The sequence below is a fragment of the Pyrus communis genome, chromosome 13 (genome assembly GCF_963583255.1).
Source record: "Pyrus communis chromosome 13, drPyrComm1.1, whole genome shotgun sequence".
NCBI classification, from domain to species: Eukaryota; Viridiplantae; Streptophyta; class Magnoliopsida; order Rosales; family Rosaceae; genus Pyrus; species Pyrus communis.
The window spans coordinates 21,566,218-21,621,276 of NC_084815.1; the positions used below are offsets into that span (position 1 = coordinate 21,566,218).

The 55,059-nt window shown below is 37.9% G+C and overlaps 6 protein-coding genes and 1 long non-coding RNA gene across 8 annotated transcripts; 3 read left to right on the top strand and 4 right to left on the bottom strand.

Annotated features, from left to right (window-relative positions):
- Positions 1 to 1,080: 1,080 nt before the first annotated feature.
- Positions 1,081 to 3,696, bottom strand: LOC137712930 (transcriptional regulator DEF1-like). Its single transcript, XM_068452134.1, has 3 exons — positions 3,341 to 3,696; positions 2,731 to 3,012; positions 1,081 to 2,236 (listed from the first exon to the last, which is right to left on the bottom strand). The coding sequence occupies exons 1-3, from the start codon at positions 3,530 to 3,532 to the stop codon at positions 1,184 to 1,186; spliced, it is 1,527 nt and encodes a 508-aa protein (XP_068308235.1). The 5' UTR covers positions 3,533 to 3,696; the 3' UTR covers positions 1,081 to 1,183.
- Positions 3,697 to 6,435: 2,739 nt separating this feature from the next.
- Positions 6,436 to 11,187, bottom strand: LOC137712464 (galactinol--sucrose galactosyltransferase-like). The gene is made up of 4 exons (XM_068451533.1): positions 9,979 to 11,187; positions 8,551 to 8,728; positions 7,556 to 7,920; positions 6,436 to 7,008 (listed from the first exon to the last, which is right to left on the bottom strand). The coding sequence occupies exons 1-4, from the start codon at positions 11,185 to 11,187 to the stop codon at positions 6,436 to 6,438; spliced, it is 2,325 nt and encodes a 774-aa protein (XP_068307634.1).
- Positions 11,188 to 14,475: 3,288 nt separating this feature from the next.
- On the top strand, positions 14,476 to 15,184 carry LOC137712502 (uncharacterized). The gene is made up of 3 exons (XR_011065225.1): positions 14,476 to 14,547; positions 14,693 to 14,954; positions 15,086 to 15,184. It is a non-coding gene; the product is annotated as an uncharacterized lncRNA (long non-coding RNA).
- Positions 15,185 to 18,781: 3,597 nt separating this feature from the next.
- On the top strand, positions 18,782 to 21,769 carry LOC137713597 (SUPPRESSOR OF ABI3-5). 2 transcript variants are annotated; one of them, XM_068452919.1, is made up of 9 exons: positions 18,782 to 19,073; positions 19,230 to 19,323; positions 19,535 to 19,595; positions 19,683 to 19,795; positions 19,883 to 19,981; positions 20,157 to 20,429; positions 20,557 to 20,777; positions 21,114 to 21,323; positions 21,548 to 21,769. In XM_068452919.1, the coding sequence occupies exons 1-9, from the start codon at positions 18,876 to 18,878 to the stop codon at positions 21,671 to 21,673; spliced, it is 1,395 nt and encodes a 464-aa protein (XP_068309020.1). In that variant the 5' UTR covers positions 18,782 to 18,875; the 3' UTR covers positions 21,674 to 21,769. The 2 variants fall into 2 exon arrangements, with proteins under 2 accessions (XP_068309020.1, XP_068309021.1); XM_068452920.1 differs by having other exon boundaries at positions 19,889 to 19,981.
- Positions 21,770 to 35,161: 13,392 nt separating this feature from the next.
- LOC137713756 (short-chain dehydrogenase TIC 32 A, chloroplastic-like) lies at positions 35,162 to 38,311 on the top strand. Its single transcript, XM_068453107.1, has 7 exons — positions 35,162 to 35,334; positions 36,097 to 36,328; positions 36,440 to 36,519; positions 37,216 to 37,369; positions 37,458 to 37,536; positions 37,646 to 37,733; positions 37,831 to 38,311. The coding sequence occupies exons 1-7, from the start codon at positions 35,205 to 35,207 to the stop codon at positions 38,058 to 38,060; spliced, it is 993 nt and encodes a 330-aa protein (XP_068309208.1). The 5' UTR covers positions 35,162 to 35,204; the 3' UTR covers positions 38,061 to 38,311.
- Positions 38,312 to 43,576: 5,265 nt separating this feature from the next.
- On the bottom strand, positions 43,577 to 46,136 carry LOC137711879 (kinetochore protein SPC25 homolog). Its single transcript, XM_068451036.1, has 8 exons — positions 45,889 to 46,136; positions 45,611 to 45,676; positions 45,223 to 45,369; positions 44,898 to 44,996; positions 44,731 to 44,820; positions 44,504 to 44,626; positions 44,115 to 44,341; positions 43,577 to 43,944 (listed from the first exon to the last, which is right to left on the bottom strand). The coding sequence occupies exons 1-8, from the start codon at positions 46,055 to 46,057 to the stop codon at positions 43,933 to 43,935; spliced, it is 933 nt and encodes a 310-aa protein (XP_068307137.1). The 5' UTR covers positions 46,058 to 46,136; the 3' UTR covers positions 43,577 to 43,932.
- A 3,555-nt stretch (positions 46,137 to 49,691) lies between these two features.
- LOC137713895 (cell division cycle protein 48 homolog) lies at positions 49,692 to 53,721 on the bottom strand. Its single transcript, XM_068453247.1, has 9 exons — positions 53,663 to 53,721; positions 52,864 to 53,029; positions 52,542 to 52,770; positions 51,654 to 52,420; positions 51,334 to 51,555; positions 51,130 to 51,201; positions 50,763 to 51,044; positions 50,269 to 50,628; positions 49,692 to 50,025 (listed from the first exon to the last, which is right to left on the bottom strand). The coding sequence occupies exons 1-9, from the start codon at positions 53,719 to 53,721 to the stop codon at positions 49,723 to 49,725; spliced, it is 2,460 nt and encodes an 819-aa protein (XP_068309348.1). The 3' UTR covers positions 49,692 to 49,722.
- Between the last annotated feature and the right edge of the window lie 1,338 nt (positions 53,722 to 55,059).

Sequence of the window (55,059 nt, forward strand, 5' to 3'; positions counted from 1 at the left end):
CATCCCTGAAGAACCCAAAAACCTACGAGAAGAAGAAAAAATAAATAAAAAGGGGACCCGAACCCCCCTGCAACCCAGAAGAAGAAGAAGAAGAAAGAGGAAGAAGAGGAGGAGGAGAAGGAAGAAGAAGGAGGAGAAGGAAAAAAAAAAAAAAAAAAAAAAAAGGGAACCCCCTGCAACCCAGACCCAGAAGGAGAAGGGAGGGAGAAGAAGGAGAAGAAAAAAAAATTTCAGGCTTTTAAAAATAAATTAAAAAATTATTTTAGTTGTCACGTAGCAGACATTTGGTAGCCATGGCAGTCACGTTAGCATTTAACGGATCCATGGATGAAAAATGTAACGGATGTATTATTTTGAAATAAAATAGTACTTAAAGTATAAAAGTGAAATGTTTTGAAGATATTATAAGGAAATGAAATAAAGTTCAAACCTGAAGTATAAAAGTGTAATTTACCTTACAATTTTTCACAAAAAAACTGAGTCAGGGCCAAAGTTGGCTCTGCCCATGGTTACCGTACAACTCCCATCTCGAACCCAAATCGTACCATGCCCAGGCTGTATATTATAACTCTGCAGCCACTAGCACGCCCCTAAAGTCTGCACAGCTTTGTGAATTAAAAAAGCCCGGCTGTCACTCCTTTCAATGCTTCAAAGTGTTCCTTTCCAGTTCAGGTCCATCTGCATCACCCCAAGCAACACTACAGATAGCCCACCATAAGATACTCAAAAACACCAGGATATAGGCTCCATGCGTGTCCTTGAAAAACCAATTGGTTTTGGGTCCTTCCACCCGTCATCGTCCAGTCAATCGGTCAATTGATTTTGAGTTGGATGCTTATGTATTGATAGTAACATTCGTAATTCAACTCAATCGACCGAAATCAATCCAAGTTTGAACGATTTCCTCGTGAAAAATCCATTACAAAACATCCAAGCAAACGTTTGGTGAAAGTTACATTCACAAATACAACACAACAAATTTCAATGTCACCAACCATTTCATATTTACACGCTATTTAGTATTTACATTAAGAAAAAAGGAGAGAAAAAAGAAAATTGGAGGTAATTAGACATAGCACATAGAAAAACAGCAGATTAAGAAGAAAAAAGAATTGAAATAAAAGCATACTGTTGAATATCACACTCATAAATCATGAAGCAAAGTATAAACGGCAACCACGTATTACCGGCCAAATCCACCACTTTGAGGCTGTTCTCCATTGTTCATCAGCTTGTCCAGCACAAGATTGACGTCCACCGACTGCCCATTCTCAGTCATTTTCTTCACTGTTGCTCTGACCATGTCCCTTCGGAATCCCATCGCTACAACCTTATCAATGACATTATCAATTGGTACTCTGTTTCCAGTCCCACTGGAACTCGATTCCTTATCCACACTAGCAGCCATGGGTATTGCATGTGGCAAAACCTTGGCAGTTGGCAGTTTCGAAAAGCTGCTTCCACCAGAACGGTCTAATGAGGCTGGCAAGACTAGTGAGTGTTTCATGTTTGGACCGCTGTTGTCAGACGGAGATCCACCGTGGGAACGAAAATCATCAAAATATGAATGTTGAACTGGCTGCATATGGCCAGGGGAAAACTCCGGGTACTGATTGCTTGCGGTTTGATCATGCGTATACTGAATGGAACCCGCATATTGCTGTTGTTGGGTTGGGAGAGCCATGCCAGGTGCATTAGAGGTCTTGTGGAAGCTTGGAGGATATCTTTGAGATGGCGTGGAGGTTTCTCCGGGATTATGAACCAAAGAAAACTGGGCTTGTGGGTCAACAGCATTGAAAGGAGCGTGCTGTTGAGGCAGCTGCTGTAATTGTGAGGTTAGTGAAGGATGTGGTGCTGGAGGAGAAAGATGATACGGTGCAGTGGGCGGCGGTTGAGACTGCTGTACTTGAAAGCTGTAGTACATCTGAGGTGTGGGTTGTGGATTTTGCACAGGTGACTGGGTGGGGACCTGTGCTGGTGGAAAATTCTGATGGGATAGAGTTTGAGGATCATCAGTAGGAAGCGAAGGAACTTGTTGGGTAGGACCCTGAACTAAATGCGGTTGGTAGCTTTGCTGAGGCGTCGAGGACAGTACTCCTGGAGCTGAAACTGTTTGTACATTGTTCGTTTGGTTTTCCGATTGCTGGTAACCCTTTAACATTTGAAGCTTTGCAAGCTCCAACTGAGCCTCTGTTATCTCTTGTTTATCTCTCAAATCCTGCATACCACCGTCAACCTGCAGTTTATTTAAAAGCAACACAAACCATGTCAAGAAGCTGTTGGCAGGTATTACAGAATCTCCTGCACACTACTTTCTCCGTTTTTTTGTTTATCACTTGCAACAAGAATTAAACCTAGTTCCCTACCGCCTTCAACATGATTTTAATCATTAACATCTCACAGTTCAAAACGAAAAATCCGACAACTACTTGAACACTATTGTCACAGTTGGTGCTCCAGTAAATACAATCATGGTCACTTGAGTACATTGTGCCTCGTGTTACTGAAGTCGAGCTCTCACATGCACACATTTAAATCAGATAATTTCAATTATCTGGCTATGGACCTGCTAAATACGAACTTCGACATAATAAATTTGCCATCAATATCAATTCTGTGCCCCTAGGATCCAATATGTACCACCCAAGTTATCCATCCGCTAAGCTTGACTCATACAACAATGCAACCTAACTGACCGGATAAACGACCAAACAGATAATTTCACAATACCTCTCTTAGCATATTCTCTAGTTGCCTCAGTTTCCCATCGGCCTTCCCATGGTTGATTTCAGTAGAATCCTTCAAGTCGCCAACAGAATTCTCCAGCCGGCGTAATCGAGTCTCCAGCTGAGAAATTCGCGCACTGAGACCCTCCACCCCGTGCAACAGATTTCCAAAATGCTCGTCCATCTTTCGTTCTATCACCGAAATCAATGCTGAATCCTCGGAAGCCCTGTCAACATGCTTGCTTCCGGATTTTGCAAGGTTGAGGAAGTCCACAGAACTGCCACGCTGTGATTCATAACAGAAGCAAGCAAGCACTCACTTGAAACTCCACAACAATCACGAACACCAATCGAAAGATAAAACTTACAAAATTCAACCACATCTCACTTCAAATTGCAATTTTTACATCGAACAGAATTTAAAATTGCATCAATGTACAGTTTTACATTGAACTGAATTTAACTTGATTAATTAATACAAAATTAAACTAATTAATTCTATCCAACACCCACAAATAATTTAACTAAGAACAACTAATTCCAGTTAAAATTCAAAATTTCCAAGTTACCTACAGAAAGGTTAAAGCTTTAGCTGAAACTTGAAATGCATATACCTCGAGAGCGGAAATACGCGGCTCCTGCGAGACGACCCGTCGTCCGGGGTGGAACTGAAAGCTGGAAACGAAATCTTCGTCGTCCTTGTCGTCGTCATCGAATTGTTGAGGGTACGAAAGCTGATAGAAATCGTCGGAGTGGGATCGAGAGAGGTCCATGATCTGCTTGTCCATGAACTCCGTCGTCTTCATCGTGCTCGGATTTTTCTCTGCGATTTTCCGGTGCTTTCCGTCATGTTTTCTGAGCTTCCAAACAGCAGATTGTGTTGGGGTTAGCGCCGCGACGGAGCTGCCGAAGGAAAATTGACCAGCGTTTGAAGCGGAGCCGCAGAGGCTGATTCCTCCACTGTTCTTGATATGTTTCCTTTTTCTTTTTGGGTTGGATTGCGGGTGGGTAAAAGCCCAAATAGTAAAGTTTTTTTTTTTTTTTTTTTTTTTTTGGGGAAAAAGCCCAATAGTAAGGGTTAATTTTCCATTTTTTTCCGTAAACAAAAGAATTGTGAGCAAGTGGTGGATTATCATAGGAGTTAGCAATTTTTTCGTCAACCTATTACATTTTGTTTCAAACTTTCCTCTTTGTTTTAATGTTGATTAGTGTAGAATACGATTTTAAATACAAAAATAATTGGGAAAAGATGTTCAAAATTCCACTAAAAGTTTAGTTAATTATGGCGGGCTTGAAATTCAGGTAATTAAAGCATTGATTGTTACACGCGAGATGAAGTGTTTCCATTTGGAGAATAGAGTCTCAACATTAGAAATTTCACAACGCAAATTATAACTTATATTAATTTGTTCTAATCTTATGTGGGAGGTTTTGGGTTCGATGCTTCGAGTTGATGAGTCTGCTTGGCTATAGGCAAGGTGAAATTCCCCCACCTCTCCGAACCAAGAGGAGTGAATAATCGTGGCTTGCCGCCAATTGTCCCCCATTTTTAGGGGAAAAAAAAAATTCTAATCCTAAGTGCAACTTAACTTTTTGTGATAAAATACAACACATGCTTAGCACCTTGGTGTTATCTTAGCTGTTCATCTTATGCCTTTTATTAATTAATTTTTTAATTTTCTTCCGAATTTTTTAAACAGCGATTTGCAAATTTATTTTAATTTTTTTTTTTATAAACATACTCGACAATGAGTTTAATTTTTTTTGCCCATATGGTCGTTCGTTATTTTCTTTGTGTGCAAATGGATGAAGAAAAATATGGCACCATGCAAAGAAAGAAACAACCACCCACACTTGTAAAATTTCATGATTCTTTCATGAAAATTTAAAAATGGAAAATTTATGAAGTGATATAGAAATGAATATTTAGGAAATCCTACATAAAATATCATTTTCTAATTTTCAAGGGCAAAACCATTATTTTTTTTCGTACAATCTGTCTACCTATTCAATTACACATTTATCCTACGATATTGAATATAAATATTAAACGTTAGTTGTTCAATTGTTTTTAAATATTTTTGAAATTGGTGGATAATTATGGTTTGTCATCAGTTATTTATTTTTAGAAGAAAGAAAACACTACTTTTAAACAATAGTATAGCATGAGACATAAGAAAATCTCATTCTTTATGGACATCTTGTACACTTGAGACTTTGTTTTCAAAATAGAGTTAAGGGTGCCATGTCAATTACAGCTTTTCAAGAACTCATTGGTGAAGAAAGGTACGTGACCTCGGTGGTTTCAATGAGACATTATATATAGTGATTTGAACATGCAGCTAAAGTTGGAGGAATTGGATGCCATCCGGATTCACTTTGTGGGAATCTTAGGGATCTCCACATCTTAGTCCGTTATCGTGTATCGTGCGGTCATAAATCATTTGATTTTTTTTTTATTTAAAATTAAACACAAATAATATCTGACGAAAACTAGTCACACGATGTACAATGAATGACTAGAATGTGGAAATCCATAAAAACCCACAAAGTGGATCCGAAGAGAATCCTCTTCCAAAGTTGGAGGGCTAGTAAAGTTCGTCAGGATCCAAAACAATTACAGTCAAATGGGATCTGATTTTGAAATTGATTTTCTTGAAGCTTGCTACTACACTACAACATTGGCTTATTGGCTTATTGGCTTATTCTCTACTGGCTGGTGAATCTATTAATTGGAACGTACATTGATATCAATTCTAAAGCTTCGAAAAAAAAAAATGAACATCTTCACGACCGAAGGAAGACATTGATGCTTTTCTGTCAACCAACTGAAAGAAAGTCATTGATATTTTTCTGTTGACCAAGAGGGATTTGCCGCCGTAAGTAGGTGGTTGATATTGAAAATATTTTCAGGAGATACAAACATCCTATTGTTAAAACATGTAGTTTAGCAATTGTAATTCGATGATGTACAAAATCGACGAGATTTTAGAATAACGTAAAGTATCAAGTTTGTGATCTTTACTCGGTTGCCTCGTCACTAGTGAGAATAAATATATAAAGAGATAGAGATAGGGAAGCAAACACAAGATGTATTTGGTTCACCTTAAGTTTGACTACGTCCACGGAGTAAATGAGTTCTCATTAATAGTGAAGGGTTTACACAAATACATAGGTTCAAGCATAATCATCATTAGTGAGTTCTAATGAGTAGTTTAAGTACAATAATGACATTAGGGATTTGTTGTAGGAGAATGGTCTTCTTTTATAATTGAGGAGAGTCTCTAGCTTTTGTCCGTAGTTAATGTGGAACTCTATGAGTTTTATTATAATATTGACATGTATCGTGTTGTGATTGGTCCCCTGGTTGAAAGAAAACTCTTGTGCTTCGGCAGGGATGCCTCAACATGAACCCCTTAGTGGATCCTTAAAAGTATGAAGTTTACCAGTGCTTAGTAGTTTCAAGATTGATCAAGTATGGTGCAAACATAATCATTATTATTTTTTGCTATGTTAATTGTTCTCTTACATACTATCAAATATAACATATTGAACATGTTATATTAGCGTAAATTTAAAACACATTCCTAATATAAAATCCAGAGTGACATTACCAATCTAACATATCAGATTGTTTGGTGAAAAAAAAAAACACATTTGAATTTCAGATTGAAATTGCAAATAGCAAAATCAATTTTTTCCTATTCGCTCAAAACAGGTACTCAACTAAAGTTGACCTTGAAGAACAAAGCCATGGCACCTGGACTTTGACCATCTTATCAACGTAATGAAACTTCACTCCCTCCCCATCGATCTTACAAGCAATTGGCTTTTCTGAAGCAAACATTCTCATTTCTCCACAACCCTTCATTCCAATTCTCACCAAACTAAGGGAATCTTCATGTTCCTCAAATTCTACTGACTCAATTGCACCGCCAGTGTTAAGCATGTTGACCAATCCAATCGGAGCAAATTGGATCGGTTTCTTCGGCAAGACCCTCACCGGCGAAACGGTGAGGAGCTCAAAAGTAAAAGGCTCAAGTGAAATCTCTATCTTCTCTGATGGCTGCAAGAGCTTCAGCTTGTTTTGGTGGAACATATACACAGCAAATGTGTTCACTCCTTTGATTGAAATTGGATTCTTCCCTTGATTCCATTCGACATCTTTTGGGCTAGCCAAACAGGTCACAGACTTTGAGCAGTCGGGGGCAATTTTGTTACTCCTGGATTTAGAGCACCATCCTCCGCCTTGACAATTAAAAACACCTAAAACTCCAGTGTACTGTAAATACATGCAGGAAAACATTGAGTTGGCAATACAACTAAGAAGGGTCAAGCATTTAGGCTAGGGAAATGATTTTCACCACTCATTTTCTTCCTCTTTACATTCCTCTCAATCTCTAGCATTTGGATTGAATAAATCTAAGAATAATCAAGGAACATAAATTAATAACGTAGGTGTTCAGAGGGGTTTGTGAATTTCATTTCCCTAGGGTTATATTGCTAGTTAGCTTACGAAACATTACTACATTTTGAAAGGAGAAAAGCCAATGTCAGTGGTCACAATACTCACAACCTATAACAGTTGTAAGTCACACAATTACAAGACTTACAACCATTAGCAGTTGCAAGTTACGCAAGTACTCACAAGTCATATGACCGACACCAGCTTCTCTCAGGGAAATAAGTTTTAAAACATTTATATTTTCTGTTCACGCACCAATGTTTATTTCTGTTCTTTAAAAAATAACACATGTATGTAAAAACGAAAAAAAGAAAAAGAAAAACTGTGGCGAAATGACTTCCCTTATTTCTAGAGGGTTTCTTACTTTGTTGAGGTTCCATATCTTGAGCATTGTTTTCCCATCATGCACAGGGTCTTCAAATAGGCAATCCCTAGAAGGAAGGGCATAGTGTTGGCATCGCAGTACGGACCCATCTGGCAACACCAGGTTCTTAAGAAGCTTGAAGTTGTGCTTTCCAACAGAGTCACTAATGTAGATTGGTCCTCCAGATATGGCTCTTGATGCAGCATGGAACTCAGCGCACGGGTGCGTAGATTGAAACATGTCCCAATCTGGCTGTATGATGTTGCCTATCCAAAGGCTATTGTAGGCGCAGTGCACCACGTGACACCCTTGCAACCAATATGTCCCACCTGCTTGCTCCATCGTCTCAGAACAGAAATCATCTCCTATACAAAAAAAATAATGTCGTGTAGACGTTAGGAAATTAATTAGACCTTCGATTTATTCTCTTTTAACTTGTACCACTCCATTAATTTTCACAATAAACATTCATTTCAGCTAATTACGATCCTGAAATTTTACAAATAGTCAATTATCTCTCTATTTTTTCAATCAATCAAGATTACATTGAAAATTCCATCTAAATTAGTAACGTGTTTTGCCGCATGATCACCATTCTTCCTCCATTGAGGTTGAACACGATCACCATTCTTCCTCCATCGAGGTTAAATACAACTTTCACCTCACTAAAACCCCTCACGTGAACCCAATTCTTCTTTGTACAGGTTTGATATTGGCCTTAGAATAGCAACAAATATTTAAGAGCGGTAAAATGATGTTTTCACCCGCTTGATAGGCTCATGCTTTGTCCACGTGACAACATTTAAATGGAAATGTAAACTCTAACAACGGGAAAAGATAATTGGTTATTTATGAACGTTCAAAAGAATAATGGACTAAAATAGAAGTTCACAATGAAAATTGACCACTTACAAGTTTGGGATGTAAATCAACACAAACCTCAAATAAATTTCAGAGTGCAGAATACATGCTTGGAATATAAAGAATCTACATACCAACACGTCCAAGGGCTATGGCCTCGGTTCCGAGGTACATAAAGTAATTGCTGTGCTGCATGCTAGCAATCACCCCATTGCCATTGAAATGCTTCCTCACAGAAGCAGTCAGTGCCTTGTAATATGCTTTAGCCAACTCAACTTGACCGCCAAAATCCTCGGATAACATCTCAAGCAACTGCACCACGGCATGAAATGCTTCAACTAGAAATTAAATCTCACGATTTAACTTCCCAATCTGATATACAAATTCATCTTTGCAATCTGACATTACCAATGATGATGATGTTTTTTTAGGCACTATAAATGGTGCACTAGTGACCCGTTAGTAATAATGGACTATTGACCCCTTAGAGCATCTCCAAAGGAGATGTCAAATATAATATGTCAAAATTTTATTTGATGGCTGATGTGACAAATTGAATACAAGTACTAAATTCTCTTCTTTTCCAATGGATGTGTCAAATATTTATTTTATTATTTTATTGAGCCTAGAGTTACATTAACTATTAAAAAATAATCAAAATTAGTTTTAGTTTTTGTTCTATTGGTTGTTAATGAGACCCATGCATTAAAAATTAAATTAAATATATTTGACTCCTTCTTTGTTTGCTGTCAAAAAAGGCATCTACAAAACAAGAAGTCAAATGACTCACATACCACATCATATATGGTATATTCATTGGAGAACCCTTAAATGTCTTTTAATCCTATTTGACATCTCCTTTGGAGATGGTCTTATACACCTTTATTTGTGACTATTGATCCCCAATCGTCACCTTTGCTGCTGGCAACTAGTACCATTAGTCACCATTTAGTCAATATAGAGTTAGTGACCCTAGGATATATAGTGACCCATTTTGTTTGTCACCAACTTTCGTAAACTTGGTGACAAGACAATAAATTTGAGAAAATACCAACAGTCATAAATAAATGTGAGAGAATACCGAAATACTCACTAACGGTTAAGAAACTATGAAAAATGCCATGTTTTCTACCAATCCCTAAGTTCATCTTGATTTGCAGGGGATAGAAATTCAACATCATATAGTATAATGACGATGTAAACTAGGTTAATTGGTGTCGATAAACTCATGAAATGTCGCATGACAAATATCAAACGCTATTATAAGTAAGACATGTGACTCGTGTCCAAGTAATTAAGTTATAGAGGCAATAAATTATTGTAATAGCTTCCGCCCATGCGTGTTCAAAAGTATAGTCACTTGTGTCTTAATGGATAATGAATATGATGTTGGTTTCTACTCATAAGTGTCTGCTTCAAAACTCCATCTTTCTTAAATTATTGTAATAATTTTACACTCACCCTCCTTTTAGTAATAATAAATTTAAAAAAAAAAGTTGCAAGAGGCAAATAACAATACCAGAATTAATAAAATAGTATGTAAACAACAAAAGAGAGCTTACGTTTATGACATCAACCTTGACACCATCAATCCCCACCGACTGAAGATGAGAGTGAATCCCCTCATATAGCTTGTGGGCCACCTCTGGCAGAACCAACCCAACTCCATTCCTCACAATCTTGTCCACCGCCGGGTCCTCCATTGTCCTCTCTAATCCCGGAGACAACTTAGGACTAACCACCCTGCAGCACTCTTCGGGCATCCCTGGACTATTAATCCCAGGCTTAATCCCACCCCAATACCCACAAAGCGCATGCCACACATACACATGCTCCACACTCCCAAATTCCTCCTTCAAATCCTTAACAAAGCCACCCAAGCCCTTGCCAGACGCCCCCTCATACTCCTTAAATTTATAATTCTCTTTAAAACTAATCAGCCTGCATGGCATTTGTTCCCCAGCTGATATCCTGGCCATGCCTTCTTGGCCCTCCACTGAGTCCTCGTCGGGACAGATTGATTGCCACCCATCATCAATGAGGACCAGTCCTGGAGGGCACCCACCCTCCACCAGGCCCTTCACACCTTCCCACACGCCTCTGGGGTGCACATTAAGATAGAATGCATCCCACGTACACCACCCAAACTTGTCCACTATTTTTGGTACGGTTTTTTCCTCTAGGAGCTTGAACGTCCCCAAGTGGGCCCTCACCACCTTCATTGCCTCCTTGACCAAGCTATACGGGTCATCACCGCTACCTTGCATATACAAGCAGCTCCTGAAGTTCGATGCGCTGACACGTGTCGAGCCGCTTTCCATGCAAATGTCCACGTAGTCATCGTTTGCATGACTCGGTTGGAGAGAGGCTCTGAATGGTCCTTCCAGAAGTGGAAGAATCACAACGTAAGGGAGCCCGGAGTCGTTTTTGTCCAAGAGCATCATCTGGGTCTCGTGCTCCAAGTCGTTTCCGGTGGTTCCGGTCCAGCGGGTGGCCCACCAGACCTTGAACCGGAATATGCTCATGAACTTGATCGAAGTGAGTTTTCCGATATGGACCACGTGGCGGCTCCTAGACTCGTCGGCGTCGAAGCCAAGGAAGCAGCCGGAGGGGGTCTTGTTAAAAGGTGACAGGGTAGCTGTGATGTTGAGAGGGACTTCAGTGAGGAATGGGTGGCCATTAGCGAGAAGGTTGGATCCTTTGAGAGTTAGTGGGAGTGGTGACGTGTCATTCACAAGGGCTACATTAATCTTAGTTATGCTTGAAGCCATGGAAAGCTAGCTAGCTTGTTTTTCCTCTGAAATCGATAAGGTCGGATTGACCAAAACAAAAAGGTTGGAGATGAAGATTGAGAGCGATAGCGGTAGGTTGGCAATTAGAAGAAGTAGTAGGGGGAGGATTATAAAGAGAAATGTTTTGTAAAGAGATTGTGATAGCTTGGTTATAACACTCGTAACTATAAAGGGAGGAATGACATAGGCACATTGGGTGAATATAATATCTTATAAAAAATACATGGTATTCCTCTTCTAATATCACAGATTTTTTTTTTATTTGCTATATATATATATATATATAACACCACACGTAGTAACAGTGGACGAATATGTGCATTCTCTCAAGAGGAATACAATTATTCTCTTATACAATTTATGTATGTGATGCTATTCCTAATAACACTGATTCTTTTGTGATATACACCTAATAAGAAATAGTTAAATTGAAGACAATATCAATTATGTCGATGATGGTCATGATGACTAAAATTTTAAGCTTCTTTAGATAGAGACCTACAACTACTCATGATTTCTATATAAAAAACCACCTATCTATAAACATTCAACATACGCTTACATTCACACCTTTGTGGATGATCTCATTCTCCTAGTTGTAAGTAACGTATCTTCAACATAGATTTTTCATAATTGGAATCGTTCAATCTCTTAATCTTTATTTGAAGATAGTAGGGCAAGCTAAGGTGACTCCTTATCTTCGTCGAAGAAAGTAAGAGAAAGAGCATAGCCCAGGAATGAACCATATCGATCCAGCGATTTCAAAGAAAGAAGGAAGGTGAACTAGACCATAGGGATCTCTTAACACCTTGGATCCGCTTACTTACACTGCAAGACTCTAAGTCGTGTGACTCGTGTCCCACAACCCTTGAGTCTAGCTCAAAGCTCTGATATTAAAATGATTGTATTTCTGCTCAATGAGACGATATAGACACAAAAGGTTTAAGCTAAGCTTCAAGGCAATCTTTCTATCAGGCCCTACTACTTCAGTCTCTTTCATCCTTACAAAAAGTCATTCGAATCGGTGATCCCTTAGCTATCCAATGTATTAAGCATACAAAAGATGTGTGCATCAATATATTTGGAGGACTAAACTGTCACCAATGTGAATAATTTTCTATGAAGATTAAGAGATTGAACTATTTTGATTCTGAAATTTCTACGTAAGATACCTTATTCAACAGTGGAAGAATGAGCTCGTCCCCCTAAAGAAAATGGTATTGTCCAACCGAACACTCTCCACCTTATGCCACATAATATGCAAGTATTTGCAACTCATGCTACGACCCTTCTATCGTTTTCTCACCCAGAACCCTTCAATTTCAATCATAATACCCACATAATACGGGCATTAAAGTCTGATTACTCCTTACATTTTTCCTTTTTAAGCTACCTATAATTATATAGTTAGAATTAATCCTATACTCGAGCGCTATAAAATTTTGGAAGGAGTTTGCCTCAAATTAACTACCACATGTAATCCAACACACGATGGAACAAATTAAGTAGACAAAGTAGTACGTATTCTATTGTCTGCTAGCTCGATGAAGACACGTGTGTGACAAAGATGTTGCTCTCAAAATTTCAACGGCCTTTATCCATGCATGGTAAACATTAGCTAATGCCACACACAGACACATCAGCCTACACATGGCACCCCAATAGCTTCTCCCCACACTCCCACGTCCAAAAGCCAACCGCCCACAGCGGTGCTTAACACCTCAGCACATTGTCATGATTTGGTTATCTTGAAAAAGGATAATATTAGAGAGATCAAATTTAGAGACTAAATATACAAACTAAATTATGTATCACCAATAAAAATAAGCATGTTTATCAACGTATAAGTAATAAATCAGTCATCAACTTTTATGTCCTTTAGATTTCAAAACTTTGTCTACAAATTTAGTCTTTCTGACATTACTCTTTTAAAACACTAGTAGATTGCGTACTCATTAAAGAAGTGTTTATAAAATAGTTAAAAGGGTTTATGTTGAAAACGTTTTTATAGCTAATTATCTATTCTAAAACTAGGGAGCAATTGACTGTTCATTGGGCTACAGTCAATTGTTTGCCCCTCGATTTCACGCTATTTACAAAAAAACCATGAGAATTGGGCTGGGTTTGAAGGATATTATTTGAACTGATAAGGGTGATTTTGTCCGGACGGTTTAGGACGAATTACCCCTTCATTTCAACTTATTTGCAAGAAACCCATTATATGTGAACTAGGTTGGAAGGGCAATTTTGTCCTCTCGGTTTTGAGTGAATTAAGGGGTTGCCGTGTAAGGGTTCCACTTCCTGTCCTTCATTTATGGTTTCGGGGAAATTAAGCTCTCACAGAGAGCGGAAGAAACGGAGAGACAGAGAGACAGACAGAGAGAGAAAGAGAGAGAGACAGAGACAGAGAGAGAGAGAGATGCCGAGGGGAAGACAGCGCAGGGAGAGGTATGGCTGATGGATTTTAGAGGTGGGAAAGTGGGTTTTTTCTTCTCGGTTTTGAGTGAATTCGAGGGTTGTTGTGTGCAGTTTCGTTTGTTGTCCTTTAAGGAGGGTTTCGGGGGGATGGACTCTGACAGAGAGCGGAAGAAAGAGAGAGAGAGAGAGAGAGAGAGAGAGATGACGATGGAAAGAGAGCGAAGGGGAAAGGTATGAGTCATGGATTTCAGGAGTGGGGATAGGGGTTATGCGGATCTACCGCTGCATGCCTGGATTTCGAAAGCTAAGTGCTTTTAAATTTTTTTTTTTTTCCTATCAGCTTAGATCTGGCTTTTTGTTGTCGATTATTTTCGAATTTTTTAGTGTGTTAGGTCAGATTTTGGGGGAATCATCAGAGATATTTATTTCCCTTATTAGTTTTCTTTTCTCTCATTTTGCACATTTTGGGGGAATTCCCATCAAGTCATTTTGCACATCAAGTTTGGCTGACAAATATGTTGAGATATGTTATTTTTTGTAGCAAATTATGGTTGCTGTTGTTAGAAATAGATTTAATGTTTCTGTTTGGTTTGATTATAGCTTATGTCTTTTAACAAGCATGCTTTTAAAGTTGCTGTCAAGTGTTTCTCATCGTAAACATGATCAACAACTTTGGCTTTCTTTGCGTTTTGCGTGATAAAAACAACAAAGATATTGATCTTCAAAACCAGGGTTTAGGGTTGACTGTCATTCGATGTATAGAATTTCACCCCTTTTATTTGTTTTTTTAATATTTCAATCCTCTTTCAGAATACTAATCCAAATTTATTAACCAGGTATCCCGAAGTTCGTATTTCTCAGATTGGTGTTGTGTGCAGATTACTGGTGGTCAGCTTGCTAAAGCATTGTATTTAGGTGAAGGTATTTGACCTCCTGATCAGTATTCAAACTTAACTTTTTGTCATATATTTTCAGCAGATATTGTAGTTAATCAATTCGTCCCTGACGTGTTGAACTTAAGTGAAAATTTTAAATTCAAGTTTGAAAAATCTTCTTTTTGGTGAAGCTATTTGTACAAGTAAAGAGACTAGGAATGGCAACAGACAGGGTAGGCTGGGTATTCGCATCCCGCCTCAGCCTCTAAACAGGGCACTGACAACTTTTCATTGTTTAACTTTTCCCTCCCTTAGATAGTTGCATATGTTTGTTAATCTGCTTCTTACACATGTTGTGTCCTAATGGTGTAGGTGGGTTGCCGGATGCATGTGCATATTACTTGAATAGACGAAGCTAAGAATGACTTGGTATTGAGTGAGAAGGAAGCTTGGGTCAGTTGGATTTCGACATTTAATTTATTCATGTTTTTTGTTGCTTGCTATGTTCTCTCATTGTTTGATCTGAGATTCTATGATCTTAATTTTCATAAGAACTGACATTGGTTTGCCATATAATGTTTCAGGAACTGTTATACCTTTAAGGAGGGAACACTTTTAGTAGGAACTGTCAAGAAAATCTTTCCATATGGAGCCCAAGTGAGGATATGAGAATCTAACAGGAGGTATAATGACTTTCAAACTTACGTGTGTAATTACCTCCATAAGTGTGGTTACAAGTTGAGCCTTTTCTTTGTTTTGTTTTTGGTTGAAGCTTTCCACGCCTTCTTTGTATTCTTTTTCCTGTTTGTTGACAAATAAGATCATGTTTATTTTTCTTCTAATTTTTTAGTGTGTGTGTGTGTATATATATATATATATATTTCTCTCCACCTTCCAGTATCATTCTGGCAGTTTCCTCCTGTCTGATAACTCTGTTTTTATTTTTTTCCTGTTTGTGGTTTTTAGTCTTTGTCATTTTGGTGAAGCTTTGCTAGCATCTCTGTTCTGGCAGTGTGTGATTAGTGCTAATGGAATTTCAGCATTGTTTCTGAGCTATTATTTTCGTCGTTGTTCTGTGAGTTAGTGCTAATGGATTTGCTGTGTTTGCGGTTTTCAAAAACTTGGATCGTTGGATGGAGCACTTGGCCCTTTGGCTTTTAAGGTATATTTGTTTACGGTGGTTTCATGACTGTTGTTACATTTTTTTTTTTTGCTCACGTCGAGACTGGATTTGGCTATGTAATTGTGGCATCCTTTGACTATGTATGACCACGATAACAGTGGAATGTATAATTGCTATGTCTTTAAGTTAGTGTAATGTTAATGGTTTGCAGATGCTTAGGAGACCATCTATTGCCATCAATAAAATTGTCATCGATGAAATTGGGGAAGAAATTTCGAGAAGTAATGTTAATGGTTTGTAGAATTATTATTAACAAGCTTTTGTTGCTCCCATTGTTTGTTAATTTTTATTAACAAGTTTTAAGGCACAGACCCATTAGTTATTGATGGTTATTGGCGCAAGGCCATTATTGTTTCACCGCTGGTGAGATTGTGTTATTTCTTGAAGCTTTTTTGGGTAAGGTTCATGCTGTGTGCATTTTTTTTTTTTTGTATTTTTTGTGTTTCTTGCAATCATAAAGTGGGTTGAGCTTGGTTCATGAAAAAAAAAAAAAAAAACAACAAATTTATTGACTTTTGGACGTGTTTCGCTTAAAAACAAGAAGTTGTGATGTGTTTGTCGTTGTAAACATGATCGGGAACTTTGGCTTTTGATGTGTTTCGCATGATAAAAACGGAAAATATATTGAGCTTGAAAATAAGGGTTTAGGTTTCACTGTCTTTCCATGTATAGAATTTTACCCCCATTTTTGGTTTCTTTATGATTTCAATTATCTTTCAGTAACCTAATCCCTAAACTTATTAAATTCATTGACCAGGTGATTTTGGATTCAATCCCGAAGTTCCTATTTCTCGGATTGGTGTTGTGTGCTCCTTTCTGGTGGTCAGATTGGTAAATCATTGCATTTTACTAAAAGTATTTGACCTGCCTATGCGCCTTTCGTCTCTAAAATGTTTGAATATAGTCGTCTTGGGAGTCTTAGGGGAGTCTTAGTGTGATCGTTCTTCTATTTCTTAGATTCAAACTATTTTTAATTTCTCATTTAATTGGTGTAGCTTTGCTCATTTAACTAGAATTTAATCAGATTTGGTCCTCAAATTTCTCTGAATTGCTAAAGGATTTATTTTCTTTGGAATTTTCAAAAACTCGGGTCGTGGGAGGAAGAAGCTGGTTCATAACTGTTTGGAGTCCAGTGGAGTGGTATCCATATCTTATAAATATGTTGGTCAAGACATATGTTAGCTTTCATTTTGCTTTTGCTTTCATTTTGTTTTTTCATTTTCGTTTCTTATATCTTGCTTTTGCTTTTGATGCGTAGTTTGAAAGCTTCTGGATCATAATATGAATTCCGGTGTGTGTGAGTGTGTGCAGTGTTTGTGCATTTCAAATTCTCAAGCGTGATGATATTGCCTAAACATGTAGATTTTACACTGCTTTTGTGCCATGCAGTACCGATATTCTATGTGGCCTCTTAGCTAATGATACAATCACATTATATGAACTTTAATTAGTTTTCATGTCACAGTTTCAATTTCTTTGCTTTGTTTGGAAATTTGTGGGTTTATCTTCGGAGCACTTAGTTGATTTAGCTTACAGTTTAACTATTGAGGATTCTTAATGCATTTTGGTTTTACCTGGATGCCATTTATGTGATTGCGACCCTTAGTCGATGGTATTATCTTTACAATGGATTTAAATTGGGGATTTGGAGAATCTAATAACAAAACTGAATTATACGTTCCATGCTTTTCGTTTTCATTTTGGGTTAAAAAGTTAGAGCTTTGGATCAGGATTTTTCTTTATTGAACTATAATTTTGTGCTTAGGAGACTATCTGAAACTGCTTAAATTTGTTTGCATAGGAACTTTGTTTTTTCTTTTCGATGTAATCTGTTTTGTTAAAGGTGATGATAAAGATTTATCAATATTGTTTGTTTGGAGTTAGGTGGAAATTGGAAGGGAGTAAATTGTGATCATTTATCCAGCATTTGATAAAATTGGGCAAATAATGTTAATGGTTTGTAGATACTTAGGAGATTGTCTGGGGCTGCTTAAATTTTATATATTCAATTGCATAGAGTCGACCTGACATACAGAACCATGGTCAGATTGCCACCCTTAGTTCATGGTTTGTAGATGCTTAGGGGATTGAGAGGTCATGCTAAGGAGAGTATATTACTTGCCATTGAGGAATATACTTCATATATTAGCAATGTGATGATGTGTGGCATGCTTTAACTAAGGGATATTTTTGTGTAGTAAGAAAGCCATATAGAGTCACATTTTTGTTTTTGTTTTGTTTTTTTTTTTTTTTTTTGGATTTGGTAACTGAAATTTTATGTGTGAACTACATGTTTCTTCAGGAAACAGAACTTTTTTGGAAACCATCTATTTCTAATCAAAGACATTCAGTTTCTTCCTGCTCATTGTACAATGTGTTTATATGCCAGCTCACTTGAATGTATATAAAAAAAAATTGCTTATCTTATCAATCTCATTTACTCAAGTATCCCTCTGTTTGTTCATAATTGTGTTAAATTTATTCAACTTAAATGTGTTTCATTCATCCGATTACACATGAAACAACAGGTTCCCGCAGCAAAGCGCGGGCATTCATCCTAGTTCTTACTAAAATACAAGTAAAATCTGGAAGAAAAAAAAAATCTTATTAAAGGAAGTATTTTAAGTACTTTTTAAAATTTAAAAATATTTTACTAAAAGCATTTTTAATTATTTTAAAAGCACTTCTAAACAAATCCGAATCTACTAGTATTCTAAACATAGCCTTGGTGGTTAATATACTCCTTTGTAATCCTTTGTGTCTCTGTTCAAAAATTCTACTCTTTTTTAGTATAGGTTAGTACCTATTAAATGCCGTTTGTATTTTTTAACAAATAATATTATCTATATTAAGGAGATGGGGAGTGGAATAAGTCTTACAATTAGCTCAAATAACGAGAATCGATCTTAAAATATCTAATTTATAAGTGAAGAGAAATATCATTAAACCATAGATAAATGGTCTTGTATTAAAAAACAATAACTATTCTCCTATCAGAAAAGAAAAAAGTTTAAAGGACTTAAGGCTGGCCCAGTTATAGTCAACATGGCCCAACTTGAGCCCAAATTCATCATCTTTCCTTTGGCAGGCGGTTCGTGCGAGCATACCGTCGTAGAAAGAAAGCCACCTAGGCCGCTCCGACGGGTCTCTGCTGATCTCGAAACATGCACGTATAGAATAGAACAAATCAAATGGCGAGTCCGAGTCCCTCAGAATCCGACCCGCAAGACGCCCACAACTCCTTTGTTTGGGACGAAAGCTCTCAGCTCTATTTCCATGCCGGTAGTGGATTTTACCACGACCCAACAGCCGGCTGGTACTACAGCACCCGAGATGGCCTTTACTACAAGTTCGAAGATGGAAGTTACGTCCTTCTTCCCTCTCCCCAGGTACCCTCTTTCGCTTTCCGCTCTTTTATGTCTTGGGCTGACTGAAATTTTTGAACTTGTTATTGGTGTTCTTTAAATTTATGATTTTTGTTTCTTCTTCTATCTGTCTGGTATTAGGTGGAGTGATTTCTAGTTTGGTTGGAAAATTATTTTCAGGACGGTAATTTGGAAAATCCCAATCAAGAATATCAATTTTCACATGAAAATCAACGCATACAAACTGTTCCGCAGGAACCCAATGAAGTTGCAGGTGTGCCATTGCAATTCCTATTGCTTTCTGTTTTTGTGCGTGTATATATATATGTTTGTGTGTGTGTGTGTGTATATGAATTTATATATATATATATATATATATTGATTTACTACTATTGGAGCATATTCAAAGTTTTAGGCTTTTAGTCTTTTGGACGTGTAATGTTGATCTTTGGTTTGGGGCAGTGAACTAGTTGTTTTGTAAACAGGGGATACAGATTGCCGTAGTAGCAGTGATGTACCCGGAATTCCCCCTCCTGCCTCGGAATGGTATTGTTGCTCTCGTGTTGCTCTCCCTTAGTAGTTTGATTTATTGGTTAAATGTTTTCCTAACTCGTGTTTTATACTTTTTTCTAGGTTGGAAGATACGCTTATTGATCTTTTCTTGACGGGTTATTCCAATTTAAAACCCAATGCTGCTGATGATATGACATTGTTTCCTGAAACAGATGTTGAGTTGCGAGCAGACGGTTTGTCCTGAATTCTGCTATCCTTTTTTTTTTTAATAAAAGATTGCTGTGGTTGGAGCAGGATTTAAATGGTTTTGTTTGGTGTAGTTGCAGGGAACAATGATAGTCACGAGCTCAATGAACGTGAATTGACTCCCGAGGACCTTGATGCTGCAATTAAGTCAAAAGAAAACGTCTCTGATGAAGGTATTGCAACAATGTTGCGGCTCATTACTGATGACTTGATATCCACTTTCATTTCAATAAGTAGCAAGTAGGTAATCTGTAGGACTTTTGGTCTGTCTGTCTTTCACTGCTATATAAATATATGTAAGTGATGATACCCCAACAATATTGAAACATATAAGCATATCTGGCACAGGTGCTTCATGGGACGAAGAGAACTGGCGAGCACAGTATGGTCAGGTCATTCAATCTGAAGAAGCGTCTATCCCAGAGTCTTCCCTTGTGAGTTTATGGGACTGGGAAATGATCACAAAGCCCAGAAAGGATGGAAAAGGTGAGGAAGCAAGGCTTGTTGGGAGATTAGTGAGACAGTCTGCTAAGCTTCATCCTGCTATGCCTTCTGGTGGTGGCCGTCTAAAAACTGCTCCAATATGTGAAGTACATCTTGATCTGGTACGAGTTATAACAGGTTTGCATTTTCCTCTAACATAAGACCTACTTGTATTTTGTTTTGTGCTGTGTTCTGCCTGCTTTTTTCAGTTACCAATTGCAAAATTTGATTGTTACTTGCAACCACCTTCTTGTGATTCTTTCAGGACAAATCTATAAGTTGCGGAGTCCCAGTAGACGATACCTATCTTCCTTGCCAACTTATGATTCTTCAAATCCAACAAAAGATTGGGGCTTCCCTGAATTATCAGTCAACAAACAAATTCTCCCCAACTCAAAATCCAGTGTAAACTGTGAATCAGAAACTTTAGATGGAGCGGCAGTTAGCAAGGATTCATCTCTGTTGCGTGGCCAAACATACGAAAGGGTAACTTACACATGTTCAATTGCTGAAGTTTTACCCTTGTTAAATATCATTTTTTAAGTAGTCCACGTAGAGCTTTGAAGTTTTGCCTTTGACATAACCAATCTACATAAGCAGTCCCATTACGTCAATAGATAACTTTCAACTTCAAGGAAGATGGTTTTAGACTATCGCTCGTATACTTGTTTGTCAAGTAATTACTAGTCAGGTGCAAGAGGCTCATAGCCGAGTCTGTCAAACTGTTAACGAGTTTGGGCTGAGTGATTTAATCCTCATTTGTCTGTTCTTGTCTATATGAATCTGCATTTCCTGATAATTTGTCTCCCGTCAATTTGACAGCATGAGAGCTATGCATATAAGGATAGAGCTGCTGATAGAAGAGCCTTGCACGGTGGTTTCGGAGTGGGTCCAGGACAAAAGAATTCAATAGTTGGTGATGGTGATCTACCAGATGTCTCTACGGAGGAAGCCGCGGCAGAGGCCTTGAACATGTCATTTGGAGAGGGTAGTTATGCGAGAAAAATTCTAGAAAGCATGGGCTGGAAAGAGGTATTTGAATTTCTTAATAGTATAGAGCTGCCCAATAAATTATAGTTATAAACTTAGAAATGGCATAGAGCTCTCCAGTGAATAGAAGACCCGTTTACTTGTTTTAAACTCGTATAGCAACGTATCTCCTGGTTCGCTCGGTGTCTTAATTCGGTGATAGCCATGTTTGTTCGCCGTTTTTAAGCCTTGCTCATCTTTTGTCCCTCCGATTCGAATGTGCGCAGGGAGAAACGCTTGGCAAAACTACAAATGGATTGGCGGAACCTATTCAGGCACACGGCAACATTGGTAGTGCTGGATTAGGGTGGCCTCAGGGAAGATTTACGCACCACGACAGCAGGGCCTTGTAAATTTACTAAATTAATGTCTTTTGTTGGCTTCCGACGGTTGCTTAGATAACACAGCTTTTCAATCCCAATCAACGAAGAACTGTGCTGTTTCTCGGTGCATTTGTGACAAAAGACCATTTATTTGCATGTACATATCTTGGCATCGAAAATGCCCGTCTACTTAAGCATTGCAAGGACATTCTACACGTTCATTGACGAACTTTTCGTTACGTTTTTATCAAATTAGAGTGTCAATAACAGCTCCTAGAAAAATAACTCATTTTACCTTAGCACTAAGAGATAGATTCATTATTATCCAGTGCTTGAGAAAGTTAAGAGTGACAGCTCTTTTTAAACGTGATTGCAAGGTCATTCTACACGTTCATTGACGAACTTTTCGTTACGTTTTTATCAAATTACAGTGTCAATAACAGCTCCCAGAAAAATAACTCATTTTACCTTAGCACTAAGAGAGAGTTTCATTATTATCCACTGCTTCAAGACGAGTGACAGCTCTTGTTAAACTTGATCTTCAATATTTGTCCAGTATTAGTGCTTCGAGTTTGAACTGAGACTAGTATGCTCGCTTTTCAGCCATCTCCGATAAATGGGTCAGTTTTACGCGTTTGGGTCGATTTCAATCGGTTTTATGCGTTTGCATCAATTTCTATCTCACCTTTTAAATTAATGGGTTACAAATCCAACCCCTTCTACCAACGGGTCACTCAAATCTAATGAATTATGCTAATGGCTCATCCGTTTCGCCCTTTAACACTCGTTCGCAATTCTTTTTGAAACTTTAAAGTTTCACCCGTTAGTATCATGATCCTCATCATCAATATCCATTTGCATTAGGCATAAACAAAAATCATTTGTTTACTATAATCATGCAAACACCTAGACTAACCATTCAATTCATTAATAATCAAAGCAAAGATATACTTAGACACATAATTTTTAGTACCAAATAAATAAAATCCCTACTTGAAGTTAAAAAAAAGGTACGATTCCTCAATCAAGAGAGACGCACACCTAACAAAAAAGATAAGCTTCAAAGGCCTAACGCTGTACCATCACCTGAAGACTGCAAAGGCACAAAAGTTCTCCTCGACAATGCGAGAGAGTGGCCCCTACTAAAAACTGGAAAGAAAGAGTGGATCAATAAGGATTGCCGACCTCATAGAAAACTACCAGCCTCCTATCGCTGCTGCCGGATTTTCTTTTAACTTCTGCTCCTTAAATTTTGGCCACGCCCTCATCAAGCACCTCCAATGTTAGTTGTTGAGTGAAATATTCAATGAGCGCCGGTCAAAAGCAGCAACAACTCTCACAAGATGCAGATTGGCATTCTTTTCCTTGTTAATCTCATCCACGGCGAACCGGGCCGGAGCCATGATCAGGTGATGATCCACAGGATATGGAGAAGGACGGGGACGAGGAAGTAAGAAACCGTAAGTTGGCAGTTTCTATAACACAAGTCCGTAGTGTTACAACCACACACAATTAGACAATCCTCGGCAAAAAACAAAAAACAAAAAAAAAGAAGCAATACCTTGATAGCGCGGGCCAACATATTGTTGGTATTCAAAAGAGTTTACTAACTCAATACCAAAATATGTGGGTGATAAGTTTACAAACTCTATCACACCTCTCACTTTCACTCTCAATAAAATTGGACAAAGAAATAGAGAAAGGAGGGAAGCAACAAGCTTTGGTAAAACACTTGGACTTTGATATATGAAAGAAGTAGCAAGCTTGGTGATAACAAACTCTTTGAAATATTAGAAGAGTTTACAACTCTTAAAGCTTACAAGCTGAAAATGAGAATGGAAATGGGATTTGGATGATATGATTTAAGCTTAGCAAGATGGCCTATTTATACAAAACAGAAATTAATAGACAATGCAACAACACTTGCAATGAATGATGGTGTTCCACATCTTTACACCTTTTCAAACACATGCAGCAACTTTGGATAGTTGGCACACACATGTCTTGCATCATTCCAGGTTGTAATCACAACCTTTCGGCTTGCACACAGCAGCTCACATCTCTGCTGTCTTTCAACACACTTTCAGCTAGCACATGGAGGAAACTTTAGTCTTTGTAGTTGTAGCATGAGTGGATACAACCTGTAAAGAAACTAACAGCCATTAGCAACCTTTTACAGCCTGTTTTGAGTTGAATTTCCAACACGCCCCCTCAAATCAAAACGCCTTCATGCCTAGCATTTCACGCAATAACCTGAATGGTTCAACTGGCAGTGGCTTAGTGAAGATGTCAGCCACTTGTTCCTTTGTGTGACAATAGACAAGCTCAATTGTCTTTTGTTTCACATGATCCCTTAGAAAATGGAACCTAGTATCAATGTGCTTGCTCCTTCCATGTTGAACTGGATTCTTTGCAAGTTTGATTGCAGATATATTATCCACATGAATCAAGGTCAATTCTTCTTGTGAATGACACACTGATTTCAACAGATTCCTTAACCATATTGCCTCACACACGGTTGAGGCTACAACTACATACTCGGCTTCACACGATGACAAAGCAACAATTGATTGCTTCTTTGAAGTCCATGAGAAAGCTGTTGATCCTAGAAAAAACACATAGCCAGTTGTGCTTTTCCTTTCATCTTGGTCACCTCCCCAATCATTACCTGAATAACCAAATAATTTTGCATCTTCACCAAAATTATAAAATAGACCATAGTTTAGAGTACCTTTTATGTACCTCAAAATTCTCTTGGCGGCCAGCCAATGAGACTCCCTTGGTGTTTCCATGTATCGACTCACGAGTCCAACACCATAAACTATATCAGGTCTTGTGATTGTAAGGTACCTTAGGCTTCCAACCAAGCTTTTGTACACGGTTGAGTTTACAAACTCACCTTCTCCTTCCTTGGACAACTTCAATCCAGTTGCAACTGGAGTGTTGACAATATTGCACTTGTCCATATTGAATTTCTCCAATATATCTCTCATGTACTCTTGTTGAGAGATGTAGATACCGTCACTTTCTTGCTTCACCTCTATGCCAAGAAAGTATGACATTAATCCATTGTCAGTCATCTCGAATTCACTGAACATGGATTGCTTGAACTCACAGAACATTGCTTCATTGTTTCCTGTAAACAACAAGTCATCTACATAGAGACAAATAATTAAGAACTCCCATTTTGCACCATTCTTCATGTAAACTCAATGCTCGTATGGACATTTTTGAAATCCATTTTGGTGAAGGTAGTTGTCAATCCTTGAGTTCCAAGCTCGTGGTGCTTGCTTGAGGCCATACAAAGCTTTCTTCAAACGATACACCTTATCTTTTTTTCCTTGTACTTGGAAGCCTTCTGGTTGTTCCACGTACAATTCTTCCTCAAGAACTCCATTAAGGAAGGCTGACTTGACATCTAATTGATAAATTTTCCATTTATGCTTAGCGGCAAGAGAGATTAGTAATCTTATCGTGTCAAGTCTTGCAACTGGAGCATAGACTTCATCATAGTCCACTCCATACTTCTGTTTGTAGCCCTTTGCTACAAGCCTTGATTTGTATCGATCCACACTTCCATCTGCAATGCGTTTGATCTTGTAAACCCACTTGACACCAATAGCCTTCTGATTTGGTGGGAGCTTTGTTAACTCCCAAGTGTCATTCTTCTCGATGGCATGGATCTCTTCTTCCATGGCTTTCTTCCAACAATCTTCTTCCACAGCTTCATTGAATGAGAGAGGCTCATGGTCTGCATAGAAGCAGAAAAAATTGGTTTCTTCTTCTTCTTGTCCATAAATCTCTGTGAGACTCCTTAACCTCACTGGAGTTGAGGAGCTGCTTTCCTCACTAGATGTAGGACCACTCCTTGCAATTCTGTGCATTGGAGTTGTTGTGATTGTTTGAGCAGACTGTTGCTCAATAGGTGGTACAACTTCTGGTTCTTCAAAATCAGTGGAGACGATCTTCTCTTTACTGACTTCTTTGTTGTTCCACTTCCATGTCTCTTCCTCACTGAAGATGACATCTCTACTAACCACTAGTTTGCCAGTTAGTGGGTTGTAGAGCTTGTATGCCTTGGACTCTTCACTATAGCCCACAAACACACACTTCTCACCTCTATCATCAAGTTTCCTCCTCTTGGCTTCTGGAACTTGAGCATATACAACACACCCAAAAATTCTTAGGTGTGTAACATTCGGCTTGTATCCACTCCAAGCCTCTTGTGGTGTCATTCTCTTGACACTCTTTGTTGGACATCGATTCAACAAATAAATCGAACAAGCTACAGTTTCTGCCCATAACTCTTTTGGCAAATTCTTCTCCTTAAGCATGGACCTTGTCATGTCAAGGATGGTTTGATTCTTTCTTTCGGCTATCCCATTTTGCTGTGGGGTATAGGCAGCAGTAAGTTGATGCCTAATTCCTTGCTCCTTGTAATATGCTTGGAAAGCATTGGAGGTTTACTCTCCACCTCTATCTGATCTCATAGCCACAAGCTTGTGGTTACTTTCAGCCTTTGTGAGTGCCTTGAACTCCTTGAAAATTTTTAGGGCAGCTGACTTCTCCTTGAGAAAATAGACCCAAGTCTTTCTACTGAAATCATCAACGAAGGTAATAAAATACCTATTACCTCCATAAGACATGGGATCCAATGGACCACATATATCTGTGTGCACCAACTGCAATGGTGCCTTTGCTCTCCATGTATCACCAACAGGGAACGATAGTCATGCTTGCTTGCCAAGCACACAACCTTCACATACTTGGCGTGTGGCTTCAATTTGGGGTAGACCACGAACCATTCCTCCACTTGACAGCAACTTTAGGCCATTGAAATGAAGATGGCCAAATCGAAGATGCCATTTCCATGACTCATCTTCCATTACACCGATGTTGCAGCTTCCAATCTTTGTGTTCAAATTCAACGGAAACATCTGGTTCTTTGACATTCGAACACGTGCAATAAGCTTTCTCCTTGCATTCCTGAGAGTGAGAAGCATGTTCTCCATATGTATAATGTACCCTTTCTGGAGCAGTTGACCAATGCTTAGAATGTTGCTCTTCATACCTGGTATGTAGTAGGTATCGGAGATGTATTCTTCTTTACCATCCTTCTGGATGATCTTGATCTTCCCTTTGCCTTCAACTGGCAACTTTGAGGAGTCACCAAGACTTACAGATCCATAGGCCCCATCTTTTAGTTCGGCAAAAAACTCCTTTTTTCCACACATGTGATTGCTTGCACCAGAGTCCAAATACCAAACATCTTGTTGGCTACTGGAATCATGGTGTGCTAGCAAGACTGTAAGTTCTTCATCAGTATTTCCACTTAATTCTGCCATGTTGACATGCTCACCATTTTTATGTGAACATTCATTAGCATAATGTCCATATTGCTTGCAATTGTAACATTGGATATGTACCCGAGTAGATCTCCACTCTTGAGACTGACCTCGATTTTGTGCATAGCCTCGACCTCTTCCTCGAGCTCGTCCTCGGCTACGGTTAGATGAACTCCCACGACGTGAGTTCCACTGCCCACGACCTCCATTTGGTTTGTCAATATTCAACTTTGACTCCAAAGCTTGCTCTAGCGTTGTGGGGTTTGCATTCTTCTGAATGCGTTGCTCGTGAACTAGGAAGGATCCTAGTAGCTCATCTGCGCTCATCACCTCCAAATTCTTGGATTCCTCAATGGCAGTCACCACATGCTCAAACTTAAATGTGAGTGACCGGAGTATCTTCTCCACAACTCGTACTTCATCGAGTCTCTCGCCATTTCTCCTCATCTGATTTACTATCACAATGAGCCTTGAGTGATAGTCGGAGATGCTCTCCCCTTCATTCATGTGAGCAGTTTCAAAATCTGCTCGAAGTGACTGTAACCTCACTTTCTTGACTCGATCTACTCCTTTGTAGATTGTACTGAGTGTATCCCATACTTGCTTGCTCGTTGTTGCTTCTGCAACCTTCTCGAACGTTGAATCTACCAAACCCTGGTATAGAAGATACAGCGCCTTTTGGTCATTCTTTCGTAAGTCCTTGAGAGTGTTCCTTTGATTCGCAGTATATACGGCTTCTTGCTCGGCAGTGGGTACAACATACCCACTACTGACAACTTCCCATAGCTCCTGTGATCCAAACAATGCTTTGAATTGGATGCACCATCTTTCATAATTTTCTTTCTTCAATGTGGGAACTTGGAGTTGCACTAAATTGGACGCCATAGCTACTGCACTTGCCAGAATGGTATTCTGGCTCTGATACCAATTGTTGGTATTCAAAAGAGTTTACTAACTCAATACCAAAATATGTGGGTGATAAGTTTACAAACTCTATCACACCTCTCACTTTCACTCTCAATAAAATTGGACAAAGAAATAGAGAAAGGAGGGAAGCAACAAGCTTTGGTAAAACACTTGGACTTTGATATATGAAAGAAGTAGCAAGCTTGGTGATAACAAACTCTTTGAAATATTAGAAGAGTTTACAACTCTTAAAGCTTACAAGCTGAAAATGAGAATGGAAATGGGATTTGGATGATATGATTTAAGCTTAGCAAGATGGCCTATTTATACAAAACAGAAATTAATAGACAATGCAACAACACTTGCAATGAATGATGGTGTTCCACATCTTTACACCTTTTCAAACACATGCAGCAACTTTGGATAGTTGGCACACACATGTCTTGCATCATTCCAGGTTGTAATCACAACCTTTCGGCTTGCACACAGCAGCTCACATCTCTGCTGTCTTTCAACACACTTTCAGCTAGCACATGGAGGAAACTTTAGTCTTTGTAGTTGTAGCATGAGTGGATACAACCTGTAAAGAAACTAACAGCCATTAGCAACCTTTTACAGCCTGTTTTGAGTTGAATTTCCAACACATATAATCAGGGTCACACATTAAAGTTGAACCTGTATCAGAAGCAGCGGTACTTGCAATTGTAGAATCTGCTACAAAGTATGCATCTGCTCTTAGAAAACATAATACAACAACAACAACCCGGTCTTATCTCACTAAGTGAGTTCGACTATATGAATCCTAGAATGCCAGTAAGTGGGTTGGCTTTATTGATTCACTTGTGTTGAATGGAGATAATTATTCATATGCGTTGTTTTGCTCGCATAGTTAAATTGATAGTTAAGGATGAATTGGATCTGAATAGGAATAGTATTAATTTGATAGTTAAGGATGAACTGGACATAAATAGGGATAGTATTGAGACTATTTGGAATGGTGTTGCAATATTGGTTTGGGTAGCAAAAAGATAGGAAAAATCTGTTGAGATAACAAATGAGAAAATTAGGAAGTTAGTCCTTGACTGCAAAACTAGACTAGGTGGTATATAAGGACGTATTTCCTCGTTTAAAGCAGCTTGAGCCCTCATAAAAATGTTCCAAGTATAGAAGATTGGGTGAAGACCTAATATGGTGGATAGCAAGAAGTTTGGTCGTGTGTTTGTTGTTATAGTCAAAACTCAATTTGCAATGATAAATTAAAAAGCTAATTGAACATATATATAGCATAAAACAGTTACCTTCCACTTCCAGAAAGTTTACGAGCCTCATATCGTTGCTGCCGGATTTGGTTTCAACAACTGCTTCGTAAAATTTGGCCACGCCCTCATCAAGCACCTCCAATGTTAGTAGTTGACGGAAATAACCACACCTGAGCTCCTCCAAAGCACCAACAACTCTCACAATATGCAGTTTGGCAATTCGTTTCCTTGTTAAACTCTTCCACGGCGAAACAGGCAGGAGTCACATGCACGGGATGATACACAGGATAAAGAGAAGGACGAGGAGGGTAGACACCGTAAGTTGGCGGGTTCTGTAACAAAACTCCGTAGTGTTACAACCACACACAATTAGACAATCCTTATTGCCGAAAGAGAAGAAAAAAAATGGTAGTACCTCGCCGGCGCGGGTGGAGACATGTTCAGTACCTGCAATTCCAGAATCTGCAACAAAGTTTGGATCTGCTGTTGGAAAACATAATGATCTAGTTTTCCCCGTATTTCCAGCAACCAGAGCCAAGTTTTTTTTTTTGGGGGGGGGGGGGGGGTGGGGTGGGGGGCGGCCGTAATATTTGTTGCCCTAATAATATTCATATCTCTGGTATACGATATACTACATACAGGATTTCTTTTTTGGTGAAACAGCAGGGAAGGGGATATACATATTAGATTTTGGCTCATCGTCTTCATCATATTAATAATATGATAGTGGACGAAATCAACCAAACAAATCGAATCGGTTAAACCCTAAACCCCGAAAGAAACCTACTCAATTTTTTGGATTAACAAACCAAGCAAACACACACTACAAATAACGATTAAAAATCACCCAACTGAATCGGTGAATTAAAAAATTACAAACTCATCCATAGAGACGACGAGATCCGAAACTGCTTTCAAATTTTCTCCCTATTTCTTCAGGCAGTCGTGTCGTCTGCACTGTTTTACTTGCTATATATCCATCTTTTGTAGCTTGTTTTTTGCATTTAAAAGTATTGTGGTCGGTTGGGCTTTCCTAATACCATTAGATTTGGGGGGAAAGAGCGGTTATCGCCTGCCCGCGGTTCCATAGTTTCAATGCCATTAGTAAACAAGACCGGCCCAGATTATGACCGCCTAAGTGGAGTCTTGATAGGCCCGTTATAAAACTATAGCCCATTTTACTGAAAGGATCCATTAGGCTTTAACCAATAACCAGGTCATTTTTTTTTTTTTTGTCTGAAAACATATTAAACGGAAAGCAAGGGTTTGAACCCAAGACACAAAGTGTTGAAGAGAAAAATCCCTATCCACCAGGAAATTTCATAACTTTGCAACACACGCAACACCTTCGTGGATAGCACACAAAACACCTTACCAACTAAACCTTGGTGGGACTCGAACCTCAATTGGTAAGGTCCCTATTTTAATTGTCGTCCCACTCAAGTTTGAGTCTCGCAGCTAGCAGTTCTCATTGGTATGTGATTGGTAAATTTCTATGTAAATCAATACCAGTGGACAGTTAGGTGTCTCCTTCCCGCTTAAGGTTATGGGTATGCTCTGGCGTTAGTGTGTGAGTAACCAATCTCACCCTAATTTTTTTGTTACCAAAAAAAAAAAAAAAAAAGAAAAAAAAAACTCCTCAAGATGAAGATTGGTTTTACTTTTAATTGATGTTTATGGAAGAGCCATCTACAAGATCAAACATAAAAGTAGTATAAAATCAATTAATATCATCATTTCCCTGCAGAAAATTTGTCTTGAATTTGCTCCATCCTAGTTCCTACATAGTATAATCCACTCACCAAGAATGGCAAACACCATGTACTATGCTTGTCTTTGGACTTGATTGGTCTCGTTTCATGTCTCCTTTCCCACCACCCCCTAGTACTAACAACCAATTAATGTGATCCACCTGTGCTAATCACAGATTAAAGTATGTGTTTAGTGAATTTTTTTAATTAGTGTTGGTGGGAAGGAGGTATGTCCATGTCTTCAATCAAACCCTCATGCTAGATAGCTGTGTTTTAGGCTTCCATTTTAAAACAATCCCACGTCGTTGGTCAGATATGGTTCACATATATATGGAAGATGAAGACAAACTACCCTTTGCTTCAAATCTCGCATAGATTGGCCAGGCAAGAAAAATATTTAGGTATACAGAGTAATTAATTAGTGAATTAACTTTTAAATATAGGTCATAGATCATAACTAATAATTACTGTTAATAATCTAGCTTACAATACAATTATCCCGTGATTTGTGAGAAATTTTTGTAGGTACTCAAAACACAAGTTACGTAACATACTTTTCACATGTTGAAACAAAGTTGATAACATAATTGATTTATTATGCATTAGTGTATATGAATAAAAGATGAATTCACGTGTTGTAACATAAGTAAAATAATAACGTTGTGTGATCATGTCATGAGCACACAAAATTTCTCAATTTTGAGGGTCACTTAAATTTGTAATCCCATGGTTGGCTTGTGAACACGTGGGGGTGGCACTCATCAAGATGAACTATACATTTCTTTTTACGAGTAAACCCTTTTTCCCTAATCTTCATGGATGAGAAAAAGGTTAGGTTGATATGATTGATATGAGGAAAAATTAGGGTTTGTCGGCAATGGGAATTTACAGATTTAAAGAACGAATCAGTTCAGGCATGAAATTTTTATGGAGGGAGGAGACATCTTTTCAACATTAGGGCCCTTAGGCTTAGGTTTCTTTGGAGTCATTTCAATTTTCTTCCCTAGCAAGAAAATGTGGTTCAAATAGTTTAAGTAAATTATGGGTTGTCGAAATAATAATAGAAAATCATTTTCTTAGGTTAGGTGGAGGTTGTGCTTAAGCTCTCATAGACTTCTTTTACAATATTAGTAATCGTGGAGTTGTTGGCCATTTATTTGGAATCGTAATTAAGTTGACCAAAGAAATTAAAAGATGATTAGGAACTAAGTTATTAAACTAATAATCTTATTTTAATAGATTTTCATCTACTAAATCTAATTTTTTTAACGTACAACGTGTGCCACATTCCCTTGACTTCTCTTAATTAATCTATCACATGAATCACATTAAGTAGGTTACGTATCCATCTCCCAAAATTAGAAAGAAAAGAATATATCAAGTTGTGATTTTCTCCTTTTTTTATTTCATAATTTTGTGCTTAGCATAAATAAGAATGGGAAAAGAATAAGTCCAAATTTTCGACTAATCGACTAGGTATTTAAAAAAAGAAAAGAAGACTCTACAAGCTTATAATATTAATTAGAACATAGAAGTTTAGTGATCAACAAAAATTAGTCAAATTTTGATATTTGTATTTTAATAAAACGAGTTCACATGATCTTGCATTAATCTAGTTTTATACATATACAGATGTATCGTGTGAAACTAATATGTTTATGGTTTAGATTTTGAGGTTGGTTTAGCATTAAGATAAACCCTAAAAATGAATTATGATGGTAATTAAGTACGTGCTGTACCATTACACCGTAAATTTGAACGCTTAATTAATCAAGTAGTTCTTAATTATTACTAGCCTATTGTAAGGCTAGTTCATCCCTTCTTCTTTAATGTAAATAATATCGTTAATTAAAAAAAACACCAATATAATTATACATCTTAGTAAGATATTTTAAAATTGTCTTGTACATGCAGAAAGTAAAAGGTGATTCTTCTCCGACAATTATATGTAACATGGTACAGTTGTATAAATGGCTCAAAAAAGCATTGTTCTCATAGGTCAAGGCCACGACAAAACTACATGCAAATAGTTTAAATTCGAAAACAAGTTTAAACCATTCACATTCACTCATCCTAATTTCTTTTGGTACGAGTAAGCTTTTCGTTCTTTACCTTTTATCCCCAACAAGCGACAAGCGTGCGTGTATGCACGTATATATATACGTACAAAAAACAAACGGCTTTTTGACTCCAACATATCGACTCTTGTGTAATTTTACACTTTTTAGCATATATACCATGCCATGAATATGAAGCAAATAAAGCTAGGGCAACAATACTTGGACATAAAAGTACATGCGATTTATTCGCAAACACAAAACCAACGCATTTGCTAACATACTTTTTAATACAGGTGAATTTCACATATAATGATAAGGATCACATTTATTGAACATTGTGTTAATAAATGTATCGATTTTGTGCATTCGAACATTGTATTAATAAGTGTATCGGTTTTGTATATTTGAGTAGTTTTGTTGTAAAAGTACTATATATGAATATTAGATGTGAATGGATAAAGTGGAGAGAAGTGCTTCTTCGTGTGTGGCATGTCATGAGAGGTGTATGCAAGTTTGGAAACACAATGGGACCCTTGTGCAATAGCCAGTTCACACTCCATTGTTGAGGAGTCAACCTCATTGCTCTCTTTTAGTCCATCAAAGATCCAACACCATCTATCATAATTATTTCTCAACACAAAAGGTTGGAAAAAAATGAAATGGCTATGGGGACAAAAAGGACTAAAGGAGAGACGTGAGAGACATATGGCACGCAACAAAGCATTGTTGTCTATGCCACTGATACATAAATGTGGCCTATACAGGCAAAAGTCTACTTGTAAAGTGGTAAATTTCCTCTTGTCTCATAACATTCAAATTCTCAACGATTGGTTGTAGTGTAATTATCATCTATAAGATAATTTATTACATGTGCACGTGTACAGGGCTTTATAATTCACACCATTTTTCCCAAATTTCTTAATTTGGTGCATTAGTGTGAGTATTATATACCAAGGAGGTATACTTAAAGTTACTGTCAACAAACGAGATCATATCAAAATCATCTCTAACAAGCGAAGCCACATCACTCACTGTGCGAGGTATATATCAACCACTAACGGTGGTATATATGGACAAAAAAACTTACCCTAATCAACCATGGGCCACGCCAGCAATATACATGGATGATGCATCAGTGACATGGGTATACCAAATGCTGTCATGTTTTACTGTGTGTATTTGTGACATGGGTATGCCAAATGCTGTCATGTTTTACACTTTTACATTTACTCATGCACAGTAAGATTAGACTTCTCAAGTTAGCATGCATTCATGGTTGATTAATCTTAATTTATACTTAAACAAGCAATCAAACACCTAATAATATAAACACAACATCATTATTATTACTTTTCTTTAGCTTTGGCCGGCATTAGAGGACATTGGTTTCTCCGGAGATGATTGATAAGAAGAAATTATCCAATACGCAAAGGTTAATTGTGGCCATCGAAATCGATCAGATCCAAGTTTAAAAGATACAAAAAGTGCCGGCAACATTCAACCACCATTTTACTTAAGAATATCCGACTTTGATACTTTTTCTTGTTGTGAATTGTGATGGATATGATGATGATTAATTATACATAATGGTAACTTTAATTCTTTAAATAAGCAATAAAAATCACTTGAAATCAGAAGTCATGCCACTGGAAAGAATAATGCTAGAATGATTAAATTTGTAGACAAAGTTTTGGAAACTAAAGAACATGGAAGTTAATGATTGGTTTATTACTTAAACGTTGATAAACATGCTTATTTATATTGATGACACATTATTTAGTTTGCAAATTTAATCTCCCTAACATTACCCCACTGAAAATGACAAATTCACATCCTATCCATCACAAAATATAATGCAAATGAAAGCCGAGTGTGAGGGGCATAGACAGTAACAATTAGATGAGACAAAGACAAAAAGCAATGGGTGCATTTTTTTTGTTTATAGGGTTTCCCCAAAACCCAAAAGTTGTAAATACTCAAAAACACTTAGCCCACCTTAATCAATCATTTTCATTTGACTGGTATTAGAAAATTCAACAAATTGAGTTCATTGGTTGACAAATTGTGTTCATTGGTTGAGACCACCTTAACTAAGATGGTCCATTTAGTACCCTAGAAATACTCAATTCTTCTGTATACATGCTACTATAAATTTATGTGATTTTCCACTTTCCACCAAAAGTAGCTCTTTCTTTGCAGAATTGCAGTTCTAGCTACGATTATTTGTTTTTGAGAGCCCCATGAAGGAGACACTAAGGTACTTGGCAGGAATTGCAGGCCCAAGTGGTTATGGCTCAAATTCAACTGCTGAGCAAGTCACCCAAGATTGTTCTTCCTCAGTCCCTTCTCAACTCACTGCCATAATCACTGGTAAGTTTATCAGAACCATCCAGTTTCTCTCATAAAACCAAAGAGATTTCTGATCAGAAAAACATTGGAACACATTGAATATATAGTATAGTTGATTTCAGATTTCTCAGGTTCTCTCTCTCTGTTTGTTTACCGGCTTTTACTACGTACGGTTACATGAAAAATGGTTTTTACTGTTTTCTACTGCTTTCTCTTGCTTTTTCAGTCTCATGAAATTAAGTGATTGTTTACTATTTCCAGCCATTTTTCTCTTCTTGCTCTCATTTGATTTTGCTCTCATTTGTAGTAATCCCATAGATATGATGAAGTTTCTTTTATGTTTTTGTTAATTTTCAGTGGCATAATTCAAAGATTTCTTCTTTTGCTAAACCTCTGGCTCTATATCTCTCTCTTTAACTGATTATTTTTCTTCCCGATCTCATTTGTTTCGCTTCATCTTGACATGAAAAATGAAGGGTTTGCAGAACCCTTCAATCCATGCTTTCTTGGATGGAAACATAAAGTCATCGCCTGGAAAATATATTAAAACATTTATCAATCCCACCAAATTTTGATACGCTAGAATATTTTATTTACTATTTTATATTAATTTCTTGTTAGTGCTTCTTTTTTGCTCTAGCAAGATATAGTTTTGTCTCTTTTGAATAGTTTTCTATTGGTTCCGAGTTGCTCTCCATATCACAAGTGCTTTCTGACCATTTAACTATGCACTATCCCTAAGGTTTGACCTAATTAAATTACTCTATTACCTGGGAATTACAGGAGCAACGTCAGGGATCGGAGCTGAAACGGCAAGAGTGCTGGCAAAGAGAGGAGTGAGGGTCGTGATTCCGGCGAGAGATTTATTGAAGGCGGCGGAAGTGAAGGAGGGGATTCAAAGGGAGAGTCCAGAGGCTGAGGTTATACTCTTAGAGATTGACCTGAGCTCACTCGCTTCTGTTGATAGATTTTGTTCTGAGTTCTTAGCTCTAAGACTTCCCCTCAACATCCTCATGTAAGTTTCTTCAAAGTTAACATGTTCTATTATACATATGTATATATGAATACAGTGTGTGTATTTGTGTTTGTGTTTGGTACTAATGCATGAAATCTTCACAATTTGCAGAAACAATGGTGGGATGTTTTCTCAGGCTTTGGAATATTCTGAAGACAAAATTGAGATGACATTTGCTACAAATTACTTGGGTAACTTTCTATTTCACTATCCATGAGAAACTTTTGTGTTCGACCATCACACTCACACATCCACCTGGTGTTCCAAATTTACTCTTGCTATAACACGTGCATTCATTTATTAATAGGGATGTGATATCCACACACCCCATTTTACTTCTCACACATCTTTTTAATTTTCAGCCTTTGGATCGGATGAATTGAAAAAGATTAACAGACATAAATTATCAAGGCGTGTGTAAGAAATAAAATGGAGTGTGTGGATAACACATCCCAATTAATATTATATTATAAGTTCAATGACTGCTAAACTATGTCATTTAGTTATCACTAATACTACAATCTAATGATATTTTTCGGCGATTGTAAGAAAAAAAACATATACCATCTACTCATATTAAAATATGTTAATTAGTAATATCACGTGAAAATAATTGTGAACTAGCCAAAGAAGAAACCTTAGTTTAGGACATGAATGAGGTGTTCGCATGCAATCAATGACCTCAATTGCTCTACAGCTCTGATACAAATTTCGCTCCTTCCCAAAAGATGACCAGAAAAATTGGGCCATGCTCATGTGCCCTATACATTGTGTGCAATTATCCACAAGACACGTTTTTGGATTTTCCACAAGAACACGCTTTTGATTCTTGTCATAAAGCCCATTTGGGAAAGCGCATGACCGTTCAGTCCTTTCCTTGCTGGCAGGACATCATTTTTTGACAGAAAAGCTGCTGGAAAAAATGGTGGAAACAGCAGCTCAGACCGGCATCCGAGGGAGAATAATCAACGTTTCTTCTGCGGTCCACAGCTGGGTTAAGAGAGATGAATTCCGCTTCAACCAATTGCTCAACCCTAAGAAGTAAATTAATCACACTTAATCCTAATTAACCATTACTAAACCGTGATTAGTAAATTTGTACAAGCACTAATCATGTTTGTTCTTGCAGTTATAATGGTACAAAAGCTTACGCACAGTCCAAACTGGCAAACGTATTGCACGCCAAGGAACTGGCAAGACAGCTTAAGGTAGCTAGTCTTGTATATTTTGTTTCACCTTTTTGCCGAAGAATTTTTTTTTTTGTATGTGCCGGTTATATATAACAATCTCTAACCAGAGCGTTTCTTGAACATACAGGCAAGAAATGCAAGAGTAACGATTAACGCAGTGCACCCGGGAGTTGTAAAGACCGGAATTATAAGAGCTCATAAGGGCTTCATCACAGGCACGGATTTGTCCCTTTGATCTACGTTTAAATGTGAATTAATGTCGCAGTACTGCAAAAAGAAATCTAATTTTCTGGAACATTTCTTCCCATGCAGATTCTGTTTTCTTCATCGCGTCCAAGTTACTAAAATCGACATCCCAGGGTGCTTCAACAGCTTGCTATGTTGCTTTAAGCCCGGAACTGGAAGAAGTGAGTGGGAAATACTTTGCAGACTGCAACGAGAGCGACTGCTCGAAACTAGCAAATGATGAATCTGAAGCTCATAAGTTATGGAAGCAGACTCGTCTGCTAATCCATAGACGCCTTTCCCAACCAACAGCTTAATAAAAGCGAAAATGTGTAGTCCATCCCTCTGCCATTCAGCCATGTATATAAGGGGATTTATATAAGCAAAAGATAGAGAGGCCTAGTACATCAGGACTACATAATAAACAGACTCCGGAACCAAATAATCATGATGCGGCATGTAGTAACAATATGTGGCAGTGTGACCGTGACTCTGAAATTTTTTCCCACCAAAAATTAAGAATGGTTGTATAAATTCCAAGGTGATTTAATAACGGAAAGAACTTAAATACCGTATGTTGGCACTGTTTTTGTACAATAGACTCGATATTTACATGACAAGATTGGAAATTCGGCTGCTAGATGCAATTCTGGCTGCTTGTGTTTGCCGAAAACATGAAAGATTCAGTCCATAAAACAATGCATGTTTGTGGAAGCATATACAATAAGAGAACTTCCACCCCTAAAATCCCTCTTGAGCTATAGGCAACTTAATCTCTAAGTGAACCGTAACTGCCTAAGTGCATCTCCCTCCTCCTAAATTGAATAACCTAAACTATTAGTATTAAAATATTATTTTTTATAATAAAATAATAAAAGATAATTTTATTTTTAACTTCGGATATAATTTTTAATCAAAAGTGAAAAAGCATGGTTAGGGTTTTTCTTTTTAATTTTCTATATTTTTAATATTTAGCCGATATCATGTTGATGTCAACCTTGCGTCACAGCCTAGTCGCTAGGCCGTATATTCCTATCTAGTGGAACAATCGGGCTCTCCTGGCCTAGTGTGTGCTGGAGGGGTTTTTTTGAGAACTTAAACGAAAAGCTCTCAATAATGTTCACTTTAACCAAAAACTAAATTTTTACACTACAAAGTCAATCTTGGTACTAATCGCTCTACCCTTTATCTTGTCCATATTGGTAAAACTCAAAATTTTCAAGCTATTTTTATTAGTTTTCCTCTCTTTTTTTTTTTTTGGGGGGGGGGGGGGGGGGGGGGGGGGTGGGGGGTGGGGTGGGATTTAAAGGCCTATCCTAGGGGATTTGAAGGGGCTGGAGATGCTCAAACAGATTTGAATCAAGGACTTTGTACATTGAACCATCTGAAGTTGAGAAATTTCGTAACCAAAATCTTAGATCCTACTAGCATATAATATATAATTCTTGCAAAACCCTGAGGGGACATATCCCTAAGAGCAACTCCACCCCTATCCACTTTGCGCCAGCACTCAGCCCATTTATCCACTTAATTGAACAGTAATAGACCCAATGAACAGTAATATGCCAAAGCATCTCCACCCCAAAAAAAATGTGCTGGCACCTAGTCTAAAAATGCGCTGGCACAAACGATCTCCACCCCTACAAAATGCGCTGGCATCCAGTCCATTTAAAATATTAAATAATTTTTTTATAAAATAATAAAAAAAAAATAGTTTTAATTTCGGATAGGATTTTTAACCAATCTCGTCACGCCACGTGTCATTATCCGAACGTACTATTTTTTGAATAGATTTCCGCTAAAATTTTCAACCAATCCCGACAACCCACGTGTCACTTCCTGTTTACAATAATTTCGGCAAGATTTCGATAAGATTTTTAACCAATCTCGTCACGCCACGTGTCATTATCCGAACGTACTATTTTTTGAATAGATTTCCGCTAAGATTTTCAACCAATCACGTAGTGCCACGTGGCATTGTCCAGAACCTCATCTTTTTTTTTTTTTGTCCATATAAACCCTACATCCCTACATCCATCCTCACACTAAACTCAATCCTTTTTTTTAGCTCAGAATTCTTCTTTATCGTTTTCAAATCTTGAGTTCTTACAATGTCTTCTTCAAGGAGAGCGTATAAACAGTTGCAAGAGCAGCAGAAAAGGTTGTTGGCACAACAGGAAGAATTGGTCAATCTTGACCAAGGTGGAGGTGGAGATGAGGCCTTCGCAATGGAGGAGGATGAAGATGATCACCATAGAAGGCGGAGGGCCTCACATTCCCGTCGTATCATGGAAGCTATGGGTCAGATAGCCAAACCCGGACGTGCGGCAAACATCGATAGAAGAAGGGAATGACGAGGTAAAGATCTCTTAGAAGATTATTTTATTCCCAACAGCGTTTACCCTGATCATGTTTTTAGACGTCGGTTTAGAATGCAACGAAGTTTGTTCGCTAAAATCATGAGTGATGTTTGCAACCATGATCCATATTTTGTGCAAAAAGATGATGCTTTTCATGTTCTAGGTCTTCTTCCTGAGCAAACAATTACGGCTGCTTTGCGAATGCTTGCATATGGAGCATCTGCAGATCAAGTGGATGAGATCGCAAGGATGGGAAAAACAACAGTTCTGGAGTCCCTGATGCGGTTTTGCTCTGCAATTGAAGCCCTCTACACCAATGAGTACCTTCGGCAACCCACGACAAGGGACATGCGAAGGCTTCTGAGGAAGGGTGACATGCGAGGTTTCCCTGGCATGATTGGAAGCATTGACTGCATGCACTGGACATGGAAAAACTGTCCAAGTGCATGGCAAGGAGCTTATGGCGACAGAAAAGGAGCCAAAAGCATCATTCTGGAAGCGGTGGCTTCTTTTAATACATGGATTTGGCATGCTTTTTTTGGTGTTCCAGGAGCTCAGAATGACCTAAACGTCGTTGCCCAATCTCCAGTGTTTGACGAACTGCTACAAGGGTGTGGGCCGAGATGCACATATTGGGTTAATGGTAATAAATACGAGGGACCATACTACCTTGCAGATGGTATTTACCCAAGGTGGTCAACATTTGTCAAAACAGTGCCACACCCGCAGAGTGAAAAAGAGAAACACTTCGCAAAGTGTCAAGAAGGGTATAGGAAGGATGTCGAGCGTTGTTTTGGTATCTTGCAAGCTCGTTGGGCCATTGTCAGGGCTGCAGCTAGAATGTTTGATGTCGAGGCTCTTTGATCCATCATGATGACGTGTATTATTCTCCACAACATGATTGTTGAAGACGAGTATGATTATGATGTCGTCGATGAATACGAGCCGGATCCGATGAACAACTTAAGAACACAAATCTACTATGCTCATGACCGGACCGAAGATCCCGTGCAACACGAGCCGTTGGAACGGGATGGAGGTTACAATGAATTGATCGTTCAACGATACACTTCATTGCAAGAGCCATACTGGCACATAGCCCGCCAGAATGACTTGATTGACCATCAGTGGAGATTGCACGAAGGCGAAGATAATTAAAATAAGGCTTGTGGTTGAAGAATAAAATGTATTGTTTTTTAAGTAATCTTATTTAGTGTGTTTGCTTTTTTTTTTTTAAGTTTAAATGGTGAGGTTATGTAATTTTATTTGGTGTTTTAAGTTTAAATCGTGATGTTATGTAATTAAGTTTAAATGGTGTTTTATGTAATTTTATTTGGTGTTTTAAGTTTACATAAGAAATTAAATAAAGTTCTAAAAATAAATAAGAAATTACATAAGAAATTAAATAAAGTTCTAAAAATAAATAAGAAATTACATAATAAATTAAATAAAGTTCTAAAAATAAATAAGAAATTAAATAAAGTCTGTGGAGTTAGGATATGTGGTGCTAGGATCTTGGTTGCAAGGATTTCTGTAGCTGGAACCCCCTTGACTTGTTTCGGCATCCCTTGCACGCCTCCTTCGCACGACATCTCTTTTTTCTGAAGTCCAAAAATATTTTGAATTCGGAGACAGTCCTACTAGAGACTTGTTCATAGTGTCACGATCTGTTTGAGCCATCCTTTCTTCTCTAAGCATCTCATTCTCTCGATGAAGTGCTTCTCTAATCATCTCGTTCTCTCGATTAACTATTTCTCTTTGTCTCTCAGCTGAGCCTTTTCCCATGCCATGTTCAGTTCACCTTGACGAGTAAGTTCCTCCATATATTTAGTGTAGTCATTTTTGGAAGAACTACCTTTTTTCTTTGATGCCTTTTTACCTTGAGGCCTGAGGGACTGACGAGTCGGTTGGGTCTCTGGCACTTGTTCAGGCGTCCTTTCCGTGTCTTCAAATGTGTTGGCTTCTTGTTCGGTTGTGTCTGCTTCTGGCGAACTGTGTAGACCCATACCGTGCATGACAACTTCTGGACCGGTTGCCACAATTTTGTATCTAGGGCAATCTTCGACAATTTGCCAACATTCCCATTTGTTGAATGATTTGTTATGGTTCTTTGCATTGTTGAATGCTTGTGCTTGTAGTGTCTATAAAAATGTGAGATAAGATAGTATTAAAAAATACGGGTGTAACACAAATAAATAAATTAAAATATTGATGGACGTGGAATGCATATAAATTACATAAGAAATTACATAGAAATTACATAAAATATTGATGGGCGTGGAATGCATATTACATAAAAATTACATAAATTAAAATATTGATGTGGGTGGAATGCATATAAATAAATAAAAATATTGTTACCTCATCCGCTAAACTTGTCCCATTACGCAGATTACCAGAAGCATGAGAGAGGACGTTTTTCCAACAAGTAAAGGATGCGTTGAGTTTTTTCCAACGACCTTGAAGACCTTGACTAGATCTGGCATCTTTTCCATGTACATCGTTGAACGATTTCGTAATTTTACTCCACATTTCTCGCTTATCCATCTCATTACCCGTAATCGGGTCATGAGTAGTGCAAACCCAACATTCACACAACGTAACATCTTCACTGAGCTTCCACGAAGTCATTTTTTTCTCTCAAAGTGTACAAAATATTCAAATGTAGAAAGTGTAGAAAGTGTAGAAAACATTGAAATGTGGTGTAAGGTGGAAGATGAGGGTTAGGTATTTATAGAAAGAAAAAAATTAATTTTTTAAAATTTTTCTGTATTTTTTAAAAAAAATTTGACATTTTTTAATTAATTTTTAATAAATTTTAATGTTGTAATTAATCTGGACCGTTGGATTTGAAAAATAATCAAATCCAACAGCCAACACGCCGCCACGTGGCCAACGGTCAAATTTCTTACCGTTTGGCCTTTTTTTTTTAATAATTTTTTGTGAAAAAAACGTGGACCGTTGATCTGTGATCGGACGGTCCAATTTAAAAGTGAAATTTAAATTTTTTTTACCGTTGGAAATCCAACGGCCTACAAAAACTAGCCGTTGGAAATCCAACGGCTCTGAGGAGGGCCACGTAGCCCTTTGACAGACTCAGTCCACTTGCCCTGCACCGCGGGCCCCACTGCCTGCAGACACTGTCGGCTACTCGCCATCTCCACCGCGTGTTGTGCACACGCCAAGAAACGGACCGGCCTCTGGGTCTGTCCATTTTGGGCTGGCCTCTTAACTGGCACGGGCTGGATGCCAGCATGTTTTCCAGGCTGGAGCTGATGGACTCAGTGCCGGGCCATTTTCTTCACTTGGTGCCGGGCCATTTACCACGGGCTGGACTTGCTCTAATGCATCATCAAAACTTAAAAAAAAAAAAAAAAAAAAAAAAAAAAAAAAAAAAAAAAAAAAAAAAAAAAAAAAAAAAAAAAAGAAAAAGAAAAAAAAAAAGAAGAGAGATACCGGAAAACATCCTCTATCATGGCACACTTGAGAAGTGAAAGTGAAGCTACAAATGAACAAATTGTGAAGAAGAGAAACGAAGATACATCCCTATAGCCGATGCCTCTACTACAAAGAGCAAAAACACACACATCGAAACAGTTTTAGGGATTACAAGCCTTACATATTCATTACCCATTAGCTGTTCAGTTCAATGAAGGCGCTGAAGAGAACACAAGTGAAACAAACCCAGCAACAAGGTGGTGCTGTCATGTTGGGCTGTTTCTGTCTACTTAAGTTATATGAACACAGAAGTCAATTTTCTTGTCTTACACGTCAAGCATTTGTGGTTGCCAATTATGAACATCAACCTCATCAAGTGTCTCCTCCGTCTTCATTTCTTAACCTGCCATAGTTTTCAATATATTTTATCAAAAGAATTTTGCACTAACGGTTTTCTTTTACAAAGTAAATAAAAACTTATTAAGAGCATTCAAGCACTGTGAGTCATGAAAACAAATAACAAGCCGAAACTTGGAAGAGAAGGAAGACTATAAATGTAAAATTAGAAAATACCCTTAAACGAGGAGACCGACGCATAGATAATGCAGAGGCAGGAGATTGAATTACTGCTTTACTCCCCTTCCCATGGTTGGGTTTCTTGAAATGTCTATTTTCTTCTCCATATTGAACTTGGTGGTCATAGATCTCGGCCAGAGATTCACTTCTCCCAGTTGAGACAGACAAAACTGGAGCAGACCCAGAAATTGTGGAAGAATCTTGAGGAAGAACAGTTGGTAATCCTGTTGAATCATAATGAACACAAAAATCAATAACATACATCACTACGTGCACTAGAGTCAGGAAATATGATAGATTTTGGAATAATATACAGGGCCACTATTTGAGGATGTTCCCTTTCCAGCATGGAAGATTTTAGATGAAATGCAAGAGAGAAGGTCTACCTTGAGCCGCGGCTTCTTGAAACTTCACTCTGATATCTCTGACAAATTTAAATAACTCATTGGTTCTGTTCAATTCATGAATCATCTCTTTGGTCTCGTTCAAGTACGGATCACAATCTACCACTAGACATTAAAAGAAAGGGAATATTAGAAAGTTTGAGATACACAATATAAGATGTATATTCAAGATTAAACTAAACCCTACAAATAAGAGGTACAATACTTACAGGTGTAAGTATCATTTGCATGGCGAACGGTGAAACAGAATTCCTGATCTGGATTCTTCAAACTAATGTTCTTGAATGTGAATTTTACACCTAGTCACAGAAGGATGTATGTCATTCCCCATAATAGATATATGAGAAATGTTGCACAATCAAATAACTTCAATTACCATGTCCGCCTTCAATGTAGAAACCAAGAACCCTATTATACCACGAGATGGCCTCTTTTATTTCATCCTTTCCGTCTCCGATACAATTTTCTTCAGACTCTGCCAAAGTTTGAACATTACTAAAATTAAAAAAAATAGTAACGAAATTTGGAATCACAATCATATACGATGTCCTTTGAAAAACCGAGTCCCCCTCCAATAAAAAGCCAGAATGCAATCAAACAAAGAGCAAAAGTTTAACTATTAATAAGTACATAAAATGATAGAAAGCTATAACAACAAATCAGCGATGGTGCCAATAACTGAAATAATCAGAGGAAATTACCAAAAGATTGCTGAGAAAGGATTGCAGCATATTCATCCCTCTTAGCCCTTTGATCTTGCACTGTTCTCTTAAGTACTTCAATCCTAGCTTTCCTAGCTTCAATGGCCTCCATCAATGCCATTCGCTTGGCCTCTTTACGGGTCTTCACTACAAAGAACAATAAGAAATATAAACTAACACAGATTAATTTGAAGAAGGAAAAATATATCTTAAAAGAAAAAAGATTTCAGCTAATCACAGCAAAAGCAGCAATTAAATTGATTAGCTTTCAGGGATATTACTACTAAACAATAAAATTAGTGTAATTTCTTTGCAATTTTAACTTCAAATTTTCCAAGTAATTTCTAATTTCCATCCAAATTATAAATACAAAATGCAGAGTATATACCTGCTAGGGCTTTAAACAAATCATCCTCAGCTTCCCTCAATTTAGCTTTAGCCTCTCCTAACTTACCTGCAATTATTCGAAAGAAAAGAAACTTCAGCCAAATGAGATTTACAAAAATTTAAATCCGAAACCCTAATGTCGCACGAACCACGCATCCTCACTCGACTCAAGAACCCAAATTTATGCACGAATTACAAGAAAACGCAGATATAAACCCTAAATCGAAGTAAATTTATGAAAAAATCAAGTAAATAAAAGAGTTAAATGACAAGCTGGACCTTGGGACCGGAGGGTTTCTTGTGCGGTGGCGCGGGCGGAAGCCAGGGAGTCCCGAAACGACGCCGCGAAGGCATCCAAATCCTGCTGGTGGATCGGAATCTCACTCTCGCAGGCCATCCGTAGCGACTCCATCTTCGTCCGTACGGACTCCTCTGGTTTGCCGTCCATTTGCTGAAGACTGAGGAGTGAGTGACTGAGAAAGAGGGAGAGTCGGTGACACAGTCGGAACTATTTTTTGAAAAATGAAAGTGTGCGCCAGTTTTAAGTTTTGTTTTTTGTTTTTTTTTTTTTTTCAGTGAGTCGATTTAGGCAGTTAGCCAGTTACTCAGTGGGAAAAAATGTGGGCCGTATTGGATCTGGGTGCAGATATATTGGGCCTTTAGGGTAATGGGCTTCTTTATTTTTATTTTTTTCTCTTTGTTTTTGGTTAGTGGACTGATCAAAATTTTGTAAGTGTTTTTCTGACAGTCAAAAGCACTTTCTGCGTTTAGTGGAAAACCTTAATGGCACGTTTACGTACCCGTAATCGGAATCAATTTACGGAATTAGATTCCGATTACGTTATACACCTTTGTTTACGTAATCTTGTGGAATCAAAATACATGTGAGGTCTACACATATTAAGGAATCCAACTCCTAATTTTGAAGGAATTTGACTCCCTGCATGAGGGAGGTATTTCAATTTCTTGGCACTTGAGGAATCCGGAATGGATTTCTTCTACCAATAATGCCATCACTTGTTTCTAATTATTCCAACATTGCCCTTTATTTGACACTAATTATGTCATCTTTTAATAAATAAATAAATAAAACCTATTTTTATGTAACATCCCACATCACCCAAGAGAGTGATCCTTATATGTATATTCTCATCTCTATTTAGCACGAGGCTTTTTGGGAGCTCACTGGTTTCGGGTTCCGTAGGAACTCCGAAGTTAAACGAGAAGGGGGCTAGAGCAATCCCATGATGGGTGACCCACTGGGAAGTTGCTCGTGAGTTCCCAAAAACAAAACCGTGAGGGAATGGTAAGCCCAAAGCGGACAATATCGTGCTACGGTGGTGGAGCGAGCTCGGGAAGTGATTTGCCCCGGGCGGGGGTGTGACAATTTGGTATCAGAGCCAATCTCTGGCCGGAAATGTGCCGACGTGGACGTCGGGCCCCTAAGGGGGGTGGATTGTAACATCCCACATCGCCCAGGGGAGTGATCCTTATATGTATATTCTCATCTCTACCTAGCACGAGGCCTTTTGGGAGCTCACTGGCTTCGGGTTCCGTAGAAACTCTGAAGTTAAGCGAGAAGGGCGGCTAGAGCAATCCCATGATGGGTGACCCACTGAGAAATTGCTCGTGAGTTCCCAAAAATAAAACCGTGAGGGAATGGTAAGCCCAAAGCGGATAATATCGTGCTATGGTGGTGGAGCGGGCCCGGGAAGTGATCCGCCCCGGGCGGGGATGTGACATTTATATAGGTGAATTTTATTATATAAATTTAATTAAGAAGTTAATTTAATTAATTAGTATGAAAATAATTTATTTATGTAAGGGTAATTTAGTAATCAACCTAGTTTTCATTCCGATTGAAGTAAATTAGTAAACAATTTTTATGGACTCAACATCATTCCTGCCATCTTTTAATAAATAAATAAATAAAACTCATTTATATATTTTTATATAGATGAATTTTATTATATAAATTTAATTAAGAATTTAATATAATTAATTAGTATGAAAATAATTTATTTATGTAAGGGCAATATAGTAATCAACCTAGTTTTCATTCCAATTGAAGTGAATTAGTAAACAACTTATATGGACTCAACATCATTCCTACTCCGATTCCAAACATTTTTAGTAAACAACTTCAACAGGAATCTGATTTTGATTCCTCCTCATTTCAATTCCTCCTCATTTCAATTCCTCCTCAATCCAATTCCTCTTCAATTCAATTCCCCTCAATTTGATTACGGATTAGTAAACGCGCAAAATGTTTTTAACGCAGCTTCGTTCTAAAAGGTAAAGAACAAGCCTTTTGCACACAATTTTTGTAATCCATTAATGTATGACAATGAGAGAGAAAGAGAGAGAAGGGGGACAACAAAACTAATATTGCTTGAATGTGAAGTCATTTTCCAAATTTCTTTCTCAAAAAAGGAGAGGGGATGTGTTGATGGATGCGTATTCTGTGTGCATGCAGATTGCGAATGCAATGTCTTATTTTATTTTAATTTGTTGTGCCTGCAAACTTGGTAAGGAGTTTTTTTTTTTGGGTGTTTTTTTTGGGGGGGGGGGGTGGGTTGGGTTTGATGATTTTTCTCATCTCGTTTTATGTGTGTGGCGGAGAAATGTAGGCTGCTTAATCGTAACCAATAAAGGATGATGATATTCGCACACACCTTGTTTTATCTTTTTTATATTTTTTTCATTTTTGGTCGACAAATTAAATAAATTAAAGAATATCAAATGAAAAAAATTAACAAAGATTGTGTGGAAAATAAAAATAGGGTGTTAATAGAACCACCCTAAATAATTTCAAACTCTTTATCCAATCATAGTTGTATCTGCATTGTTTAGAGCAGTTGCGCTTGTTAAGATGTCAAAGAGGGGATCAAAGGTCCACTACTAATGCGTCAAGCACTTGTGTATATTCCCTCAACTTAATTATTTGTTAGCTTAGTAGTGTGAGTTTTTATCGCAAAAGATCTAACTGTAATTAGAAGTGAAACTATTCATTATAAGTTATGTTTTATTTTGTCATGTTTTCAACACGTGATGTTTTGCATTCTTCAACAGTGCTCCCTTCTATTTACATACACCCAAGTTCGAATATCCTCTTATGCAATTTAGATTAAAAAAAACAGTATTATAAGAGTATTTATTCTGCATTTTAACTCTATTGAATTTAGCATTATCTTCCATATTTGTGCAGAAGGGTAGACAGCAAAGAAGAAGAAGAAAGCCACCTCTCTGGTGAGCCCTTTGCTTGCTTGAGCTCACGTGGTGCGCTGCTAGATAATGTCCCATGTGAGATCTGAGATCTCTCTTCTGTCCTTGGTGTTAATATACACTTTTCTTTTTATAGTACACATGAAAGATTCTCAGTGTAGATCATGAGGGACAGAATTGTATATATATACAGCAGACCCTAAAATATAAAGATTTAAAGGTTAAAAGATTCAGAGTATCAGATACTTCGGAGCACTCAAGTGCCCATAGGCCAAAAGAAACAAGGCAAACAAGCATGATACGTTTGTTCTTTGTCATTCACATTGTATGGAAAGGGAAACGCCAGGAACAGTTGTGAAATAGCAAGCGTTAATTCTAGGAACCATGCGTTTCAGCGCCATCTTTTGAATTTTCGCCATTCATGCTTGTGGGACGCACAAAACATGGACGCATGGGCATTTCCGTCCCAAGCGCGAGCGTGCACGACTAATCGTGTAGCACCATTTGATTTGGGCAATACTTGCACTTCAGCTACAAGGTAATTAGTTGGCCAACTTAGGGTTTTGTGATCATACTTGTCTGCAAATATCTAAGAAAAGCAGTGACTCCATCTGCAAGTAACAGTGCTACCTTAATTTGATTTGTGAATTTCAATTTGTTGGGAGAAAATTTACGTCTGAAAATTAAAGTTATTTTTACTTTACCCAATTCAGTAGTACAAAAAATGAAGTCTGTTTTACTTTTCATCCAAAAATTTATAGCATAAGAAAATATAACCTCAAATTTAAATATTTAATTACCTTGAAATTTACAGATCTTCCACATCAAAATATAACCTCAAAGCTAAAACATGTACCTAAATTATCTAAAAGGCATTGGTTGTAGTTCTCAATCATAGAGATCAGCTTCCTCTCCAGCAACTGCGGCCGAAGAAAATGGGGATAGAGCAGCTTCTCCTGCATTGTTCTCTGTCTGTTGAGCAGGAAATCGAAATTCGGATCCAAACCCACGAGATTGCTGCAAAGTCTGAGCAAATAGCTGGTACTTCTTGATGTCTGCATCACTCACACTTCTTCGGGCATATTTCATCGATTCCTCAAAGTGTGCTGGCTTGATCTCGGCTACCTCATCAATTTCATCTTCTTCCATGGCTTCGGGGTTAGCATTCTTTCTTCTTTCCCTCTCAATATCCTATAAATGTTTGAAAGGAGGAAAAGATTAGTACAATTTTCAGGAACGTGAAGAATAAATTTCAACAAGCATCTATGAATCATGTTAATGCTGCAATTAGGTTTCTTGTATGTGAAGGAATGTTAAGGGAATTTTGTCTTAGAAAAAAAAAAGAAATCTTTTAACGAGCATAAATTTTCTTCTGCAATTAGGCTTCTTGCTTGTGCTGCAAGTAATTAATTCAAGTTGGAGAAAACCTCTTACCTTCTCAATGTCTTCTCTGATGGCATATTTGCAGGCACGTTGACATATCTCAGTGATATCTGCACCACTAAAACCGTGCGTATAACGGGCAAGAGCTGCTAGGTCAATATCCTTAGAGATGGGGGACTTGCGCAAACATGCTTTAAAAATCTGAAGGCGCGAAGCCTCATCTGGGAGTGGGATGTAGATAAGTTGGTCAAGACGTCCAGGCCTGAGCAATGCCGGGTCAAGAATATCTGGCCTGTTTGTTGCCCCAATGATAAAGACGGTTTTCTTTGCGTTCATTCCATCCATTTCAGTTAGAAGTTGGTTCAAGACTCTGTCTCCAGCACCACCGGCATCTCCCACAGAATTTCCACGCTGATAGAGGAGGGGGTTCGTGAGTTAGTTCAAAGCGAAAAATAGTTATTCTCAAAATAAACAAGTAAATTAACCAATAAACATAAATTTGAATGTGATTGAAAGGAAAAAAAAATATATATAATCTCAAGTACCTGAGTTGCAATTGAGTCTAGCTCATCAAAGAAGAGAACACAAGGAGCAGATTGGCGAGCCTTGTCAAATATCTCGCGCACATTTGCCTCACTTTCTCCGAACCACATTGTTAGCAACTCGGGCCCTTTGATACTGATGAAGTTGGCCTGACATTCGCTGGCAATTGCCTTGGCGAGAAGAGTTTTCCCACAGCCAGGCGGTCCATAAAAGAGAACGCCTTTGGAAGGCGACATGCCAAATTTCTCAAACATTTCTGGATGCTCCACGGGCATTGAAACAGTCTGCAAAAGGTAAAGGAATTGGTAAAAATTTTGGTCCATAGAAATTATGCATAGAAGAAGAAGAAGATGAAATCGAATCACAAACCTCTTGAAGTTCTCTTTTGACGTTGTTCAACCCACCAATGGCATCCCATGAGACATTTGGTACCTCCACAACCTGTAAACCAGGAAAACAAGTTTGTCATTCTCAAGTCCATAGATTTTCTGAGTAGCAACTTCTAAACAAGTAAAGTTTGCTACTCCTAAACTTAAAAATAAACAAAAATTGAAATAAATACATAAAACTTACAGTTTCGCGCAAGGCAGAGGGATTTGTAGAGGACAACGAGGTCTGGAAGTGTTCATTTGTCACAGCCATCGAATTCAACACCTCAGCATCAATCGTTTCGTCTTCCAAATCAATAACATCCATTTTTTCGCGGATGCACTGGAGTGCGGCCTCTGTGCAGAGAGCAGCAAGATCTGCACCAACAAAACCATGGGTATCTTTTGCAACTCTTTCGAGATCAACCTGTTATAGTAACAAAACACCACATTAATTATCATGCTTTATCGCAATGCAAGACAAAACAATATGATATATCAAAATTTGAGGATAGAAAATCTTACATCGTCTGCAAGTTTCATCCTCTTTGTATGGATTCGTAAAACTTCCAATCTTCCAACTTCATCCGGCACACCAATGTCAATCTCTCTATCGAATCTTCCAAATCTCCTCAGAGCAGGGTCGATGCTGTTTGGCCTATTCGTTGCTCCCATGACAATGACATGCGCACGGGACTTAAGGCCATCCATTAAAGTCAGAAGCTGGGAAACTATACGCCTTTCCACTTCACCGTGGGTCTTTTCTCTCTTTGGAGCAATAGAATCTATCTCATCAATAAAAATGATTGAGGGTGCATTCTTTTCGGCTTCCTCAAACGCCTTCCTCAAGTTACTTTCACTTTCACCTGCCATCTTGGACATTATTTCAGGTCCATTAATCAAAAGGAAGAACGCTCCAGTCTCATTCGCTACAGCCCTTGCAATCAAAGTTTTTCCAGTCCCCGGTGGGCCATAGAGTAAAATGCCTTTAGGGGGTTTTACTCCAATCGATTTGAAGAGCTGCGGATGTCTAAGAGGCAGTTCTACTAACTCGCGTATCTGGGCCATTTGCTTTCTAACACCTCCAACATCATCATATCCCACATCCTCTAGTCTTTCCTCGTCTTCACGTTTGACAGGCTCTCCCTCACAGAAAATCTCAGTATCTGGCGCAACAATGCAGTACTCAGCAGGGTCTGTCTCCATGACCTTGAACTCAACGCTTCGCATCATGCCCCGAACCAGGAAAAGATCACCCTTCCTCATAGGCCGGTAAGATTCAACGAAGTATGCTGTGAACCAAGTAAGAATGTAAAGAAACATGTCACAGAAGCACAAAGTCTAATTGTAACAAAATATTGATGTGTGACAGAAACAATTAATAAGGAAATAAATTTCAAAGAGAATACTCACGCTTCAAATATGCATCGAATAAGCTTCCTGTCACTCCTTCAATTGTATCATCGATTGGAAGGATGTGAACCTTCTTTCCATACTTGACATCAGGGCAGGGATGAACAGACACAACATCTCCAAGGCGAACCCTAAGATTAGCTCTCACAACTTTGTTCATTCTGATTTTCGATTCCTCGCATTCATCATCGGCAATAATGATGCAAATTGTGTCTCTCCTTTTCTTGCCCTGTACACCCCCAAAAAAATAGTGAGATTTAATTTCTAGGCATTTAGACACTTAAGTTCGACGCATTCAGAAACATAGAAGAGCAAAATATACCTTAATTAAAACAGTGTCTCCGCGGAAAAACTGAAGCTTCTCCAGTGCAGCAGGGTGCAAGGAAATCACAGAATTATCATCATTGACAGCTTCATCGACAACAAGTCGATTAGGAGACTTCTTTCGTTCCAAGATAGCAGTCGAAAAATCTTTCTTGTTGCTCTTCCTGTATTTGAAAATAAAAACTTTAGTTTCTCGTAACGAAGTACTCATCAAAACCAACAAATAATCAAATCTTCTCATTCAAAACTACAATCCTGCAATAGAAGACTTCTGCCAAAAGTTAAACAAGAACTCTCCGGTAATTTTGCGCTACAAACTTGTAATGGTGTTATATCCCCCTACCAAAACCAAATAATGCACACATAGCGGTACAAGAGTATGCTTTGGAAACTAATCAGTAAATCATCCATGTGTATAGAGCATATATCTTACTTAATCCCAGTGTAACTGCATAAATATGGTTCAGAAAAAAAAAGGTTGAATCTTTTGAGTTCAAGATTGGCTAAAGCGGATGTGCTCCCACCATGTGCACTGAGTTTGAATTCCCTCCCCATAGTTAGATTAGTTTAAAGTATAGTATCGCTTGTATCAAATTGACAAAAAAAAAATATATATATATATATATAACAATCAACATAGCATCCACACATGTACACTGCCATAAACCCTAAACCCTAATTAACCCTATTCATTATTCAGTTTGATAAAAGTTTTAAAAGTTGATTTATTTTTAGAAAACAAACAGATGCTAATACGAACTGCAATAGCTATAACAGATGGCTATAGGAATACGTACGGGTCCGAAGACGAAGAGGGCTGAGAACGATCAGGAGCAGATGGACTCGGAGGCGCCATTGTTGTTGCTTCTTTGGTTTTGGATTTTGGCGGTTTGGTCGATCGTCAACAAAGGTTTTGGGAGTTTCAAACGTTGTGAAGAGTGAACTTTGACACGATGCGAGGGGCTTTGGTATTTTATAGGCAACTAGAGAGATGGACCTATTCCGTTTAGGAGTAGGGTTGTGAGTTTTATTTCGGTTTCGTGCGGGAAAAGATACATCTCTGCCGACAAGGAAAAGGACTAATCAGTTCTGGAGTTTGCACATACTCTAAGCCAATTACGCACAACCACGTAAAAAAATTAATTTTAAATTTCGCCACATCGGGTACCCGTTGGAGTCCCTTTTTGTCCTTCACTTGGAATTTTGGAGAACAATGAGTTATTATAATTTGGTCCTTGTAGTTTGCCAAAGTTCACTTTTATTTGTATGGTTTCAATTGATGCAAATAAAGTTATTGTAATCTACTAATTGTTACAGGTAAAGAACAACGCTTTATTATTATTTTTTATTACAAATTAAGACATGTGAGACATAGGTGAGGGAAAGTTGGTATTTCAAAGGAAGTTCTAGCCCCTAAAAAGATGGACCGTCTTAGCAAAACCATCAACTGATCATTTTTTTAAAAATAAAAAAAATAAAAGATGTAATAGTACTGCATTACGTCTCTCAATTCCTAATTTCATAAGTAAAAAATTGAATTGAGAAAATTATTAAATTACAGATTCTTAAATTTATACGTGGCAACTTCAGACACGAAACAATACATGACTAAACATCAGGATGAATTATGTGTTGAACATTTTATGAGTTGTCATGCACACAATATAAATAGAGATTCGAACTCACTATTTACATTTGAACCTAAGACCATCTCCAAAAGACATGTCAAATATGATTAAAAGACATTCAGGTACTCTCCAATGGATATGCCAAATATGATATGGCAGTTGAGTCATTTGACTCCTTACTTTCTAGTTGTCTTTTTTGACAGCAAACAAAGAAGGAGTCAAATATTTTTAATTTAATTTTTTAATTCATGGGTCTTATTAACAACCAATAGAATAAAAACTCAAATTAATTTTGATTATTTTTTAATAGTTAATGAAACCCTGAGCCCAATAAAATAATAAAATACATATTTGACACATCTATTAGAAAAGAAAATGATTTAGCATTTGTATTCAATTTGCATCAGCCATCAAATATAATTTTGATATATTATTTTCGACATCTCCTTTGGAGATGCTCCTTATGAGTGAAAAATAATATCATTACACCTTAGTACTAAATAACAACCTGATCACAGCCGCCCTTTTTTTTTTTTTTTTTTTTTTTTTTGGTAAATAGGTCACAA

Coding starts and splice junctions, on each gene's coding strand:
- LOC137712930 (XM_068452134.1), bottom strand. CDS start 3,532: ATGAAGACGACGGAGTTCATGGACAAGCAGATCATGGACCTCTCTCGA. Junction 3,013..3,340: donor CGCGTATTTCCGCTCTCGAG/GTATATGCATTT, acceptor TATGAATCACAG/CGTGGCAGTTCTGTGGACTT. Junction 2,237..2,730: donor TAGAGAATATGCTAAGAGAG/GTATTGTGAAAT, acceptor AATAAACTGCAG/GTTGACGGTGGTATGCAGGA.
- LOC137712464 (XM_068451533.1), bottom strand. CDS start 11,187: ATGGCTTCAAGCATAACTAAGATTAATGTAGCCCTTGTGAATGACACG. Junction 7,921..8,550: donor CATAGCCCTTGGACGTGTTG/GTATGTAGATTC, acceptor TTTTTTGTATAG/GAGATGATTTCTGTTCTGAG. Junction 7,009..7,555: donor AGATATGGAACCTCAACAAA/GTAAGAAACCCT, acceptor ATGTATTTACAG/TACACTGGAGTTTTAGGTGT.
- LOC137713597 (XM_068452919.1), top strand. CDS start 18,876: ATGGCGAGTCCGAGTCCCTCAGAATCCGACCCGCAAGACGCCCACAAC. Junction 19,596..19,682: donor CCCCCTCCTGCCTCGGAATG/GTATTGTTGCTC, acceptor ACTTTTTTCTAG/GTTGGAAGATACGCTTATTG. Junction 21,324..21,547: donor AAAGCATGGGCTGGAAAGAG/GTATTTGAATTT, acceptor GAATGTGCGCAG/GGAGAAACGCTTGGCAAAAC.
- LOC137713756 (XM_068453107.1), top strand. CDS start 35,205: ATGAAGGAGACACTAAGGTACTTGGCAGGAATTGCAGGCCCAAGTGGT. Junction 35,335..36,096: donor ACTCACTGCCATAATCACTG/GTAAGTTTATCA, acceptor TGGGAATTACAG/GAGCAACGTCAGGGATCGGA. Junction 37,537..37,645: donor AACTGGCAAGACAGCTTAAG/GTAGCTAGTCTT, acceptor TTGAACATACAG/GCAAGAAATGCAAGAGTAAC.
- LOC137711879 (XM_068451036.1), bottom strand. CDS start 46,057: ATGGACGGCAAACCAGAGGAGTCCGTACGGACGAAGATGGAGTCGCTA. Junction 45,370..45,610: donor TTTGTTTAAAGCCCTAGCAG/GTATATACTCTG, acceptor TGTTCTTTGTAG/TGAAGACCCGTAAAGAGGCC. Junction 44,997..45,222: donor CCTTTCTCAGCAATCTTTTG/GTAATTTCCTCT, acceptor AAACTTTGGCAG/AGTCTGAAGAAAATTGTATC.
- LOC137713895 (XM_068453247.1), bottom strand. CDS start 53,721: ATGGCGCCTCCGAGTCCATCTGCTCCTGATCGTTCTCAGCCCTCTTCG. Junction 52,771..52,863: donor GAGACACTGTTTTAATTAAG/GTATATTTTGCT, acceptor GGGGGTGTACAG/GGCAAGAAAAGGAGAGACAC. Junction 52,421..52,541: donor ATTCGATGCATATTTGAAGC/GTGAGTATTCTC, acceptor CTTGGTTCACAG/CATACTTCGTTGAATCTTAC.